We start from the raw sequence: 72,089 nt of genomic DNA, 5'->3' as shown, positions 1-72,089 counted from the left end.
GTTGGTGAGGATAGGATACCACTGACAGACACACATGCCTGTGGCTATTCATAGAATAGTTTACACCTTTTAATGCAGTCCCAGTGGTACCCCATTTTTTCCAAAGTAGCCCATATAAAGTTGCACTCAATATAATTAAAGGCCTTCTGGAAATCTGCCATTAATGCCCCAGCCATTGTCTAGAATTGCTTTTCAATTTTCAGCTTATTCAGCCACAGTCTAACTAAATTTAGCCCTCCTGACCTTAATTTAGCAAAGCTCTGCTAATTTACTGGTGCATAGTCAAGTAAAATCTTGTTTATATGGCTGGCCAGACCTTTTGCATATATTTTAATTCCCAGCTGAAATAGGGAGATTGACTGATAGTTATTTGTGCAATACTTGCCTTCTCCTGATTTTGGTAAGAAAATAACTTTTGCTACATTTGTGTCATTAGGGAATCTACTGAGACTTTTTATATAATAGAAGTATTCTTGTAGTACCTTCACTAATTTCCCTTTATAAGTTTTGAAAATAAGGAGTTAACCCATTGAGTCCAGGAGCATTGCCCTTGGATAATTCATTGGTAACTTGCATAACTTCCTCTATTGTAAAATCCCCTTCCAGTTTACAAGCTTCTTAATATTAAAGCCAAATACAAATTGTACATATGTGACCATATTCCCTGTAAAATATTTTAATAATTCTCTTCCTATCAGCTGTGACTTTACTATTAACATCCTGCGATGCTAACACTCCTATCACATTTGCCCCCTCTTTCATTCCCTTGCTAAAATCTTAGACAATTAAACTCCTTTACCCAAGAGATGGTTTTATATCTTTCCATCTCTCCTAGATTCCCTGCTATTCTCTGTTTTGCTGCTCAAGTTGATAGGATGTATTCTATCTTAAAAAGTCTTTTTGTAGCAGTCAGAGGCCTTGTATTCTTTGATTAACTATTTAAGATATATTTCATACATATTTAACATAATCCTTAATGAAGGATTATGGGCAATGTTTAGATTCTGACATAAACTTATTAAACTGTTTTAAATGTTAGCCATTTATCGCCTTTATTTTTTCTGTTGACCCTGTTCTCCTGGCATAAATTCCTAATCTCCCTTAAAGCAGTCCTTTGTCTGCTTTTGTTTTGCAAATAGAAGGAATTAAACTTCCAGGAATATGAAGGTTTCACTTCCATTCATAACTTTCAATCCATATATACCAGTCTATGATTCAACCATGCTATTGGCAAACTCTCCCCTGTTGTTAAACCTGAAACCATTTCTTTCAGTATTAATATCATATTGATTGTGCTCACACTTCCCTTCTGTAACTGTGCCATAAAACGTGTAGTCTCTCATATCTGGGTGTAAGGCATGCCAGGCATCCAGTATGTTCATAAAATCCATAGCTGATCCTAAAGCCTGACTGTTATGGGGGTGTCTTTCTTCACTAGCTAACCACAGATCAACAGTAATGTAAAAATCACCCCAGTAATATTTGATAACTGTCCTTCTGGTATGGTTTAAGATGATCTTTAAAATTGTTCCATGAAAGGACCCTGTCCTCATCAGAGCCATAATAATATCCAACAGCCATCTTGTGGGATCTAAACTCCTCAGCCAGCACAATCCATCTGCCCTCCCTGTTCATCTTGCAAGACCTCACAACCCACCCTAGGGAAGAGTATAATAAAACACCGACTCCTCTTTTAGCTGAAGTGGTGCAACTAGTTCCCCTTTCGACCATCTGCTTAAATAGTGGGCTAGTGTTCTGTTCTTTGTCTCTTGTTAAATAAAAGTCACGTTTGCTGAGTTTCTCGCTAGAAACCAAATTATTGCCCTAGCCTTAGCCTGGCTATTCAAGCCTTTAACATTAAGAGTGGGCATTCTAATTGTCATATATATACTTGATTCTCAGAGTAGCCTCTCTTTTCTACCCCATTAATTCTGTACAGACCATTTCATTACTGTTCTATACTGTTCTGTTGCTCCTTAACAGAAATTATGATTCAATAGATCAGAAATTCACTTTCACCCCTACTGTAAACCATTTAAGAAACAAAATAATTCATCAATGCTCTTTATTCTAAGGACTTAGCACAGCAATGTGAAATCTCCTCACCCCCCCCACACACACATTGAAGATATAGTCCCTACAGTGCCACAGAATAAAAAAAATAGATTGTCATTAAATATTCTGCCCTTTTGACATCAAAACTCTCACAAGTCTTAAAAAAGGCTCATAAAAATACATAAAATACTTCACCATTCTGTCCTCTTTCACTCAGTCAGCAGCTTCTTTCCAGTGCAGCCATGTGTCGTATGTTACTACATTTCTATTAGTTGTAAGACTGTGTGTCATATGTTACTACATTTCTGTTAGTTGTAAGACTGTGTGTCATATGTTACTACATTTCTATTAGTTGTAAGACTGTGTCATATGTTACTACATTTCTATTAGTTGTAAGACTGTGTGTCATATGTTACTACATTTCTGTTAGTTGTAAGACTGTGTGTCATATGTTACTACATTTCTGTTAGTTGTAAGACTGTGTGTCATATGTTACTACATTTCTGTTAGTTGTAAGACTGTGTGTCATATGTTACTACATTTCTGTTAGTTGTAAGACTGTGTGTCATATGTTACTACATTTCTGTTAGTTGTAAGACTGTGTGTCATATGTTACTACATTTCTGTTAGTTGTAAGACTGTGTGTCATATGTTACTACATTTCTGTTAGTTGTAAGACTGTGTGTCATATGTTACTACATTTCTATTAGTTGTAAGACTGTGTGTCATATGTTACTACATTTCTGTTAGTTGTAAGACTGTGTGTCATATGTTACTACATTTCTATTAGTTGTAAGACTGTGTGTCATATGTTACTACATTTCTATTAGTTGTAAGACTGTGTGTCATATGTTACTACATTTCTGTTAGTTGTAAGACTGTGTGTCATATGTTACTACATTTCTGTTAGTTGTAAGACTGTGTGTCATATGTTACTACATTTCTATTAGTTGTAAGACTGTGTGTCATACGTTACTACATTTCTGTTAGTTGTAAGACTGTGTGTCATACGTTACTACATTTCTGTTAGTTGTAAGACTGTGTGTCATATGTTACTACATTTCTGTTAGTTGTAAGACTGTGTGTCATATGTTACTACATTTCTGTTAGTTGTAAGACTGTGTGTCATATGTTACTACATTTCTGTTAGTTGTAAGACTGTGTGTCATATGTTACTACATTTCTGTTAGTTGTAAGACTGTGTGTCATATGTTACTACATTTCTGTTAGTTGTAAGACTGTGTGTCATATGTTACTACATTTCTGTTAGTTGTAAGACTGTGTGTCATATGTTACTACATTTCTATTAGTTATTCCAAACGAAAACCTCAGGACACAACACGAGAAGTAAGAGCACAATCTTCTTTATTCCAATATAAAACAAAAGGATAAGCGCTTTCACGTGCTCAGGGCACGCTTCTTCAGATCACAATTACTCTACTAAAACTGCTGTGTTTAAATAGTAGTCAACATCCAATTACAGATCTTAACCAATTAAGCAATTAATTAAATTCAAACATTCACTCTACATTCTTACTAAAACATATGCTTGCAATCTTAGTTGTTAATATTCTGTACTGCTATAACTTCCAACTACTTGTCAAACTGAATACATTAATCTTGTGTTTGCTTGTATCAAAACACAAATAATGTTCATTTATCTAAAGCACAAATACAGCTTGGTAAACATATAGATTTTTAAAGTAAAAACAACCCCCTTCGGGCTAATGTCTTTGCTGAATCGGTGCGCAACAACGATTCAAAATCCTATGTTTTTAAAATAAAACGTTCTGTACAAAGACTTCAAAACTATATTCAGACATCGCTCCGAAGGTATTCATACATACATATTGGTAAAAACAATCAAATGTAATTTATAATAAGGCTTATCCTTATTGTCTGTTTCCGTCACTATACCTTTAGTTAGGCAGTAAAATGCATCCATTGTGCTATTCAAAATCCTAGAGTACACAGGAGACCTAGAGATAGTTAGTAATCCTCTCGATGTTCAGCGTTTACCCAAATTATACTTGAACTAGTGTAAACATTGTCTCCTGCTCTAAAACGTCATTACGTTGATGCCTAAACTCATCGGCGTAAATAGCTGGAACTGTCTTAACATAATATTATCGTGCTCTACTGAAATTCTAATCTATGTATCAAGCTCACTTTATACCAGAATTAAGTTCTATAAATTAAATAAGCTTATAATTCATCTTCAATAATATTAAAACTATGAATTTGCTGTTCTTCTCGTAAACCATGTTGCATGCCATTATTATTAGTTAAACTTTCTACGATAATCTCTAGTTATGTGACAACTAGATATGGATACTAAAGGAACATTATACTTTTGACCTATTAATATGCCAAAGCTCATAAAGTTAAAATATAAAACCATATTGAACATATAAAATTAATGAATATACATATGATACTGAAAACCTACGCATAATAATTTATAACAAACTCAACTCTAACTAATTCTGATGAACTAAAAAATAAAAAATAAAAAATATATATAATCATTACTTGTCCAGTTGGTAATAATGTATATAAATAATACAGCACAAGGAATTTAATAAAGTTTATCTCATTAAAATATTCATAGACTATTCTATTTTGTTATTGAATTAATAAATTAATAATTCCACTATAAATACTTTTGTAACTAGTTGTCCTTAGTTCCACTAACTTTTCTAAAGAATGTACATTTCTATAGATTAATTCAGCAACATAACACTATATTTGATGCATTTATCATATTGTGTTATGACTAAATGACTACTAACATAAAAAACAAAAACATTTTCAATTAAAAAAATGTTGTTATTCCTCAAACTATTATCTAATCTATGTACAGTCATATCTTAGGACTAGACATAATAAACTAGTGCTCCTCAAATAGCGCTTAGCTATTTTATTAGAATACTATTTGAATGCCTGCTCTAACCTAGGACTACCTATTTCCAAGGCAAATAAGCTCTACTTCAATCTTCGATTTACTAGATAACTCTTCCATATGCATATTAACCTATGGTCAAAAAAGAGTGGAATTCATAGGAATTCATGGAAATGGTCAATTCTCTTAAAAATATGAATTCTATGGCCTCAAAATAGGCTTCAAGGAGATATAATTATTAAGACCTGGGTCTCTATGTGCTCCTGTTTTGAATATCCATTTCAATTCCAATTTAGCTAGGTGGTTGGTGTTATCACCCATTCTATTGCTCTTCTGTAATTTTTGCAAAACCCTAAACTTAAAACCATGATCAGAGTGTTGCTGGATATGTCTAGCTAGAGCATTGGTCTCTTTACATTTACGTATATCATACGTGTGATTGTATATACGGTCTCTTAGTCTCCTGGTAGTTAGTCCAATATAAAAAGCTGGACAAGTAGTACAGTTAGCCATATATATCAGGTTATAGCTGTTACAGTCATAATGCCTATTTGGTTTGAATACAAAGACTCCTTGTGCTAAAGTATAAATTTGCTCATCAGTAATGTATTTGCACATATTGCAAGATCCACATGGAAAAGTACCTGGAGCTAGATTGTCAGTGTGAATATCTGTCTTAGTAAAATTACTAGCAAATATTTCTTTAAGATTATTACATGTTCGAAAAATGAATAGAGGTTCTAAACCAACAAAAGTTCTAATATCTTCTGAAACAGTTAAAATATTCCAATTCTTAGTTATAACCTTCCTGATCTGCTCATTATCATTGGAGTATTTCATTACATAAGCCACTCTGTTTTTATCAGTGCTTCCCCAGTTACCATGTGGAAATCCATTCAGTCCCTTCTTAACAGAACATAAGCTAGTCTGTCCTAGATCTTGTCCAAACATTTCTCCCTTTTTATTCCACTCATCCTTATTTATGTTCTCTGGTCCATTAGAGGGAATAATACTGTCCCTAACCTTCCTAACTTCTTCTTTATTATAGCCCCTGGCAGAAAAGATGTTCTCCATGTTGTCGGCTTCTTTTTCAAGCTCTAATGGATCTGGTATAATCCTTGTAAGTCTAGTAAATTGCCCTTTCACTATTCCTGAAAACACATGCCTGGGGTGCATACTGCTATACTCTAATATGCTATTCCTCCAGCAGTGTTTCCTGTGTAATTTGGAAGTGAGAGTACCTTCACCTGTGAAGTAAAGGTTTACATCTAAGAAGCTGAGATTTGATTTTGAATATTCAAAGGTGAACCTAAGAAAATTTGTAGTGGACTCTAGGTAAAGGACGAATTCTTGCAGTTCTACTATCGACCCTGTCCAAAACAGTAGAACATCGTCCACAAATCTTCTATAGAAGCTAATTTTATCCATCCAGGGGCTATTAAATAGAGAATTCATCTCCCAACTATATAGTACCAAATTCGCATAGGAATTTGCACATGGGGTGCCCATAGCGGCACCCCATGTTTGTAGGTAATACCTCTCATTGAACATAAACACATTATTGCTCAATATTATTTCTAATAATTGACCTACCAGAATCTGTCTATTGACAGAGAAGTCACTGTGTGTTACCATGACCTCTCGAATAGCCTGCAACCCATACTCATTGGGTATGCAGGTAAACAAATTCTTCACATCTAGAGTGACTAAGATGTAAGGGTAATTTAAATCAGTCTCTAGTTTTTCTTGCTTAAATTGCTCTATTCCCTTCAGCAAATGCTGTGTATCCTTCAAGATAGTATCTACTCCATCAACTATGGGTCTCAGCATTTTTTCTATGAAAATTGAAATGTTATAAGTGGCCCATTGCCTACCTGCCACTATCGGTCTCATAGGTATAGGCCTAACTCCCTTATGTATTTTGGGTAGGCCTTTTAACGCTGGTATAAGGGGTTCTTCTATGTACAGGAATTCATACATTTCAAAGCTAACTTGGCGACACATCAATAAGTCGTACAAATTACTGTGAATGTTATCAATAATCCTTTTCACTTGTCCTAAATCAAGTTCTATATAGGTACCTGTGGAAAGTGAATCTTCAATGGTCTTAATATATTCACTCCTGTCCAATAGAACAACCCCACCCCCTTTATCAGCTGTAGTTACTATAACACTGGTATGATTCCTTAGCTTCTGAAGGGAATCAAATTCTGTTCTATCCAAATTACAATATTTGTTGATAACATGTTTAGTGGAATAAAGCTTATATAAATCTACCTCACATGACTTCATAAAACATTCTACCATGTGTGGTAGTGGCGGACTGAAAGTACTCTTGCGTTTAAAGTTGTTAGTCTTAACATTTTCTAGACTAGTTGTAGTCACGTTTGAATTGGCAAAATACATTTTAATAGCCAGCTTCCTGGCAAACAGACGAAGATCAAAAAATGTCTCTGTTTGTATACTGGGTTGTGAGGGTATAAAACCCAACCCTCGATTTAAAAGTGAACAATCAGATGCATTAAGAACAACAGAAGAAAAATTATACACCAACTCAGTCAATGGAATTGTTTCTTCTGAGGCCCGTACCTCTCTTGTGAAGTCTTCCGCTTCCTGGGACCTCTGCTCGTAGATCTCCCTCTGGATCGGTGTTCCATCCTGATTGGAAAAGGAGCTTCTGGCAATTTATTAAAGAAAACATTCGGACGTTTGACTGTACCAGTTCTTTCTGATTCTTCAGCTAGTTGTAACGCTAACTGATTGGGAGGCGGTGTGTTCATGTCCTGAGCCTCTCCTACTGACGTTCTCCTCGCTTCCGTTGCTGATGTCGATTGCAAGGGTTGTCCTCTTACATTTCCGGTCTCCCTTTCAGTTTGACTTGGTTGAAAATTTTGGTTGGTTCTAGGGTTGGTAGAGTCTTGATATCTCGGCCAAACAAAAATGTTACCGGTTCGGAAGTCTTCTATGTCTCTGCTCAACTTCTGTTGTTTCACGGTTTTAAGTCTGTCACTATAGCTATTTATCTGTGACATGACTTGATTAAGCTTTTTAGTACAGAACTCATATTTAAATTTCTCTGTTATTTTATTATATAGTTCATCAGTTCTCAATTGTAGATCCTGTTCTATTGGATCAAAGTATTCACATAACAGTTTCATGTACTTAAAGCCTGTATCCAAATTAATGTCTTGCCATTTTTTCAACAAATCAGGATACAACTGGCCATAAGTCGGCATACACAATACACACATACCTCTCGGTATGACGTGGAAGTGCAAACATGCTTGCAAATGCTTTTTTTGCCAAGACAGTCTCTGTATTCTAAACAAATTGTTCTCTAATTCTTTGACCATTTCATAGAATTCACTCATATTCACCTCAGGCATATTAGAAAATGTTTGACTCCTCACCACATCTTGAAAGTCAATTTCCAGCAGTGGATTACTGTTCGAAGGCAAAAAAGCTTGTATATTGGGCATCTCTATCACTCTCATAGGATTGTAGCTAAGTTCTATGTCTCCCTTCTCCATAGCGTGAAAACGGTGATACCAAAAAGTAAAACAACACCAACAGAAATAAAATATCACCGTTCTCTAAAGTATCCCTGGGCAAAAACAGCATAAATATTCCAAACGAAAACCTCAGGACACAACACGAGAAGTAAGAGCACAATCTTCTTTATTCCAATATAAAACAAAAGGATAAGCGCTTTCACGTGCTCAGGGCACGCTTCTTCAGATCACAATTACTCTACTAAAACTGCTGTGTTTAAATAGTAGTCAACATCCAATTACAGATCTTAACCAATTAAGCAATTAATTAAATTCAAACATTCACTCTACATTCTTACTAAAACATATGCTTGCAATCTTAGTTGTTAATATTCTGTACTGCTATAACTTCCAACTACTTGTCAAACTGAATACATTAATCTTGTGTTTGCTTGTATCAAAACACAAATAATGTTCATTTATCTAAAGCACAAATACAGCTTGGTAAACATATAGATTTTAAAGTAAAACAACCCCTTCGGGCTAATGTCTTTGCTGAATCGGTGCGCAACAACGATTCAAAATCCTATGTTTTTAAAATAAAACGTTCTGTACAAAGACTTCAAAACTATATTCAGACATCGCTCCGAAGGTATTCATACATACATATTGGTAAAAACAATCAAATGTAATTTATAATAAGGCTTATCCTTATTGTCTGTTTCCGTCACTATACCTTTAGTTAGGCAGTAAAATGCATCCATTGTGCTATTCAAAATCCTAGAGTACACAGGAGACCTAGAGATAGTTAGTAATCCTCTCGATGTTCAGCGTTTACCCAAATTATACTTGAACTAGTGTAAACATTGTCTCCTGCTCTAAAACGTCATTACGTTGATGCCTAAACTCATCGGGCGAAATAGCTGGAACTGTCTTAACATAATATTATCGTGCTCTACTGAAATTCTAATCTATGTATCAAGCTCACTTTATACCAGAATTAAGTTCTATAAATTAAATAAGCTTATAATTCATCTTCAATAATATTAAAACTATGAATTTGCTGTTCTTCTCGTAAACCATGTTGCATGCCATTATTATTAGTTAAACTTTCTACGATAATCTCTAGTTATGTGACAACTAGATATGGATACTAAAGGAACATTATACTTTTGACCTATTAATATGCCAAAGCTCATAAAGTTAAAATATAAAACCATATTGAACATATAAAATTAATGAATATACATATGATACTGAAAACCTACGCATAATAATTTATAACAAACTCAACTCTAACTAATTCTGATGAACTAAAAAATAAAAAATAAAAAATAAAAAATATATATAATCATTACTTGTCCAGTTGGTAATAATGTATATAAATAATACAGCACAAGGAATTTAATAAAGTTTATCTCATTAAAATATTCATAGACTATTCTATTTTGTTATTGAATTAATAAATTAATAATTCCACTATAAATACTTTTGTAACTAGTTGTCCTTAGTTCCACTAACTTTTCTAAAGAATGTACATTTCTATAGATTAATTCAGCAACATAACACTATATTTGATGCATTTATCATATTGTGTTATGACTAAATGACTACTAACATAAAAAACAAAAACATTTTCAATTAAAAAATGTTGTTATTCCTCAAACTATTATCTAATCTATGTACAGTCATATCTTAGGACTAGACATAATAAACTAGTGCTCCTCAAATAGCGCTTAGCTATTTTTATTAGAATACTATTTGAATGCCTGCTCTAACCTAGGACTACCTATTTCCAAGGCAAATAAGCTCTACTTCAATCTTCGATTTACTAGATAACTCTTCCATATGCATATTAACCTATGGTCAAAAAAGAGTGGAATTCATAGGAATTCATGGAAATGGTCAATTCTCTTAAAAATATGAATTCTATGGCCTCAAAATAGGCTTCAAGGAGATATAATTATTAAGACCTGGGTCTCTATGTGCTCCTGTTTTGAATATCCATTTCAATTCCAATTTAGCTAGGTGGTTGGTGTTATCACCCATTCTATTGCTCTTCTGTAATTTTTGCAAAACCCTAAACTTAAAACCATGATCAGAGTGTTGCTGGATATGTCTAGCTAGAGCATTGGTCTCTTTACATTTACGTATATCATACGTGTGATTGTATATACGGTCTCTTAGTCTCCTGGTAGTTAGTCCAATATAAAAAGCTGGACAAGTAGTACAGTTAGCCATATATATCAGGTTATAGCTGTTACAGTCATAATGCCTATTCGGTTTGAATACAAAGACTCCTTGTGCTAAAGTATAAATTTGCTCATCAGTAATGTATTTGCACATATTGCAAGATCCACATGGAAAAGTACCTGGAGCTAGATTGTCAGTGTGAATATCTGTCTTAGTAAAATTACTAGCAAATATTTCTTTAAGATTATTACATGTTCGAAAAATGAATAGAGGTTCTAAACCAACAAAAGTTCTAATATCTTCTGAAACAGTTACAAGACTGTGTGTCATATGTTACTACATTTCTGTTAATTGTAAGACTGTGTGTCATATGTTACTACATTTCTGTTAGTTGTAAGACTGTGTGTCATATGTTACTACATTTCTGTTAGTTGTAAGACTGTGTGTCATATGTTACTACATTTCTGTTAGTTGTAAGACTGTGTGTCATATGTTACTACATTTCTGTTAGTTGTAAGACTGTGTGTCATATGTTACTACATTTCTATTAGTTGTAAGACTGTGTGGAACAATGTATAGACTTTGGTAGTGTGTTGTATTTGTATCTGTCATTCAGTTTGGATAAGTTTTATGCATGCCGAGCCTGTGGCCTTTAGCAAGTATATAATGTCACTTGTTGCTGTTTTGGTATATATAAAACTCTTTAGATGTACTGGTTAATCCCATGAATGTTTACAAAGTGATTGTTTTATATTGTTTATCACTGTAGTACTACATTGCGGTAATTTGCTCTATGCAGCTCTATATACACACTGTATTACTGTGGTTCTCTGTAGTATATGTCATTGACTTAGTGCAGCGTACAGACTTATTTATTTATTTATTTATTTATTTATTGTTGTAGTTATTTATTTGACATTTGTTTACCGGGAATGTCTGACTGGGTCAGAAAGAACCTGTTTTTAGTGGAGGCTCGGGGAGAAAAGCTCCATTTACAACAGATAAGTACAATCTTTATCCATATAATATAAAGTACAAACTTTATACAGATAACAAAAAGTTGAAAAGTTGCAATCTTTATACAGATAACAAAATATTAAAAAGTTAAAGTTACATAGGAAGATGTAAATATTGTACTTAATACAAGTAAAGACAGATTGTCTAAGTTACAGATGAATAGTTACATTAATATGAGGTAGATGGTAAGTATTAAAGTACTTGACAAAGATATGCAGGTAGAGATGGGTAGAAAGTAGATGAAAGTTGCAGAATTTTCAGATCTGATGAAGGAATTAGCCTGGATCAGAGCAGGACCACATCCAGAGGTTGAACATGTGTTGTTTCAGTACTGAATTAAAGGCAAGTAGGTTAGTAGTAGTTCTTGCAGGAAGTGGAAGTCAGTTCCATGCTTTTACAACATAGTGGGAGTAGAGGCTTTGTCCAGCTGTATTACAAGTTTTGTATATAGAGAGAACATCTTCATCTGCAGACCTAGGTTTTCTACTTGGTATGCATGGGGTAATTATGTTGTTTAGCACTGGGCAGCCCCAGGTATTGTTGACAATGTTGTGGAGTGTTAACAGTTGGGTATAAAGTAGATAGTTGGGGAATTCTAGACAGTTTAGATTTTAGTGATAAACAATGATGAGTTCTAGTTTTAGAGTTGCTGGCAAACGTAACCATTTTATTGTAGCACTGTTCCATTTCAGATCTAGAGGAGCTCTTAAAATTGGTTAGTACTGGAGCGCCATAAAGCAGCGAAGGTAGTAGGAAAGTGTTGGCAAGGGTGATTTTAGAAGAAGAGGTTAGTGTGTTTATTTCTGTAAAGTGGGTTTTCTTTATATTTAAGTTTCTGGTGGGTTTTCTTTATATTTTGTTGGATATGAAGATCAAACCAAAGGTGAGCATCTATGACTGCACCCAGTAACTTGTTGTGGTGGACAGTTTCAATGGTGATGTTATTAGCAGAGAGAATTTGAAGTTGTTAAATTGGTAGTGCAGTTCTTTTGCTGAAAGAGAAGCAGTTTACCTTTTTAGATTGAGGAATAGTTGGCAGTAGGTAAGCCAAGATTTGACAGCAGAGAAACTTTGTTGTGTGTCGGAGAGAAGCTGGGGTAGTGTGCAGGGGATACAAATTATTGCAGAATCATCAGCATACTGGATGAGTGTTCCATTAGTAGATGCTTTACATAGGTCATTCATAAACATTACCATCTCTCTATTCCTATACTTTCTCCATATTCTCTTACTTTGACTCACTGCTGTCCTTCCTCCATCTCTTCTTATAATAAGTATTAACTTTAATTCCTCAGTATAATATGACATTTTAGTAGAAGGTTTCTGTTTTCTTTCCTTTCAGAACCTGTGGTCACTGTATCTGATCCTGATACTGCAGGAGCTCTGCCACAAGGTCCACCCCCCCAAACATTTTCACTGAGAAGTTTGTCTTTGTACAGTGCAAGCAGATTTAACTTGAAGAGCCTTACTGTGCATTAACTTTAAGTAGTGAAATACCTACCTGTACTTGAAACTGGCTTTAACATCCTCACCTTCCAAATGAGCAGTCCTTGCTCTCTATGGGCCACATACTAAGCTGGCTACTATCCTTTTCTCTTGATCAATAGTTTACACTGTATATGCCAATTATTTTGTCTTCCAGGCTGACAAGTTTCTGAATTCAGGAAATGAAAGAAAACCTGTTCTACTTTGTACCTCTCTGTTAATTGTTTTGTATTGCCTATAAATGCTTTACTGTGTGTTATAATTTGACCTGAGGGTACAAGCAGTCACGTATCACCACATGCACATTCACCTTCAAACCTGTGCCCACACCCTTTATAAAACTACTCTTAAACTCAAACCCGGCTCTACTTCAGCTAATGACCTTCCAAGCAAGTACCTTAAAATAGCAGCCAATTGCATTGCCTACCATGTCTCAGTCCTTATAAATAGGTCAATCCAGGAATCCCACTCTGCCTCCCTCTGGAAAAGTTACATATTATCCCACTGCAAAAAGGAGGACAGTCAACAGACATAACTAACTTTTGACCTATAATAATCTTATCTCCTCTCTCCAAAATACTTGAAAAATGTATTCACAAACAATTGCTAAAATACCTCTTGCAGGAAGAACTCCAATCTCCCCTCAATGTGGCTTCTGTCCTTCCCATAGTACTAACCTATATAGGGAATGTCAACAGACTAGTCACTTTATTTCAACACTTGTCTAAAGCCTTCAACAGTTTCTCACAGCAAACTTCTACTTCAAATGTTCTCATTAGGTTTCTCATCCCACCCATCTATGATTCAAAAGCTACCTATCCAATAGGTATCAGTCAGTAAAATGACACCCCACCCTCTCACCATTCCTCCTTGTCACCACTGGTGTACATAAGGCTCTATCACTGGTCATGTCCTCTATAATATTCTCACCGACACTCTCTCTACACATTCACACAACAGGCCTCCTTAAAACAGTAAACAGATGGCTCCACACTCATTTGCACATCTGGCAATGTGGCACACATTCATAAAATTACTCGGGAAGCTTTAACAGCTACTGAAACATGGTTTTGTAATTCACAACTCATGCTCAACCCTAAAAAAACTACTTTTTTAGTCCAAACCCTCTCCCATGAAAAAACAAAATTGAACGTCCTCTCTCTTGACTATACAACCATTGAAGTCACTTCTCATAGAAAATGATTTGGGGTGATAGTGGATGATGATCTTAAACTTGATCTGCATTAACAAAATTGGATAAGAAAAACTCATAAAAAACTAGGCATGCGTTAAAGATCCAAAAACGTTCTCACTGACGCAACTAAAGGTACACTTGTCACCACTTATTTCCTCCCCACTCTTCTTTGTCGTGCTTCCATCCGTACTAGCCTCCAGGCTTCAGAAAAATCAGAACTTAAACAATGCTATTAACAAAGTTACTAAATTTGCAGCAAATACCCCTTTCAGAAAAAGCAACTGTATAGCAACATACATTCTAAATCTGTTAGAATTACCCCATCAATTAACATATGTACAACTTCTTAAGCCTGTAAAATTATCCAGACTCCATCTGTTTTGTCCAGCACTAAATAACATTCTACACAACTATGTTCCCAGTTGGTCATTATGAGCCAATGACCAAAAACTGCTTTCTGTTCACAAACCTATCAAATCTGCTGGGCATTGTCAGTACATGTGCCATGTTGCAAAGGCCTTATCTCTATCCATCAGGTCAATAACCCTCCCTCTCATCCCTCAAAATCACTCTGAAAGACTTCCTAGCCAAACGTTGGCTCTGTTCATGCTCAACACCAGGATAAACTATATCTCTAAATGTGAACAAATACTTATTAATACCTTACATCTCCATACTCCCGTCTTCACTTACTTCTATCAATTTCTCTTCCATTGCTTTTTCTCTAAATATACCATAAGCCTGCATGTCTCTCTCTTTTATTGCAATTCCTGTTTGTATTTTTACTAACTTACCTTTAATTCCTATGTAAACTGGCTAAACTGTCTCTACCTATTAAATCATTGTCATATAACTTGTATCTATTCCTCATCAATGTTTTCATATAGTTTCATAGTTTAGTACTAGGCTATCTGCCCTGGGGCATTTGCAAGCCTAGCCCTAGAGATGTGGCTTTCGCCACCCCATGTAGTGGTACTAAGGTGTATAGGATAAATTTAAAATACTGTGCCTTTGTCTAGTAGTGACACATTGAAGACCCCCTTACTTATTAAAATTAGTTTACTGTGCCTCTGTTAAGTAGCGACACAGGGGTGACCCCCAGGGTAAACCTACGATCTCCCATCCACTCGTCAAGATTTCTCTTGAAGAGAGTCAGTGAGGGGCTCTGCCTAACATGGACTGGGATTTTGTTCCAGAGTATGGGAAGCCTCTGAGTTATGAATCTGTCCCTCCAGCATGTTCTATTCATGTTTATACTGAGGTTTAAATCTTTGGCTCTCGTGGTTCTTATGGGTTTTGATTTTTTGAGGTGGAGCATGTCCATCAATTCCTGCTTGGACATGGCCTTGTACGTCAAGCACAGATCACCTCTGAGCAGGCGGTATGCTACTGAATAGAGCTGGAGTTCCTTTAGCCTGGCAGCATATGACATATGTTGGAGACCCTTGATCCTCTCAGTGAGGTACTTCTGGGGTCTCTCCAGCTGTTGTAAGTGCCGGGTGAGGTACATACCAAATGGGGCATTGTACTCAATCATGGGCCTGATAAGGGAGGAGTACAGGGGCACGATGACCTCCTTTGATCTGGATGTGAACCCCTTCATGATAAGGTGGACAAGGTAGAAAGTCTTTCTAACCACTTTGGCAACGTGGGTGCCAAATGAGAGGTCACTATCAACTTGGGTCCCCAGGTCTCTGATTACTTTTTTGGTACTCAGTGGGTTACTGTCTATGTGATAATTTGTGGGTATTTTGTTTTTCCCAAAGGGGATGAATATACATTTCTTGGAATTCAGTTTAAGGCTGTGATTCTGGCACCAGTTGTCAATTTCGGTGAGGCCTTTCTGTAGGATGTATGTGTCAGCTGGTGTATCGACTATGGTGCCTAGTTTGCAGTCATCTGCGAACTTTGTCAGCCACAACCCTCCCATGATTGCTTTCACATCTGAGAAGTAAATGCCGAACAAGAGGGGTCCCAGGACAGAGCCCTGTGGGACACCACTTGTGACTGGCTTTGAGTCTGACATGGCTCCCACAATCTTGACTTTATGGGTTCTGTTCTTTATCCAGTTTGCAACCCATCTTGTGACATATGGATTTACATTTAAGCTGTTTAGCTTATCTATGATCCCCAAGTGGGGTATTGTGTCGAAGGCTTTAGCCAAGTCCAGGTAGGCTGTATGGACTGCCTTGCCCTCATCAATGGCTCTAGTGACTGTTTCGAAAAAGTCAACCAGGTTCAAAAGGCAGGATCTGCCCTTTACAAAGCCAAACTGGGTGGGATCAAGTGTCTGTAGGTCCCCAATGTCGTTGTTTATGAGTTCCATAATAATTCTTTCCATAGCTTTGCAAACCAGGCTAGTCAAGCTTATGGGGCGGTAGTTCCCAGGGTCTGTAGTGGAGCCTCCTTGTGTCTATTTAGGTATAACTAAACACTAGTTTTTTTTTTAATTATTTTTAAAGACTGCAGAATTGCTGTTCTTAAAATGTTTTGTAATACATTTGAGCTTTTCTCCCCCGGCCTCCTCTGAAAATGGGCTTCTACCCAGTCAGACTTTGCCGGTAATCAAATCTCAATAAATATATAAATAAATCATGAAGCTCACAAGAATGAACAAAAAAACTCCACACAAAAATAAAATAGTAATAGAAATTTTAAATAGTATTGTCACTGTGTCCTTTAGTTGTAAAGTTCTGTCTTCTCAGACTGCGAATCCTTGAATTTGTTAGAGCTGGACTGCAGCCATGTGACATCTATTTCTCCAGTCTGCTGCAAGTTCCATCTCATTTATATCTCCCATTTCCTCCTGACCCAAGGACCTACAATTGGGTGTATTAGAAGCCACCACTGAGGAGGAATAAGAAGGCTCCTTCTCAAACAGCCTGTGTTGTATCCCCCCCTCCCGGTTAGTAAGTTTAAGATGGTGGTAGAGGACATTTTATCTTTCTTTCCATTTGCTGATATAGATGAAGTTGGTGGTAGAGGACATTTTATCTTTCTTTCCCTTTGGTGATATAGATTAAGATGGTGGTAGATAACATTTTATCTTTCTTTTTCTTTGATGATATTGATTAAAATGGTGGTTGAGGCCATTTTATCTTTCTTTCCCTTTGGTGATATATAGAGTAAGATGGTGGTAGAGGACATTTTCTCTTTCTTCCCCTTTGGTGATATAGATTAAGATGGTGGTAGATAACATTTTATCTTTCTTTCCCTTTGGTGATATAGTTTAAGATGGTGGTAGAGGACATTTTATCTTTCTTTCCCTTTGGTGATCTAGATTAAGATGGTGGTAGAGGACATTTTATCTTTCTTTCCCTTTGGTGATATAGATGAAGTTGAATAAATTTATCCCTCACGTTTCTTGTGGTCTGTCTGCCCATCCCCCAACCTTCTTGACTAAATCAGCATATAGGTATTTTTCACTGCTAATTCCAGTCCTGCAAAAAGGCATCCACATCCAACAGGACCTGAAATAAGAACTGCTGAGTTCCTTTCACTATGATTAAGATAGCCGGGTATCTCAAAGGTACTCCAAATCCCATTTCTCTCTCCCAATGTAGATAGGGTGCAATTGCCTTTCATTTTGTGAAAAGAGAGGTACTGTAGTCCAATACTATCTTTACTGAATGGCCACCAAATTTCAAGTTTGGTTTGTGCACCCTGGCCAGTCAGAAAATTATCTCTGTATCATTGTAATCCAGATATCATATATTAGATGCCCGGAAACTATTTCCTTAGAAACCACTCTATGCACACAGTCAATAAAAGGGAGGGGGGGATACCCAGCTTTAGCAAAGACCATAACTCCTTCTTTAAGAAATGTAAAATATTCATACTTTCCAATATCTTCAGAGGACAAACTATCTTCAAATTTATGCATCTCTCCCAGTTTTCCAAGCCATTCATCTTTGCTTCCAACTGCTAGGTATGAGTTTTTAAGTCAGTAATGTCCTTACATCATCCTGCTGTGTAAGAGCCATCTGTTTTTTCAACTCCTGCTGCTATTGGAATATTGCGAAGCTGATCTGCTTGAGTATCTTGTCATGCTAAGCTACTGTGGACTTTTATCGATGCACTTGCAGCTATTTCCCTAATCAAAGAGGTTAGACTCTCTAATGATTGTTTTACAACTGATATAGCCACAGAAACCCTTTCTGATGTGCTTGACATTTCCATATTGCTTGCCTGACTGTCGTCCTATGAATCCCCATCTGTCTTGGCCCCAAACCATTGCTGCACACCCACAAAGTTAATCATTGTGCAGTGGTGCCCTTTAAAAGATGTGATTCAGTCCTGAACTGCTTTCTAAAACTGAGTAAGGCACTCCAAATTTCTTGGCCTTCAAACTTTTCCTGGCCGATTGCACTTAAATTGTCTGTATGCTCAGTTCTCAAATGGATGCAGCTCACCCAGGAGGTGAATCACTATCATTTTCTGTTCTTAGAAGTAATGATATAACAGCAAACTGCTTTATAAAGGTGAGTAGGCCATGCTGAACCTCATAGTCTTCAAGGAAAATAAAGTCAAAAGCCATTTAAATATCATTTTTAAATTATTTTAAAAGTTTGTTCAAGGGTAGATAACTAGAGCTTCAACATTGCACCGTTCTCAGCCATGCCCCCCTGAAGCTGTGGACTTTGAGTTATTTCATCTCTCAGGCTGGAAAGAGGATTGTTCTGTTCAGAATAGTTATCTTTTGTTAGATCTAATATATAAATTGGGATTATATAGCTTGTTATTAACATTATGTTACATTACACTGAATTATTTTCCTGCTAAAATCTCTATGTGTAGCAAACAGGACTTGGAAAGAGTCATTAATAATGCAAGGCCTACATTTAAGTAACAGAATATACTCAAAAGCACTCTATATAAAAACTATTTTAAGAATGCTCCAGTTGTGATTGTTTAGACATCAGTGTTTTAGATGCTTCAGCCCCAAAGGCTACCTGTTGGACTTCTGAGAGCAATAATTGTGACCCTTAGAATTTCAGAGCTGCCAACATGAGTATAGGAGCACCTACAAAGTGTAATACTGTAGAGACTGAGGATATTCTCCCGGCTTCATACCTAACATACAGACATGAAATTTTCAGCTTGCTATTTAATGTATTCATATATTGTTAAAAAGTCATTAGAGATCTGTAAGTAAGAATGGATTCCTCCAAGCTGGGTGAGATCTATACCTACCATTGTTAAAACTTAGCTAATATAATGAATGGGCAATATGAACTAATCAGTGCTCAGCTTAGTTTCTTGCATTTTAAAGGCACAGCCTGCCCTTTTCCTTCCGGTACCAAATACTAAGTTCTGGTACTTGTGGCATTTGTTGCCATGCTTATGTATACTAGGATTGTTGGACTACATTTAAACAGGTGGAGGAGGTTACTGAGTTCCAAAGGCAAGATCCAGAGCTAGTGTTTAGTGGGCTGCCTGATCAGTATTTTATTCTGCCAGGTGTGCTGAGGAGTCACTGCTCAGGAATGAATGACAGCAGTTTTAGACAACTGTGAATAAATGTGAAAACCTAGCTGTCAGAGGGGGGATAAGATGTACTAGAATCCTGGCATACAAAAGTGACGTGACTGCCAACAGAAAAGAAGAGCTCAAAATACTGACTGTGTATTGTTGTTGATGCACTTTGAGTATTTCAGTTGGTTCTGAACATTTGAAGCAATACAAAAGGACAGACATAGTACTTTGCTTTCTTTCTGGAAGTGTAACATCCCTGTACTTAAAATCACTCTGCACAGGAGATATGCCACTGCATATAGCTGAATGCAGTAGTTTAGGGTACCTGTGATCAGAAAATGATTATGACTTGATAACAACTACAGATTTAAAAATAAAAATTAAAAAAGTACTATAACTAGAAGCAGTAAGTATGCAATAAGCAGCCTCAGGGAAGCTAGATATATCAGTATGGTCTCTGAGCTTATAGTCGGTGCTGAAACTCAGTTCTTTAAAACTACTGAAAGATGAAAATGCTGATAAGTCAAATTTAGAAATACGTCAGTCATGTAAGTTGTAGTTGCTAGTTTTAAATGCACACCACAACATTTTATAGCCAAGTAATTGGTTTACACAGCCAAGTGAAAGTATTGGCTGAAGACACAAGATAAAAGGTTCATAGGTAGTTACTAGCCTTGCAGTCCAGGGGACCATTAAAGTGACCAGCTCAAATTGCCAACTGCTTCCAAACACTGTCTGATTAAGTGGCTTCCTCAAGGTCACATAAAAGGTAAATGAGGGCAGAGGAAATATAATCTTACATCAAAGAAACTAGACCACACAGCCTTAACCATCTCTGCTAACTGCCAGACTAAGATATCTTAATCTCTACTGGTCAGTATATAACAGTAGCATGAAGTCTGTTAATTATTTAATAAGTTGTGTTACTTAATTTGTCATTATCATGAAGCAGATACAATCTGATATTTGTAGAGAGACGACACGATGAGCACCACAAAATAACGCAGAAAGTGGACACATACATGGTGTGGATGATTGAAAGGTATCCATTGTACAAAACTGCAGTGGTGAGTGTGCATGATACCACATGCGCTTGTTGAAGGCCGCATATAATGCTATAGTTTCTGCATTGTAGGTTGCACTAGAAACATCATTGAGCCATGGATGTTGACCCCCATATGCAGCTTACAGACTATGGAGTAAATTATATACAACTTGTCCAATGCCAAAACCATAAAGCTGTGCATTATATATTTAGATTTTTGAAGAATCGATTCAGTCTATAGACATTTCTTGTGGGAACTACAGCATAGACTTGAAATATGATTTGCAGCATTTCCTACACTGCACAACATAATTGTGCAAAAATAGCTAGAGCAGCCACATAACAGCATGACAAGATACTGAGCCATAAGGGGCTTATCTGGCACCCTGATCTAAAAGTGCATTGAGCAGCAACAAAACATTATAACTTCCTGCTGGCACTCCTCCCAAGGAGCCAGCCATGACCAGTTTCTGCTGCCCTCATCTCGGAGTGCTGCTACTGCATTTAAAACTGTAGCGAGAGGCTTGCTGCACCTTATATCACACAGGAAGTGCTAAAGTGCCTCAGTACTGCAATCCCACAGACAGAAGCAGTATCAAAATTAATTTCTACATGTACAAAAATGAATTCTGGAACTGCACTACTGAATTGCTCCTGGAGCACCTGCCCCCTTCACTCCTCCCTTGCTGTGCTACTAGCTGGATATGCCATATGTGACACAATAGCAGTATCAGGGCTGGCAGGAGATACAGGAGATAAGATTGCAGCAGCAGAGATAGAGCTGGGCCGTGATGACTGCAATATACTTTAGCACAAACAACGTGTCCACACCTACGGGCTGTAGCAGACAACACCGAATAATTGCATCTTGTGCACTGAAACTCTCAGGCTATGTAAGGCAGTGCATAGTCTGGCCACACTATGCATAAGACTTCAACATATCCACAGACGTTACAGAAGGCAGGGCCACAGCCATTATCCTTCAACAAGTGTTGGGAGATACTGACAGTTGACTGTCACACAAAAATTTGACATAATATCATGGGAGGTAAAGTTGGTAGCCTCAAACTATGGCAATGTTGGGGTGTCATTATGTGACTGCTGCTGGTGTACACTATGCCAGCTGTCAGGGATCATATTCTTCAGTAATGCAGTTGGGTGCCACCATGAGTCTATTGGTAGTACTTGTTGTGTCAGTTACCCATGTTAGGCTTGGATTTGTCCCATGGCAGAAATGAGCTATAACTATGGAACTGATGAAACACTCTGATGTGGCATCCCATATACACAACTTGACAAACATAACCCATAACCAGCATGCTGTCATGTGTCCACATGTGGCTATGATGATGCAAATGTGGTGGTCTGGCATGGGGCACTCTGTACATAGCCATCTTTTGTCCAGATCTTCCCTCAGCCAAGAGCTACTTGACAAGTGAAGACAGACTAGATGGCAGTCATTATGTTTTGCATGGATGCCCTTACGGAAGTAACATTTGCCACCATTGGTATCAGTAGCGCTGTCTTCACATTGTCTCTACTGCTTGTTATGGTGCATTTGCATTATATCCTCACACATACCATACAGCACACTCACTGGCTACACAATGATTTGTGTGCATCAGCCATTTGTGCCTGGATCATTGACCTATACATATGATGATCATTTCGAAGCATTGCATGAATTTTGTGGACAGTACGGGAGCCAGGGGAGGCATCATACTCCCTTGGATCTCTCCCTGTGGGGGAATACACATATCCAATGTTTCATTTCCTCTGTATTTGTGTGTGTGTGTGTGTGTGTGTGTGTGTGTGTGTGTGTGTGTGTGTGTGTGTGTGTGTGTGTGTGTGTGTGTGTGTGTTGTCTTTTTTTCCCTCTGTGTCACAGACAGGGTCGATGTGTTATCAGACCATGGCTTCTGCAAGCAGTCATCATTGTCCACCATAGTAGCAGTTCTGGCGTCAGTCCTCTACTGTCTCTAATAACGTCTGAAGTTCAGAACACAGAGGAAGCTTGCAATGTGCCATGTCATTTCTTTCTGGGAGGGACCTTAGTTATTGGAGTATTACAGAACATATCCACTAAGATGATGAGATGTATTTAACTGACAACACAGGCACAACAGAAATTGATGTTTTTAGTTTCTGGCCACATTCTAAGAAGTTTCAGGGTCATGAACTTCTGAGCAAAAGTTCAACCGAGAATGCAGAGGATCTTTAAAATAAACAAGATGTTCAAATACAAACTCCTAGAAATGGCCTAAGGTTTAGTCTCCTCAAGCATGGGCTTTGTCATTTTCATTTGTTTAATGTAATGTGAGCACAGATAAGCTAAACAAGCAAAATGGATAATCTAGATCCTCAGACATATTTTCTAGAAGTTTCAGTAAGATTTGAATGCAGTGTTCACTTGAAGTAAAACTTTAGAAAGTTCTGCATTTTCAACTTTTATTCATCTTGTCTTGCATACTAGAGGTATTTTTTATGAAATTATAACTGCCTGCCCAACAAGATTGTGGGTGCTAAAAAGACAATTAAGGTATTGAAGTCTATGGCTATTATTTGCTAGATTTACCAAAGATTCACTGACACAAGGCTGTTTGGTTTGTGTCATGCCAACTAAAATGACATCTATTTACCTTGTAATTTACTCCAAAGTTTGGAAACCTTTTAGTTAGTTATAAATGAGATGGGGTTTCACTGGTGCACCCTGCGTGGATAGATGTGAGGTGGTGAGAGTCCCACAAAAAAAAAAAAAGGAAAACCGAGACTGAAGGTTCCATTTGGTTAGCAGGACCCAACCAAACAGACTTGATGAGCTGGTCCTAAATGAAAATATCCCATTCATTATGAGTATATGAAGATGCACAGATGACTCTCCCATTGCCTTGACTAGTCTATTCTTTCTGTATCCTAAAAAACTGTAAATGTATCTGGTGAATTAGCTGTACCCCTGCTGCAGTAAATATATTTATTTAATATATTTGTCATTGCACTATAGCCATCTACATCCCTACTTCTCCTATACATTCCTACCTATTCCTGGGACTGCAGGCCTCATTGTACCCTAACCATCTACATCCCTACTTCTCCTACACATTCCTACCTATTCCTGGGACTGCAGGCCTCATTGTACCCTAACCATCTACATCCCTACTTCTCCTATACATTCCTACCTATTCCTGGGACTGCAGGCCTCATTGTACCCTAACCATCTGCATCCCTACTTCTCCTACACATTCCTACCTATTCCTGGGACTGGAGGCCTCATTGTACCCTAACCATCTGCATCCCTACTTCTCCTACACATTCCTACTTATTCTTGAGACTGCAGGCCTCATTTTACCCTAACCATCTGCATCCCTACTTCTCCTATACATTCCTACCTATTCCTGGGACTGGAGGCCTCATTGTACCCTAACCATCTACATCCCTACTTCTCCTGCACATTCCTACCTATTCCTGGGGCTGCAGGCCTCATTGTACTCTAACCATCTACATCCCTACTTCTCCTACACATTCCTACCTATTCCCGGGACTGCAGGCCTCATTGTACCCTAACCATCTACATCCCTACTTCTCCTGCACATTCCTACCTATTCCTGGGACTGGAGGACACCAGAGGGAGCTGAGAAAGCTGTGATCAGTGCTCTTTATAATGTAGGTGGATAAGGCCCTTTTCTATAATTTGTGTATCCAGTCCTGTTACTCTCCTTCAATCTTCAAACATTTATCTCTAATATTCTTTGAAATATCGACTCTCACACATTCGCACACACGTGCTTTAGCTATCAGTCATGAAGGGAACAGCCATTCACTAAACCAAGCAGTTTTCTGGGTCTGTACTGCCACATCCTTTCATTAAAAGTATTGCTTTATCTTATCTTTCTCTACTTCTCTTTCTGTTTATCTTTTTGCCATTTGGTTGATTGGTCTACAGAAGCTTATATAAGCATGCTGGTTCTGGTGAAATCTGCATATATTTAGCCACTGCTGTCTCATGTCTTAGTGTCTCATTTCATGTTTTGTAGTGCACTATAACACACTAATATATCTTAAAACGGGTCTAATTTACATAACCGAACCGACACACAAAACACCGACCCCAAATAACCGAAAACACACAACACCGACAACTCACAAAACCGAACACCATTACACCGACACAAAAAACGTAAACTACACATTACACACAATGACATATCCACTAACCTTAACCCTAACCCTGAGGTCTGACACTACCACACACTTAGCCTACCCGCACCCTAACCCTAACTCACTTAACCCACCCCTAAACTTAAAGACTGTCACTATCGCACACTTAACCTACCTGCACCCTAACCCTAACTCACTTAACCCACCCTAAAACATAAAGCCCGTCACTATCGCACACTCACCCTACCCGCACTCTAAACCTAACTCACTTAACCCGTCCCTAAACTACAGTCTGTCACTATCACACACTTACCTTACCCGAACCCTAACTCCAACACTACCACACACTCACCTTTCCCACACCCTAACCCAACATCCCTAACTCCGACACTACCGCGCACTCACCTTTCCCACACCCTAACCCAAAATCCCTCAATATCGCACACTTACCTGACTGCTCCTAAATCCATCACTATCGCACACTTACCGAGTCGCGCTCACACGTTGCCCTTGTTGGTCTTTCGGCTGTCGGCAAATCACCTTTTCGATCAACTTGCTTGTCGGTCCTTTCGTCTCGGTCTTCTGCGCGTCGGTGAAGTGTCGCTTCGGTTATGTCAAGTAGACCCCTTAAAACATGATGCAAAACATTTTAATATCCGTGCTGCAATACATTCATGCTACAGTGTTTACTTTAATCGGTATGTGACAACAACACTGTGATGTGCTGCATGTGCAGATCTACTTGTGAAGGACTGCTGATTGGTGTGACAATAGAAATGCTCTTGTGATAGAGTGCTCCACCTCCCATAACATTTAGACCTTTTATTTTACTATGAATATTTTAAATACTCATGCAAAAATTCCCTGACATATAAAAGGTCTATATTAGATCACCAAATGCTTAGGTAAGTGAACGGTGATTAATCAACCCATTGTAAGTGAAAGCTTACAAAACCGACCTGTCAGAACAGCGATTTTTTTTTCCCCAAGGGAAAAAAAAATCGCTGTTCCAAAAACAAAAAAAAAAAACACATTAAAACACGAGATTAAGTGGGGGGTTTCGCCCCCCCCACCCCCGACGTGAGGAGGCTGTGTCCCCCACACCTCCCCTACTTAAATATACCAACTCCGAGACCACACTACAGTGCCGAAAATGGCAAAGTACTGAAGCGGCTAAGCAAATTCTTTCCCAGGGAAAGAATTCGCTTACATGCCACTTTGATATTTTGCAGTTTCGGTTTTGACAGTTCGACCAAGAGGCATTAAAGATGCTCCTTTTCGGCTGATCTGATTAATCCATCCATCCACAATCCCCTTTCCCTTTCTGAGAATGAAGAACTCATTAAAGCTGGAACTTTATTGAAATTAAAAATAAGAGAAAAAAAAAAAGAAAAACAAACATTGTGAAGGAACTGGAGCAGTAGTTCTCTAATTTCGTTTTCAGGCCTTTGTGTCATTCATTGAAACTTTCCCAGTAATAGATGGCCCACTCAACAGCAAATGTTACACACTTAACAGCCTGTCACTGTACAGTGTTCATTTACCTCCATTCTGACTAAAATAAACACTTCTTGATAGCCTCTTGCATTCCTGGTCATCTTAATGAAAAAGGGAATGTTTATTGAACTGTATGGTGTATATTTACAAGATTAAGATAAGTAAATGCCATACTTATGTTATTAAAAGACAATCGAGTTTTGATACAAATCGTCAGACCTGGAAAGCCATGTTTGTGTTGCAGTTTAAACCTCTATAGTATGTATGACCTGAAAAGTGGTGGTGGGGGGAGTCTGCTCAATATGTGAAAACTACTTTGTTGTAGTTATTTTACAGGCATCTTAGTGTTATTTATGTTATTTCCTAATGTCTACTCACCAGGGGGAAGGGTGCACTCAGTTGTTTTTATCTTATCAATTACCCTTTAAAAAGAGTGAATTTTAGGTAGCATTTGTCCATCTATCCAGTGTTGTAGCATCACATCTAACTCTTATCACAGCCACATGTAAACCCGATGACGTCCATCGAGTTTGTTTAGCAAGTATGAAATAGAAATAGATTTATAGGCCTTTCCTCCATATGTATTATATGCTTACAGACAATTTAGTCTCTAGTTTGTTTGCTGCATTTCTTTGAGATGTGGAAGAAAACCTTAGTAGCTGTAGGAAATCTACTCAAACATAGGCATGGTATGAAGACTCTACTAAAAAGACATCCCAGATTAGAACTGGACCAGAGACTCTCTTTTTGTCCTACTGAATGCCATAAAAAATGGGTAGATTGTCATTTATTTTGTCTATGATCTTTCAAAAAGTTTCACTGATACTCAAAGGGCATTTTTGCCTTAGAAGATAATTTGTTGGAATAAACAAGTTAAAGTTAGTCTGTGTCAAGTAAATCTGTGCATAAACCTGGCCACAGAAATTATGATTTAAATACCTGCAGATAAACCATAGCAAGAAGCTGGGCTTATAGTTAACAAACTATGAAGATTTAACTAAAAAAAATGTAGGTTTCTGTCTTTCCATTCTAGATGATTTCATTCTTCTTCGTTAATTATTTGCTTTTTAGAATATGAAGATGACAGTAAAGTATCAATACCATTACTGATAACAGAATATCACAGAACCCACAGACGTAATGAATAGTATCAATACCATTACTGATAACAGAATATCACAGAACCCACAGACGTAATGAATAGTATCAATACCATTACTGATAACAGAATATCACAGAACCCACAGACTTAATGAATAGTATCAATACCATTACTGATAACAGAATATCACAGAACCCACAGACGTAATGAATAGTATCAATACCATTACTGATAACAGAATATCACAGAACCCACAGACTTAATGAATAGTATCAATACCATTACTGATAACAGAATATCACAGAACCCACTGACTTAATGAGTAGTATCAATACCATTACTGATAACAGAATATCACAGAACCCACTGACTTAATGAATAGTATCAATACCATTACTGATAACAGAATATCACAGAACCCACAGACTTAATGAATAGTATCAATACCATTACTGATAACAGAATATCACAGAACCCACAGACTTAATGAATAGTATCAATACCATTACTGATAACAGAATATCACAGAACCCACTGACTTAATGAGTAGTATCAATACCATTACTGATAACAGAATATCACAGAACCCACTGACTTAATGAGTAGTATCAATACCATTACTGATAACAGAATATCACAGAACCCACAGACTTAATGAATAGTATCAATACCATTACTGATAACAGAATATCACAGAACCCACAGACTTAATGAATAGTATCAATACCATTACTGATAACAGAATATCACAGAACCCACAGACTTAATGAATAGTATCAATACCATTACTGATAACAGAATATCACAGAACCCACAGACGTAATGAATAGTATCAATATCATTACTGATAACAGAATATCACAGAACCCACAGACTTAATGAATAGTATCAATACCATTACTGATAACAGAATATCACAGAACCCACAGACTTAATGAATAGTATCAATACCATTACTGATAACAGAATATCACAGAACCCACAGACTTAATGAATAGTATCAATACCATTACTGATAACAGAATATCACAGAACCCACAGACTTAATGAATAGTATCAATACCATTACTGATAACAGAATATCACAGAACCCACAGACTTAATGAATAGTATCAATACCATTACTGATAACAGAATATCACAGAACCCACAGACTTAATGAATAGTATCAATACCATTACTGATAACAGAATATCACAGAACCCACAGACTTAATGAATAGTATCAATACCATTACTGATAACAGAATATCACAGAACCCACAGACTTAATGAATAGTATCAATACCATTACTGATAACAGAATATCACAGAACCCACAGACTTAATGAATAGTATCAATACCATTACTGATAACAGAATATCACAGAACCCACAGACTTAATGAATAGTATCAATACCATTACTGATAACAGAATATCACAGAACCCACAGACTTAATGAATAGTATCAATACCATTACTGATAACAGAATATCACAGAACCCACAGACTTAATGAATAGTATCAATACCATTACTGATAACAGAATATCACAGAACCCACAGACTTAATGAATAGTATCAATACCATTACTGATAACAGAATATCACAGAACCCACAGACTTAATGAATAGTATCAATACCATTACTGATAACAGAATATCACAGAACCCACAGACTTAATGAATAGTATCAATACCATTACTGATAACAGAATATCACAGAACCCACAGACTTAATGAATAGTATCAATACCATTACTGATAACAGAATATCACAGAACCCACAGACTTAATGAATAGTATCAATACCATTACTGATAACAGAATATCACAGAACCCACAGACTTAATGAATAGTATCAATACCATTACTGATAACAGAATATCACAGAACCCACAGACTTAATGAATAGTATCAATACCATTACTGATAACAGAATATCACAGAACCCACAGACTTAATGAATAGTATCAATACCATTACTGATAACAGAATATCACAGAACCCACAGACTTAATGAATAGTATCAATACCATTACTGATAACAGAATATCACAGAACCCACAGACTTAATGAATAGTATCAATACCATTACTGATAACAGAATATCACAGAACCCACAGACTTAATGAATAGTATCAATACCATTACTGATAACAGAATATCACAGAACCCACAGACTTAATGAATAGTATCAATACCATTACTGATAACAGAATATCACAGAACCCACAGACTTAATGAATAGTATCAATACCATTACTGATAACAGAATATCACAGAACCCACAGACTTAATGAATAGTATCAATACCATTACTGATAACAGAATATCACAGAACCCACAGACTTAATGAATAGTATCAATACCATTACTGATAACAGAATATCACAGAACCCACAGACTTAATGAATAGTATCAATACCATTACTGATAACAGAATATCACAGAACCCACAGACTTAATGAATAGTATCAATACCATTACTGATAACAGAATATCACAGAACCCACAGACTTAATGAATAGTATCAATACCATTACTGATAACAGAATATCACAGAACCCACAGACTTAATGAATAGTATCAATACCATTACTGATAACAGAATATCACAGAACCCACAGACTTAATGAATAGTATCAATACCATTACTGATAACAGAATATCACAGAACCCACAGACTTAATGAATAGTATCAATACCATTACTGATAACAGAATATCACAGAACCCACAGACTTAATGAATAGTATCAATACCATTACTGATAACAGAATATCACAGAACCCACAGACTTAATGAATAGTATCAATACCATTACTGATAACAGAATATCACAGAACCCACAGACTTAATGAATAGTATCAATACCATTACTGATAACAGAATATCACAGAACCCACAGACTTAATGAATAGTATCAATACCATTACTGATAACAGAATATCACAGAACCCACAGACTTAATGAATAGTATCAATACCATTACTGATAACAGAATATCACAGAACCCACAGACTTAATGAATAGTATCAATACCATTACTGATAACAGAATATCACAGAACCCACAGACTTAATGAATAGTATCAATACCATTACTGATAACAGAATATCACAGAACCCACAGACTTAATGAATAGTATCAATACCATTACTGATAACAGAATATCACAGAACCCACAGACTTAATGAATAGTATCAATACCATTACTGATAACAGAATATCACAGAACCCACAGACTTAATGAATAGTATCAATACCATTACTGATAACAGAATATCACAGAACCCACAGACTTAATGAATAGTATCAATACCATTACTGATAACAGAATATCACAGAACCCACAGACTTAATGAATAGTATCAATACCATTACTGATAACAGAATATCACAGAACCCACAGACTTAATGAATAGTATCAATACCATTACTGATAACAGAATATCACAGAACCCACAGACTTAATGAATAGTATCAATACCATTACTGATAACAGAATATCACAGAACCCACAGACTTAATGAATAGTATCAATACCATTACTGATAACAGAATATCACAGAACCCACAGACTTAATGAATAGTATCAATACCATTACTGATAACAGAATATCACAGAACCCACAGACTTAATGAATAGTATCAATACCATTACTGATAACAGAATATCACAGAACCCACAGACTTAATGAATAGTATCAATACCATTACTGATAACAGAATATCACAGAACCCACAGACTTAATGAATAGTATCAATACCATTACTGATAACAGAATATCACAGAACCCACAGACTTAATGAATAGTATCAATACCATTACTGATAACAGAATATCACAGAACCCACAGACTTAATGAATAGTATCAATACCATTACTGATAACAGAATATCACAGAACCCACAGACTTAATGAATAGTATCAATACCATTACTGATAACAGAATATCACAGAACCCACAGACTTAATGAATAGTATCAATACCATTACTGATAACAGAATATCACAGAACCCACAGACTTAATGAATAGTATCAATACCATTACTGATAACAGAATATCACAGAACCCACAGACTTAATGAATAGTATCAATACCATTACTGATAACAGAATATCACAGAACCCACAGACTTAATGAATAGTATCAATACCATTACTGATAACAGAATATCACAGAACCCACAGACTTAATGAATAGTATCAATACCATTACTGATAACAGAATATCACAGAACCCACAGACTTAATGAATAGTATCAATACCATTACTGATAACAGAATATCACAGAACCCACAGACTTAATGAATAGTATCAATACCATTACTGATAACAGAATATCACAGAACCCACAGACTTAATGAATAGTATCAATACCATTACTGATAACAGAATATCACAGAACCCACAGACTTAATGAATAGTATCAATACCATTACTGATAACAGAATATCACAGAACCCACAGACTTAATGAATAGTATCAATACCATTACTGATAACAGAATATCACAGAACCCACAGACTTAATGAATAGTATCAATACCATTACTGATAACAGAATATCACAGAACCCACAGACTTAATGAATAGTATCAATACCATTACTGATAACAGAATATCACAGAACCCACAGACTTAATGAATAGTATCAATACCATTACTGATAACAGAATATCACAGAACCCACAGACTTAATGAATAGTATCAATACCATTACTGATAACAGAATATCACAGAACCCACAGACTTAATGAATAGTATCAATACCATTACTGATAACAGAATATCACAGAACCCACAGACTTAATGAATAGTATCAATACCATTACTGATAACAGAATATCACAGAACCCACAGACTTAATGAATAGTATCAATACCATTACTGATAACAGAATATCACAGAACCCACAGACTTAATGAATAGTATCAATACCATTACTGATAACAGAATATCACAGAACCCACAGACTTAATGAATAGTATCAATACCATTACTGATAACAGAATATCACAGAACCCACAGACTTAATGAATAGTATCAATACCATTACTGATAACAGAATATCACAGAACCCACAGACTTAATGAATAGTATCAATACCATTACTGATAACAGAATATCACAGAACCCACAGACTTAATGAATAGTATCAATACCATTACTGATAACAGAATATCACAGAACCCACAGACTTAATGAATAGTATCAATACCATTACTGATAACAGAATATCACAGAACCCACAGACTTAATGAATAGTATCAATACCATTACTGATAACAGAATATCACAGAACCCACAGACTTAATGAATAGTATCAATACCATTACTGATAACAGAATATCACAGAACCCACAGACTTAATGAATAGTATCAATACCATTACTGATAACAGAATATCACAGAACCCACAGACTTAATGAATAGTATCAATACCATTACTGATAACAGAATATCACAGAACCCACAGACTTAATGAATAGTATCAATACCATTACTGATAACAGAATATCACAGAACCCACAGACTTAATGAATAGTATCAATACCATTACTGATAACAGAATATCACAGAACCCACAGACTTAATGAATAGTATCAATACCATTACTGATAACAGAATATCACAGAACCCACAGACTTAATGAATAGTATCAATACCATTACTGATAACAGAATATCACAGAACCCACAGACTTAATGAATAGTATCAATACCATTACTGATAACAGAATATCACAGAACCCACAGACTTAATGAATAGTATCAATACCATTACTGATAACAGAATATCACAGAACCCACAGACTTAATGAATAGTATCAATACCATTACTGATAACAGAATATCACAGAACCCACAGACTTAATGAATAGTATCAATACCATTACTGATAACAGAATATCACAGAACCCACAGACTTAATGAATAGTATCAATACCATTACTGATAACAGAATATCACAGAACCCACAGACTTAATGAATAGTATCAATACCATTACTGATAACAGAATATCACAGAACCCACAGACTTAATGAATAGTATCAATACCATTACTGATAACAGAATATCACAGAACCCACAGACTTAATGAATAGTATCAATACCATTACTGATAACAGAATATCACAGAACCCACAGACTTAATGAATAGTATCAATACCATTACTGATAACAGAATATCACAGAACCCACAGACTTAATGAATAGTATCAATACCATTACTGATAACAGAATATCACAGAACCCACAGACTTAATGAATAGTATCAATACCATTACTGATAACAGAATATCACAGAACCCACAGACTTAATGAATAGTATCAATACCATTACTGATAACAGAATATCACAGAACCCACAGACTTAATGAATAGTATCAATACCATTACTGATAACAGAATATCACAGAACCCACAGACTTAATGAATAGTATCAATACCATTACTGATAACAGAATATCACAGAACCCACAGACTTAATGAATAGTATCAATACCATTACTGATAACAGAATATCACAGAACCCACAGACTTAATGAATAGTATCAATACCATTACTGATAACAGAATATCACAGAACCCACAGACTTAATGAATAGTATCAATACCATTACTGATAACAGAATATCACAGAACCCACAGACTTAATGAATAGTATCAATACCATTACTGATAACAGAATATCACAGAACCCACAGACTTAATGAATAGTATCAATACCATTACTGATAACAGAATATCACAGAACCCACAGACTTAATGAATAGTATCAATACCATTACTGATAACAGAATATCACAGAACCCACAGACTTAATGAATAGTATCAATACCATTACTGATAACAGAATATCACAGAACCCACAGACTTAATGAATAGTATCAATACCATTACTGATAACAGAATATCACAGAACCCACAGACTTAATGAATAGTATCAATACCATTACTGATAACAGAATATCACAGAACCCACAGACTTAATGAATAGTATCAATACCATTACTGATAACAGAATATCACAGAACCCACAGACTTAATGAATAGTATCAATACCATTACTGATAACAGAATATCACAGAACCCACAGACTTAATGAATAGTATCAATACCATTACTGATAACAGAATATCACAGAACCCACAGACTTAATGAATAGTATCAATACCATTACTGATAACAGAATATCACAGAACCCACAGACTTAATGAATAGTATCAATACCATTACTGATAACAGAATATCACAGAACCCACAGACTTAATGAATAGTATCAATACCATTACTGATAACAGAATATCACAGAACCCACAGACTTAATGAATAGTATCAATACCATTACTGATAACAGAATATCACAGAACCCACAGACTTAATGAATAGTATCAATACCATTACTGATAACAGAATATCACAGAACCCACAGACTTAATGAATAGTATCAATACCATTACTGATAACAGAATATCACAGAACCCACAGACTTAATGAATAGTATCAATACCATTACTGATAACAGAATATCACAGAACCCACAGACTTAATGAATAGTATCAATACCATTACTGATAACAGAATATCACAGAACCCACAGACTTAATGAATAGTATCAATACCATTACTGATAACAGAATATCACAGAACCCACAGACTTAATGAATAGTATCAATACCATTACTGATAACAGAATATCACAGAACCCACAGACTTAATGAATAGTATCAATACCATTACTGATAACAGAATATCACAGAACCCACAGACTTAATGAATAGTATCAATACCATTACTGATAACAGAATATCACAGAACCCACAGACTTAATGAATAGTATCAATACCATTACTGATAACAGAATATCACAGAACCCACAGACTTAATGAATAGTATCAATACCATTACTGATAACAGAATATCACAGAACCCACAGACTTAATGAATAGTATCAATACCATTACTGATAACAGAATATCACAGAACCCACAGACTTAATGAATAGTATCAATACCATTACTGATAACAGAATATCACAGAACCCACAGACTTAATGAATAGTATCAATACCATTACTGATAACAGAATATCACAGAACCCACAGACTTAATGAATAGTATCAATACCATTACTGATAACAGAATATCACAGAACCCACAGACTTAATGAATAGTATCAATACCATTACTGATAACAGAATATCACAGAACCCACAGACTTAATGAATAGTATCAATACCATTACTGATAACAGAATATCACAGAACCCACAGACTTAATGAATAGTATCAATACCATTACTGATAACAGAATATCACAGAACCCACAGACTTAATGAATAGTATCAATACCATTACTGATAACAGAATATCACAGAACCCACAGACTTAATGAATAGTATCAATACCATTACTGATAACAGAATATCACAGAACCCACAGACTTAATGAATAGTATCAATACCATTACTGATAACAGAATATCACAGAACCCACAGACTTAATGAATAGTATCAATACCATTACTGATAACAGAATATCACAGAACCCACAGACTTAATGAATAGTATCAATACCATTACTGATAACAGAATATCACAGAACCCACAGACTTAATGAATAGTATCAATACCATTACTGATAACAGAATATCACAGAACCCACAGACTTAATGAATAGTATCAATACCATTACTGATAACAGAATATCACAGAACCCACAGACTTAATGAATAGTATCAATACCATTACTGATAACAGAATATCACAGAACCCACAGACTTAATGAATAGTATCAATACCATTACTGATAACAGAATATCACAGAACCCACAGACTTAATGAATAGTATCAATACCATTACTGATAACAGAATATCACAGAACCCACAGACTTAATGAATAGTATCAATACCATTACTGATAACAGAATATCACAGAACCCACAGACTTAATGAATAGTATCAATACCATTACTGATAACAGAATATCACAGAACCCACAGACTTAATGAATAGTATCAATACCATTACTGATAACAGAATATCACAGAACCCACAGACTTAATGAATAGTATCAATACCATTACTGATAACAGAATATCACAGAACCCACAGACTTAATGAATAGTATCAATACCATTACTGATAACAGAATATCACAGAACCCACAGACTTAATGAATAGTATCAATACCATTACTGATAACAGAATATCACAGAACCCACAGACTTAATGAATAGTATCAATACCATTACTGATAACAGAATATCACAGAACCCACAGACTTAATGAATAGTATCAATACCATTACTGATAACAGAATATCACAGAACCCACAGACTTAATGAATAGTATCAATACCATTACTGATAACAGAATATCACAGAACCCACAGACTTAATGAATAGTATCAATACCATTACTGATAACAGAATATCACAGAACCCACAGACTTAATGAATAGTATCAATACCATTACTGATAACAGAATATCACAGAACCCACAGACTTAATGAATAGTATCAATACCATTACTGATAACAGAATATCACAGAACCCACAGACTTAATGAATAGTATCAATACCATTACTGATAACAGAATATCACAGAACCCACAGACTTAATGAATAGTATCAATACCATTACTGATAACAGAATATCACAGAACCCACAGACTTAATGAATAGTATCAATACCATTACTGATAACAGAATATCACAGAACCCACAGACTTAATGAATAGTATCAATACCATTACTGATAACAGAATATCACAGAACCCACAGACTTAATGAATAGTATCAATACCATTACTGATAACAGAATATCACAGAACCCACAGACTTAATGAATAGTATCAATACCATTACTGATAACAGAATATCACAGAACCCACAGACTTAATGAATAGTATCAATACCATTACTGATAACAGAATATCACAGAACCCACAGACTTAATGAATAGTATCAATACCATTACTGATAACAGAATATCACAGAACCCACAGACTTAATGAATAGTATCAATACCATTACTGATAACAGAATATCACAGAACCCACAGACTTAATGAATAGTATCAATACCATTACTGATAACAGAATATCACAGAACCCACAGACTTAATGAATAGTATCAATACCATTACTGATAACAGAATATCACAGAACCCACAGACTTAATGAATAGTATCAATACCATTACTGATAACAGAATATCACAGAACCCACAGACTTAATGAATAGTATCAATACCATTACTGATAACAGAATATCACAGAACCCACAGACTTAATGAATAGTATCAATACCATTACTGATAACAGAATATCACAGAACCCACAGACTTAATGAATAGTATCAATACCATTACTGATAACAGAATATCACAGAACCCACAGACTTAATGAATAGTATCAATACCATTACTGATAACAGAATATCACAGAACCCACAGACTTAATGAATAGTATCAATACCATTACTGATAACAGAATATCACAGAACCCACAGACTTAATGAATAGTATCAATACCATTACTGATAACAGAATATCACAGAACCCACAGACTTAATGAATAGTATCAATACCATTACTGATAACAGAATATCACAGAACCCACAGACTTAATGAATAGTATCAATACCATTACTGATAACAGAATATCACAGAACCCACAGACTTAATGAATAGTATCAATACCATTACTGATAACAGAATATCACAGAACCCACAGACTTAATGAATAGTATCAATACCATTACTGATAACAGAATATCACAGAACCCACAGACTTAATGAATAGTATCAATACCATTACTGATAACAGAATATCACAGAACCCACAGACTTAATGAATAGTATCAATACCATTACTGATAACAGAATATCACAGAACCCACAGACTTAATGAATAGTATCAATACCATTACTGATAACAGAATATCACAGAACCCACAGACTTAATGAATAGTATCAATACCATTACTGATAACAGAATATCACAGAACCCACAGACTTAATGAATAGTATCAATACCATTACTGATAACAGAATATCACAGAACCCACAGACTTAATGAATAGTATCAATACCATTACTGATAACAGAATATCACAGAACCCACAGACTTAATGAATAGTATCAATACCATTACTGATAACAGAATATCACAGAACCCACAGACTTAATGAATAGTATCAATACCATTACTGATAACAGAATATCACAGAACCCACAGACTTAATGAATAGTATCAATACCATTACTGATAACAGAATATCACAGAACCCACAGACTTAATGAATAGTATCAATACCATTACTGATAACAGAATATCACAGAACCCACAGACTTAATGAATAGTATCAATACCATTACTGATAACAGAATATCACAGAACCCACAGACTTAATGAATAGTATCAATACCATTACTGATAACAGAATATCACAGAACCCACAGACTTAATGAATAGTATCAATACCATTACTGATAACAGAATATCACAGAACCCACAGACTTAATGAATAGTATCAATACCATTACTGATAACAGAATATCACAGAACCCACAGACTTAATGAATAGTATCAATACCATTACTGATAACAGAATATCACAGAACCCACAGACTTAATGAATAGTATCAATACCATTACTGATAACAGAATATCACAGAACCCACAGACTTAATGAATAGTATCAATACCATTACTGATAACAGAATATCACAGAACCCACAGACTTAATGAATAGTATCAATACCATTACTGATAACAGAATATCACAGAACCCACAGACTTAATGAATAGTATCAATACCATTACTGATAACAGAATATCACAGAACCCACAGACTTAATGAATAGTATCAATACCATTACTGATAACAGAATATCACAGAACCCACAGACTTAATGAATAGTATCAATACCATTACTGATAACAGAATATCACAGAACCCACAGACTTAATGAATAGTATCAATACCATTACTGATAACAGAATATCACAGAACCCACAGACTTAATGAATAGTATCAATACCATTACTGATAACAGAATATCACAGAACCCACAGACTTAATGAATAGTATCAATACCATTACTGATAACAGAATATCACAGAACCCACAGACTTAATGAATAGTATCAATACCATTACTGATAACAGAATATCACAGAACCCACAGACTTAATGAATAGTATCAATACCATTACTGATAACAGAATATCACAGAACCCACAGACTTAATGAATAGTATCAATACCATTACTGATAACAGAATATCACAGAACCCACAGACTTAATGAATAGTATCAATACCATTACTGATAACAGAATATCACAGAACCCACAGACTTAATGAATAGTATCAATACCATTACTGATAACAGAATATCACAGAACCCACAGACTTAATGAATAGTATCAATACCATTACTGATAACAGAATATCACAGAACCCACAGACTTAATGAATAGTATCAATACCATTACTGATAACAGAATATCACAGAACCCACAGACTTAATGAATAGTATCAATACCATTACTGATAACAGAATATCACAGAACCCACAGACTTAATGAATAGTATCAATACCATTACTGATAACAGAATATCACAGAACCCACAGACTTAATGAATAGTATCAATACCATTACTGATAACAGAATATCACAGAACCCACAGACTTAATGAATAGTATCAATACCATTACTGATAACAGAATATCACAGAACCCACAGACTTAATGAATAGTATCAATACCATTACTGATAACAGAATATCACAGAACCCACAGACTTAATGAATAGTATCAATACCATTACTGATAACAGAATATCACAGAACCCACAGACTTAATGAATAGTATCAATACCATTACTGATAACAGAATATCACAGAACCCACAGACTTAATGAATAGTATCAATACCATTACTGATAACAGAATATCACAGAACCCACAGACTTAATGAATAGTATCAATACCATTACTGATAACAGAATATCACAGAACCCACAGACTTAATGAATAGTATCAATACCATTACTGATAACAGAATATCACAGAACCCACAGACTTAATGAATAGTATCAATACCATTACTGATAACAGAATATCACAGAACCCACAGACTTAATGAATAGTATCAATACCATTACTGATAACAGAATATCACAGAACCCACAGACTTAATGAATAGTATCAATACCATTACTGATAACAGAATATCACAGAACCCACAGACTTAATGAATAGTATCAATACCATTACTGATAACAGAATATCACAGAACCCACAGACTTAATGAATAGTATCAATACCATTACTGATAACAGAATATCACAGAACCCACAGACTTAATGAATAGTATCAATACCATTACTGATAACAGAATATCACAGAACCCACAGACTTAATGAATAGTATCAATACCATTACTGATAACAGAATATCACAGAACCCACAGACTTAATGAATAGTATCAATACCATTACTGATAACAGAATATCACAGAACCCACAGACTTAATGAATAGTATCAATACCATTACTGATAACAGAATATCACAGAACCCACAGACTTAATGAATAGTATCAATACCATTACTGATAACAGAATATCACAGAACCCACAGACTTAATGAATAGTATCAATACCATTACTGATAACAGAATATCACAGAACCCACAGACTTAATGAATAGTATCAATACCATTACTGATAACAGAATATCACAGAACCCACAGACTTAATGAATAGTATCAATACCATTACTGATAACAGAATATCACAGAACCCACAGACTTAATGAATAGTATCAATACCATTACTGATAACAGAATATCACAGAACCCACAGACTTAATGAATAGTATCAATACCATTACTGATAACAGAATATCACAGAACCCACAGACTTAATGAATAGTATCAATACCATTACTGATAACAGAATATCACAGAACCCACAGACTTAATGAATAGTATCAATACCATTACTGATAACAGAATATCACAGAACCCACAGACTTAATGAATAGTATCAATACCATTACTGATAACAGAATATCACAGAACCCACAGACTTAATGAATAGTATCAATACCATTACTGATAACAGAATATCACAGAACCCACAGACTTAATGAATAGTATCAATACCATTACTGATAACAGAATATCACAGAACCCACAGACTTAATGAATAGTATCAATACCATTACTGATAACAGAATATCACAGAACCCACAGACTTAATGAATAGTATCAATACCATTACTGATAACAGAATATCACAGAACCCACAGACTTAATGAATAGTATCAATACCATTACTGATAACAGAATATCACAGAACCCACAGACTTAATGAATAGTATCAATACCATTACTGATAACAGAATATCACAGAACCCACAGACTTAATGAATAGTATCAATACCATTACTGATAACAGAATATCACAGAACCCACAGACTTAATGAATAGTATCAATACCATTACTGATAACAGAATATCACAGAACCCACAGACTTAATGAATAGTATCAATACCATTACTGATAACAGAATATCACAGAACCCACAGACTTAATGAATAGTATCAATACCATTACTGATAACAGAATATCACAGAACCCACAGACTTAATGAATAGTATCAATACCATTACTGATAACAGAATATCACAGAACCCACAGACTTAATGAATAGTATCAATACCATTACTGATAACAGAATATCACAGAACCCACAGACTTAATGAATAGTATCAATACCATTACTGATAACAGAATATCACAGAACCCACAGACTTAATGAATAGTATCAATACCATTACTGATAACAGAATATCACAGAACCCACAGACTTAATGAATAGTATCAATACCATTACTGATAACAGAATATCACAGAACCCACAGACTTAATGAATAGTATCAATACCATTACTGATAACAGAATATCACAGAACCCACAGACTTAATGAATAGTATCAATACCATTACTGATAACAGAATATCACAGAACCCACAGACTTAATGAATAGTATCAATACCATTACTGATAACAGAATATCACAGAACCCACAGACTTAATGAATAGTATCAATACCATTACTGATAACAGAATATCACAGAACCCACAGACTTAATGAATAGTATCAATACCATTACTGATAACAGAATATCACAGAACCCACAGACTTAATGAATAGTATCAATACCATTACTGATAACAGAATATCACAGAACCCACAGACTTAATGAATAGTATCAATACCATTACTGATAACAGAATATCACAGAACCCACAGACTTAATGAATAGTATCAATACCATTACTGATAACAGAATATCACAGAACCCACAGACTTAATGAATAGTATCAATACCATTACTGATAACAGAATATCACAGAACCCACAGACTTAATGAATAGTATCAATACCATTACTGATAACAGAATATCACAGAACCCACAGACTTAATGAATAGTATCAATACCATTACTGATAACAGAATATCACAGAACCCACAGACTTAATGAATAGTATCAATACCATTACTGATAACAGAATATCACAGAACCCACAGACTTAATGAATAGTATCAATACCATTACTGATAACAGAATATCACAGAACCCACAGACTTAATGAATAGTATCAATACCATTACTGATAACAGAATATCACAGAACCCACAGACTTAATGAATAGTATCAATACCATTACTGATAACAGAATATCACAGAACCCACAGACTTAATGAATAGTATCAATACCATTACTGATAACAGAATATCACAGAACCCACAGACTTAATGAATAGTATCAATACCATTACTGATAACAGAATATCACAGAACCCACAGACTTAATGAATAGTATCAATACCATTACTGATAACAGAATATCACAGAACCCACAGACTTAATGAATAGTATCAATACCATTACTGATAACAGAATATCACAGAACCCACAGACTTAATGAATAGTATCAATACCATTACTGATAACAGAATATCACAGAACCCACAGACTTAATGAATAGTATCAATACCATTACTGATAACAGAATATCACAGAACCCACAGACTTAATGAATAGTATCAATACCATTACTGATAACAGAATATCACAGAACCCACAGACTTAATGAATAGTATCAATACCATTACTGATAACAGAATATCACAGAACCCACAGACTTAATGAATAGTATCAATACCATTACTGATAACAGAATATCACAGAACCCACAGACTTAATGAATAGTATCAATACCATTACTGATAACAGAATATCACAGAACCCACAGACTTAATGAATAGTATCAATACCATTACTGATAACAGAATATCACAGAACCCACAGACTTAATGAATAGTATCAATACCATTACTGATAACAGAATATCACAGAACCCACAGACTTAATGAATAGTATCAATACCATTACTGATAACAGAATATCACAGAACCCACAGACTTAATGAATAGTATCAATACCATTACTGATAACAGAATATCACAGAACCCACAGACTTAATGAATAGTATCAATACCATTACTGATAACAGAATATCACAGAACCCACAGACTTAATGAATAGTATCAATACCATTACTGATAACAGAATATCACAGAACCCACAGACTTAATGAATAGTATCAATACCATTACTGATAACAGAATATCACAGAACCCACAGACTTAATGAATAGTATCAATACCATTACTGATAACAGAATATCACAGAACCCACAGACTTAATGAATAGTATCAATACCATTACTGATAACAGAATATCACAGAACCCACAGACTTAATGAATAGTATCAATACCATTACTGATAACAGAATATCACAGAACCCACAGACTTAATGAATAGTATCAATACCATTACTGATAACAGAATATCACAGAACCCACAGACTTAATGAATAGTATCAATACCATTACTGATAACAGAATATCACAGAACCCACAGACTTAATGAATAGTATCAATACCATTACTGATAACAGAATATCACAGAACCCACAGACTTAATGAATAGTATCAATACCATTACTGATAACAGAATATCACAGAACCCACAGACTTAATGAATAGTATCAATACCATTACTGATAACAGAATATCACAGAACCCACAGACTTAATGAATAGTATCAATACCATTACTGATAACAGAATATCACAGAACCCACAGACTTAATGAATAGTATCAATACCATTACTGATAACAGAATATCACAGAACCCACAGACTTAATGAATAGTATCAATACCATTACTGATAACAGAATATCACAGAACCCACAGACTTAATGAATAGTATCAATACCATTACTGATAACAGAATATCACAGAACCCACAGACTTAATGAATAGTATCAATACCATTACTGATAACAGAATATCACAGAACCCACAGACTTAATGAATAGTATCAATACCATTACTGATAACAGAATATCACAGAACCCACAGACTTAATGAATAGTATCAATACCATTACTGATAACAGAATATCACAGAACCCACAGACTTAATGAATAGTATCAATACCATTACTGATAACAGAATATCACAGAACCCACAGACTTAATGAATAGTATCAATACCATTACTGATAACAGAATATCACAGAACCCACAGACTTAATGAATAGTATCAATACCATTACTGATAACAGAATATCACAGAACCCACAGACTTAATGAATAGTATCAATACCATTACTGATAACAGAATATCACAGAACCCACAGACTTAATGAATAGTATCAATACCATTACTGATAACAGAATATCACAGAACCCACAGACTTAATGAATAGTATCAATACCATTACTGATAACAGAATATCACAGAACCCACAGACTTAATGAATAGTATCAATACCATTACTGATAACAGAATATCACAGAACCCACAGACTTAATGAATAGTATCAATACCATTACTGATAACAGAATATCACAGAACCCACAGACTTAATGAATAGTATCAATACCATTACTGATAACAGAATATCACAGAACCCACAGACTTAATGAATAGTATCAATACCATTACTGATAACAGAATATCACAGAACCCACAGACTTAATGAATAGTATCAATACCATTACTGATAACAGAATATCACAGAACCCACAGACTTAATGAATAGTATCAATACCATTACTGATAACAGAATATCACAGAACCCACAGACTTAATGAATAGTATCAATACCATTACTGATAACAGAATATCACAGAACCCACAGACTTAATGAATAGTATCAATACCATTACTGATAACAGAATATCACAGAACCCACAGACTTAATGAATAGTATCAATACCATTACTGATAACAGAATATCACAGAACCCACAGACTTAATGAATAGTATCAATACCATTACTGATAACAGAATATCACAGAACCCACAGACTTAATGAATAGTATCAATACCATTACTGATAACAGAATATCACAGAACCCACAGACTTAATGAATAGTATCAATACCATTACTGATAACAGAATATCACAGAACCCACAGACTTAATGAATAGTATCAATACCATTACTGATAACAGAATATCACAGAACCCACAGACTTAATGAATAGTATCAATACCATTACTGATAACAGAATATCACAGAACCCACAGACTTAATGAATAGTATCAATACCATTACTGATAACAGAATATCACAGAACCCACAGACTTAATGAATAGTATCAATACCATTACTGATAACAGAATATCACAGAACCCACAGACTTAATGAATAGTATCAATACCATTACTGATAACAGAATATCACAGAACCCACAGACTTAATGAATAGTATCAATACCATTACTGATAACAGAATATCACAGAACCCACAGACTTAATGAATAGTATCAATACCATTACTGATAACAGAATATCACAGAACCCACAGACTTAATGAATAGTATCAATACCATTACTGATAACAGAATATCACAGAACCCACAGACTTAATGAATAGTATCAATACCATTACTGATAACAGAATATCACAGAACCCACAGACTTAATGAATAGTATCAATACCATTACTGATAACAGAATATCACAGAACCCACAGACTTAATGAATAGTATCAATACCATTACTGATAACAGAATATCACAGAACCCACAGACTTAATGAATAGTATCAATACCATTACTGATAACAGAATATCACAGAACCCACAGACTTAATGAATAGTATCAATACCATTACTGATAACAGAATATCACAGAACCCACAGACTTAATGAATAGTATCAATACCATTACTGATAACAGAATATCACAGAACCCACAGACTTAATGAATAGTATCAATACCATTACTGATAACAGAATATCACAGAACCCACAGACTTAATGAATAGTATCAATACCATTACTGATAACAGAATATCACAGAACCCACAGACTTAATGAATAGTATCAATACCATTACTGATAACAGAATATCACAGAACCCACAGACTTAATGAATAGTATCAATACCATTACTGATAACAGAATATCACAGAACCCACAGACTTAATGAATAGTATCAATACCATTACTGATAACAGAATATCACAGAACCCACAGACTTAATGAATAGTATCAATACCATTACTGATAACAGAATATCACAGAACCCACAGACTTAATGAATAGTATCAATACCATTACTGATAACAGAATATCACAGAACCCACAGACTTAATGAATAGTATCAATACCATTACTGATAACAGAATATCACAGAACCCACAGACTTAATGAATAGTATCAATACCATTACTGATAACAGAATATCACAGAACCCACAGACTTAATGAATAGTATCAATACCATTACTGATAACAGAATATCACAGAACCCACAGACTTAATGAATAGTATCAATACCATTACTGATAACAGAATATCACAGAACCCACAGACTTAATGAATAGTATCAATACCATTACTGATAACAGAATATCACAGAACCCACAGACTTAATGAATAGTATCAATACCATTACTGATAACAGAATATCACAGAACCCACAGACTTAATGAATAGTATCAATACCATTACTGATAACAGAATATCACAGAACCCACAGACTTAATGAATAGTATCAATACCATTACTGATAACAGAATATCACAGAACCCACAGACTTAATGAATAGTATCAATACCATTACTGATAACAGAATATCACAGAACCCACAGACTTAATGAATAGTATCAATACCATTACTGATAACAGAATATCACAGAACCCACAGACTTAATGAATAGTATCAATACCATTACTGATAACAGAATATCACAGAACCCACAGACTTAATGAATAGTATCAATACCATTACTGATAACAGAATATCACAGAACCCACAGACTTAATGAATAGTATCAATACCATTACTGATAACAGAATATCACAGAACCCACAGACTTAATGAATAGTATCAATACCATTACTGATAACAGAATATCACAGAACCCACAGACTTAATGAATAGTATCAATACCATTACTGATAACAGAATATCACAGAACCCACAGACTTAATGAATAGTATCAATACCATTACTGATAACAGAATATCACAGAACCCACAGACTTAATGAATAGTATCAATACCATTACTGATAACAGAATATCACAGAACCCACAGACTTAATGAATAGTATCAATACCATTACTGATAACAGAATATCACAGAACCCACAGACTTAATGAATAGTATCAATACCATTACTGATAACAGAATATCACAGAACCCACAGACTTAATGAATAGTATCAATACCATTACTGATAACAGAATATCACAGAACCCACAGACTTAATGAATAGTATCAATACCATTACTGATAACAGAATATCACAGAACCCACAGACTTAATGAATAGTATCAATACCATTACTGATAACAGAATATCACAGAACCCACAGACTTAATGAATAGTATCAATACCATTACTGATAACAGAATATCACAGAACCCACAGACTTAATGAATAGTATCAATACCATTACTGATAACAGAATATCACAGAACCCACAGACTTAATGAATAGTATCAATACCATTACTGATAACAGAATATCACAGAACCCACAGACTTAATGAATAGTATCAATACCATTACTGATAACAGAATATCACAGAACCCACAGACTTAATGAATAGTATCAATACCATTACTGATAACAGAATATCACAGAACCCACAGACTTAATGAATAGTATCAATACCATTACTGATAACAGAATATCACAGAACCCACAGACTTAATGAATAGTATCAATACCATTACTGATAACAGAATATCACAGAACCCACAGACTTAATGAATAGTATCAATACCATTACTGATAACAGAATATCACAGAACCCACAGACTTAATGAATAGTATCAATACCATTACTGATAACAGAATATCACAGAACCCACAGACTTAATGAATAGTATCAATACCATTACTGATAACAGAATATCACAGAACCCACAGACTTAATGAATAGTATCAATACCATTACTGATAACAGAATATCACAGAACCCACAGACTTAATGAATAGTATCAATACCATTACTGATAACAGAATATCACAGAACCCACAGACTTAATGAATAGTATCAATACCATTACTGATAACAGAATATCACAGAACCCACAGACTTAATGAATAGTATCAATACCATTACTGATAACAGAATATCACAGAACCCACAGACTTAATGAATAGTATCAATACCATTACTGATAACAGAATATCACAGAACCCACAGACTTAATGAATAGTATCAATACCATTACTGATAACAGAATATCACAGAACCCACAGACTTAATGAATAGTATCAATACCATTACTGATAACAGAATATCACAGAACCCACAGACTTAATGAATAGTATCAATACCATTACTGATAACAGAATATCACAGAACCCACAGACTTAATGAATAGTATCAATACCATTACTGATAACAGAATATCACAGAACCCACAGACTTAATGAATAGTATCAATACCATTACTGATAACAGAATATCACAGAACCCACAGACTTAATGAATAGTATCAATACCATTACTGATAACAGAATATCACAGAACCCACAGACTTAATGAATAGTATCAATACCATTACTGATAACAGAATATCACAGAACCCACAGACTTAATGAATAGTATCAATACCATTACTGATAACAGAATATCACAGAACCCACAGACTTAATGAATAGTATCAATACCATTACTGATAACAGAATATCACAGAACCCACAGACTTAATGAATAGTATCAATACCATTACTGATAACAGAATATCACAGAACCCACAGACTTAATGAATAGTATCAATACCATTACTGATAACAGAATATCACAGAACCCACAGACTTAATGAATAGTATCAATACCATTACTGATAACAGAATATCACAGAACCCACAGACTTAATGAATAGTATCAATACCATTACTGATAACAGAATATCACAGAACCCACAGACTTAATGAATAGTATCAATACCATTACTGATAACAGAATATCACAGAACCCACAGACTTAATGAATAGTATCAATACCATTACTGATAACAGAATATCACAGAACCCACAGACTTAATGAATAGTATCAATACCATTACTGATAACAGAATATCACAGAACCCACAGACTTAATGAATAGTATCAATACCATTACTGATAACAGAATATCACAGAACCCACAGACTTAATGAATAGTATCAATACCATTACTGATAACAGAATATCACAGAACCCACAGACTTAATGAATAGTATCAATACCATTACTGATAACAGAATATCACAGAACCCACAGACTTAATGAATAGTATCAATACCATTACTGATAACAGAATATCACAGAACCCACAGACTTAATGAATAGTATCAATACCATTACTGATAACAGAATATCACAGAACCCACAGACTTAATGAATAGTATCAATACCATTACTGATAACAGAATATCACAGAACCCACAGACTTAATGAATAGTATCAATACCATTACTGATAACAGAATATCACAGAACCCACAGACTTAATGAATAGTATCAATACCATTACTGATAACAGAATATCACAGAACCCACAGACTTAATGAATAGTATCAATACCATTACTGATAACAGAATATCACAGAACCCACAGACTTAATGAATAGTATCAATACCATTACTGATAACAGAATATCACAGAACCCACAGACTTAATGAATAGTATCAATACCATTACTGATAACAGAATATCACAGAACCCACAGACTTAATGAATAGTATCAATACCATTACTGATAACAGAATATCACAGAACCCACAGACTTAATGAATAGTATCAATACCATTACTGATAACAGAATATCACAGAACCCACAGACTTAATGAATAGTATCAATACCATTACTGATAACAGAATATCACAGAACCCACAGACTTAATGAATAGTATCAATACCATTACTGATAACAGAATATCACAGAACCCACAGACTTAATGAATAGTATCAATACCATTACTGATAACAGAATATCACAGAACCCACAGACTTAATGAATAGTATCAATACCATTACTGATAACAGAATATCACAGAACCCACAGACTTAATGAATAGTATCAATACCATTACTGATAACAGAATATCACAGAACCCACAGACTTAATGAATAGTATCAATACCATTACTGATAACAGAATATCACAGAACCCACAGACTTAATGAATAGTATCAATACCATTACTGATAACAGAATATCACAGAACCCACAGACTTAATGAATAGTATCAATACCATTACTGATAACAGAATATCACAGAACCCACAGACTTAATGAATAGTATCAATACCATTACTGATAACAGAATATCACAGAACCCACAGACTTAATGAATAGTATCAATACCATTACTGATAACAGAATATCACAGAACCCACAGACTTAATGAATAGTATCAATACCATTACTGATAACAGAATATCACAGAACCCACAGACTTAATGAATAGTATCAATACCATTACTGATAACAGAATATCACAGAACCCACAGACTTAATGAATAGTATCAATACCATTACTGATAACAGAATATCACAGAACCCACAGACTTAATGAATAGTATCAATACCATTACTGATAACAGAATATCACAGAACCCACAGACTTAATGAATAGTATCAATACCATTACTGATAACAGAATATCACAGAACCCACAGACTTAATGAATAGTATCAATACCATTACTGATAACAGAATATCACAGAACCCACAGACTTAATGAATAGTATCAATACCATTACTGATAACAGAATATCACAGAACCCACAGACTTAATGAATAGTATCAATACCATTACTGATAACAGAATATCACAGAACCCACAGACTTAATGAATAGTATCAATACCATTACTGATAACAGAATATCACAGAACCCACAGACTTAATGAATAGTATCAATACCATTACTGATAACAGAATATCACAGAACCCACAGACTTAATGAATAGTATCAATACCATTACTGATAACAGAATATCACAGAACCCACAGACTTAATGAATAGTATCAATACCATTACTGATAACAGAATATCACAGAACCCACAGACTTAATGAATAGTATCAATACCATTACTGATAACAGAATATCACAGAACCCACAGACTTAATGAATAGTATCAATACCATTACTGATAACAGAATATCACAGAACCCACAGACTTAATGAATAGTATCAATACCATTACTGATAACAGAATATCACAGAACCCACAGACTTAATGAATAGTATCAATACCATTACTGATAACAGAATATCACAGAACCCACAGACTTAATGAATAGTATCAATACCATTACTGATAACAGAATATCACAGAACCCACAGACTTAATGAATAGTATCAATACCATTACTGATAACAGAATATCACAGAACCCACAGACTTAATGAATAGTATCAATACCATTACTGATAACAGAATATCACAGAACCCACAGACTTAATGAATAGTATCAATACCATTACTGATAACAGAATATCACAGAACCCACAGACTTAATGAATAGTATCAATACCATTACTGATAACAGAATATCACAGAACCCACAGACTTAATGAATAGTATCAATACCATTACTGATAACAGAATATCACAGAACCCACAGACTTAATGAATAGTATCAATACCATTACTGATAACAGAATATCACAGAACCCACAGACTTAATGAATAGTATCAATACCATTACTGATAACAGAATATCACAGAACCCACAGACTTAATGAATAGTATCAATACCATTACTGATAACAGAATATCACAGAACCCACAGACTTAATGAATAGTATCAATACCATTACTGATAACAGAATATCACAGAACCCACAGACTTAATGAATAGTATCAATACCATTACTGATAACAGAATATCACAGAACCCACAGACTTAATGAATAGTATCAATACCATTACTGATAACAGAATATCACAGAACCCACAGACTTAATGAATAGTATCAATACCATTACTGATAACAGAATATCACAGAACCCACAGACTTAATGAATAGTATCAATACCATTACTGATAACAGAATATCACAGAACCCACAGACTTAATGAATAGTATCAATACCATTACTGATAACAGAATATCACAGAACCCACAGACTTAATGAATAGTATCAATACCATTACTGATAACAGAATATCACAGAACCCACAGACTTAATGAATAGTATCAATACCATTACTGATAACAGAATATCACAGAACCCACAGACTTAATGAATAGTATCAATACCATTACTGATAACAGAATATCACAGAACCCACAGACTTAATGAATAGTATCAATACCATTACTGATAACAGAATATCACAGAACCCACAGACTTAATGAATAGTATCAATACCATTACTGATAACAGAATATCACAGAACCCACAGACTTAATGAATAGTATCAATACCATTACTGATAACAGAATATCACAGAACCCACAGACTTAATGAATAGTATCAATACCATTACTGATAACAGAATATCACAGAACCCACAGACTTAATGAATAGTATCAATACCATTACTGATAACAGAATATCACAGAACCCACAGACTTAATGAATAGTATCAATACCATTACTGATAACAGAATATCACAGAACCCACAGACTTAATGAATAGTATCAATACCATTACTGATAACAGAATATCACAGAACCCACAGACTTAATGAATAGTATCAATACCATTACTGATAACAGAATATCACAGAACCCACAGACTTAATGAATAGTATCAATACCATTACTGATAACAGAATATCACAGAACCCACAGACTTAATGAATAGTATCAATACCATTACTGATAACAGAATATCACAGAACCCACAGACTTAATGAATAGTATCAATACCATTACTGATAACAGAATATCACAGAACCCACAGACTTAATGAATAGTATCAATACCATTACTGATAACAGAATATCACAGAACCCACAGACTTAATGAATAGTATCAATACCATTACTGATAACAGAATATCACAGAACCCACAGACTTAATGAATAGTATCAATACCATTACTGATAACAGAATATCACAGAACCCACAGACTTAATGAATAGTATCAATACCATTACTGATAACAGAATATCACAGAACCCACAGACTTAATGAATAGTATCAATACCATTACTGATAACAGAATATCACAGAACCCACAGACTTAATGAATAGTATCAATACCATTACTGATAACAGAATATCACAGAACCCACAGACTTAATGAATAGTATCAATACCATTACTGATAACAGAATATCACAGAACCCACAGACTTAATGAATAGTATCAATACCATTACTGATAACAGAATATCACAGAACCCACAGACTTAATGAATAGTATCAATACCATTACTGATAACAGAATATCACAGAACCCACAGACTTAATGAATAGTATCAATACCATTACTGATAACAGAATATCACAGAACCCACAGACTTAATGAATAGTATCAATACCATTACTGATAACAGAATATCACAGAACCCACAGACTTAATGAATAGTATCAATACCATTACTGATAACAGAATATCACAGAACCCACAGACTTAATGAATAGTATCAATACCATTACTGATAACAGAATATCACAGAACCCACAGACTTAATGAATAGTATCAATACCATTACTGATAACAGAATATCACAGAACCCACAGACTTAATGAATAGTATCAATACCATTACTGATAACAGAATATCACAGAACCCACAGACTTAATGAATAGTATCAATACCATTACTGATAACAGAATATCACAGAACCCACAGACTTAATGAATAGTATCAATACCATTACTGATAACAGAATATCACAGAACCCACAGACTTAATGAATAGTATCAATACCATTACTGATAACAGAATATCACAGAACCCACAGACTTAATGAATAGTATCAATACCATTACTGATAACAGAATATCACAGAACCCACAGACTTAATGAATAGTATCAATACCATTACTGATAACAGAATATCACAGAACCCACAGACTTAATGAATAGTATCAATACCATTACTGATAACAGAATATCACAGAACCCACAGACTTAATGAATAGTATCAATACCATTACTGATAACAGAATATCACAGAACCCACAGACTTAATGAATAGTATCAATACCATTACTGATAACAGAATATCACAGAACCCACAGACTTAATGAATAGTATCAATACCATTACTGATAACAGAATATCACAGAACCCACAGACTTAATGAATAGTATCAATACCATTACTGATAACAGAATATCACAGAACCCACAGACTTAATGAATAGTATCAATACCATTACTGATAACAGAATATCACAGAACCCACAGACTTAATGAATAGTATCAATACCATTACTGATAACAGAATATCACAGAACCCACAGACTTAATGAATAGTATCAATACCATTACTGATAACAGAATATCACAGAACCCACAGACTTAATGAATAGTATCAATACCATTACTGATAACAGAATATCACAGAACCCACAGACTTAATGAATAGTATCAATACCATTACTGATAACAGAATATCACAGAACCCACAGACTTAATGAATAGTATCAATACCATTACTGATAACAGAATATCACAGAACCCACAGACTTAATGAATAGTATCAATACCATTACTGATAACAGAATATCACAGAACCCACAGACTTAATGAATAGTATCAATACCATTACTGATAACAGAATATCACAGAACCCACAGACTTAATGAATAGTATCAATACCATTACTGATAACAGAATATCACAGAACCCACAGACTTAATGAATAGTATCAATACCATTACTGATAACAGAATATCACAGAACCCACAGACTTAATGAATAGTATCAATACCATTACTGATAACAGAATATCACAGAACCCACTGACTTAATGAATAGTATCAATACCATTACTGATAACAGAATATCACAGAACCCACAGACTTAATGAATAGTATCAATACCATTACTGATAACAGAATATCACAGAACCCACAGACTTAATGAATAGTATCAATACCATTACTGATAACAGAATATCACAGAACCCACAGACTTGATGAATAGTATCAATACCATTACAGATAACAGAATATTACAGAACCCAGAGACGTACTTAATAGTGTCAATGCCATTACTGATAACAGAGTCTAGCAGAATTATAGCACTGAATGAAAGACAAATACTTTTACTGGGCTATCCTTCTGCACCTGAAAAATAAAGCTTAACTCAAACTTGGTATGACAGCATATGTTCTCAGTGGATTGTTCTCTGTGACTGAACAATAGTTGATTTGTTAACATCGCATAACAGTGAAGACAAATATTGACATGATAAGTCTGGGTTCCTATTACGTTATCGAAATCATAAAATATCGAACACTACAAGATCAAACTTTTATGTTTGATGTTTCATAATTTTGAATACGTAAAAAAAAAAAAAAAAAAAAAGACATAAATCTACTGTTGTAAGCAGGGGGGCAAGCCACCCTCCACCCTCCACTCTTTATATATGCCAACTCCGAGATTTAGTGCTGAAAGGGAATATTTCCCTTTACTGCACTGTAGTGTGATCTTGAGTTTGGTATATTTAAAGAAGGGGGTGTCGGGGGTTTAGGGGGGCTTGCCCCCCTGCTTACAACAGTTATTTAACTGATGACCTTTTTTTCTTTTCTTTTTTTAGTTCAAATTGCTGAAACTTCAATTAACTGTGTTCAATGTTTACAGTTTTGAAGTTTCAGCAATTCAGTAACGTAATATGAACCTGATAAGTCCTGCCTATGTTTGCCCACATGCACATGGACCTACTGTGACAGTCAGTGATCTACTAGAGATCTCTTGTGGTTTTGATTAATGCAACAGTATTGTTTCCTTTGAACTAAATATGATGACTTGCCTGTGTTAGTTTTCCTTTGCAGGTATTCAAGAAAGTGCTTATGTCCACTTGTTTTACAAGAATTAGGATGCTGCTCTTATGATTTGAAAAACATGCTCTTAATGTTGCAGTTCTGGCATGCACCAAAACAAAACAAAATCCATAATGCAACAGGATTGGTAAACAGATAAAGAACATATGGTGTCATTTTGATTGCCCCTTGGAAGGGCAGTTTATTTCAGACTTTGCCCGCATCCTGTTTCTATTTATAGCAAAAAGGGTTAAATTGCATTTATTTAGGGTTACCACTTGTTGCTCTTTATACTTGGCAGTCTCTCTTTGGACACATGCATTCTGCAAAAAAAGCAAATATTCTAAGATTTTACAAAAAATATTTTCTATCTTTTCTTCTCATTATTTCATGAAAAAAAACTTTGTAATTATACCATGACCCCCCCAAAACGTTCACGCTGATTGGCCAGCGTGCACATTGTAAATCGAGTTATACTAATGGAAAAAGGTCCGGTCGCCCGGACTTTTTTCCATTAGTATAACTCTACTTTTAAAACACTGTCTCGCTATGTTAAATGGGTTTAACATAGTGAGACAGCTTTAAAATAAGCAACGGACATCTCCTTTGCTTATTTTAAAACTGTCTCGCTATGCTAAACCCATTTAACATAGCGAGACAGGTTTTTAAAAAAAAGCATCGGAGAAAGCAAGATCTCCGTTGCTTTTTTTACTGTTTCGCTATGTTAAACGGGTTTAACATAGCGAGACAGATTTAAAATAAGCAACGGACATCTCCTTTGCTTATTTTAAAACTGTCTCGCTATGTTAAACCCATTTAACATAGCGAAAACAGTAAAAAAAAAAGCAACGGAGATCTTGCTTTCTCGTTGCTCACAACTCTGATGTACTGCGCAGGCGCGCAGTACATCAGAACTGCCGCGGATGCCAGACATCTGCGGAAGGGCAGTAAACAGGCATTATACTATGCCATTATTTAAGAAAAGTAATAGTTTCTTTTCTTAAATAATTTCATGGTATAATAGCAATAACCCACTTCTGGGTGTGAGTAATGCTGTATTTACCCACGGTTGGCTTTGTTCGCCCTCGGGACCAAACCACACCAACCGTGGGTAAATCCAGCATTACCCACACCCAGGCGTGGGTTATTGCTATATTAAACACTTTAATATAATATGCAACTCCATAAGCAACTCAAAATGTACAAAAGTAAGTTTATTTTATCAAAAATTGAAATGCAGTCATTTGCAGAAGTTGTAGGCACTGACTGACCTGCAAAATCTTGAAATTCTATGAAATAATCTCCAAATCCGAGCATTTGAAAAGATGGCCCTTATAACAACGGGAGGACCTACAGTTTCAAAGCATCTGAGACTAAAGTATATTTAATCTGCTATTGAGTGTGCTGGACTTCAAGATGTTACAGAAAAGTGAAAATCCATCCTCAGGGAAGGACCAAAAACTGAAGAGCATGTTTTCTTTTGGTTTGGAAAGATAGATTAATGATTCCACTATAAGATGGCCAGGTTTGCAAGGACTGTGGGATCTTCTGTCAATTTGCTCTGGGTTCCATTTGCTCTATGGGCAACACATATAAATGCAACTCCATAAGAATACTGAACGAGTATGGCTTTACCACAGGATACCATCAACAACTGCACCAAACTCCAACTGTGTTCATGAATCCAAAACAGAAACTCCTTCCAGGACCAGATGAACACCTTTCTTTTATAACAAATCTGTTTTATTGCTGTTTCAAAATACAGACCAAGAGCAGATCATGTTTGCCATATAGGCTTCATCAATATACCTAGTAGAACGTGTAAAGTTTAAATAATAAACAACGCATCATATGGCCAAAAACAACTGTTCCAAATATTCATAAACACTAAAATAGTTGGTCAAACCTTTTTGAACAAATTGCATAGTATCAGAATAGAACTGCAAAATACATATTCTGTAAATATAAACCATAAATACACAAAATATTCTCCCTTACCTTTCTAAACTTTCAGTTGACTTCAAAAGGTTAAAAGTTATATTGCAATAGTAGAGTTATAAGAGTATTTCAATGAAGGTGTATTCAGAGCAGATTAGAAGCATTTATTTAACCCAGGAAAATACAGGTCTCCTGCATTAATTATCTGCATTCTTACTGTTTTTGATAGTAAAATTTCTAGTGGCATAATAGCATGACGGTCCCTGAATTTTAGGTATAGTGTAAAATGCATCTTGAGGGGTCACATGACGTGCAATTCAGCAAAAATAAATACATTTTGAGGGTTCACCTGACATGACATTCAGTGCAACAAAATTGACTCTGCCATCAACATATTTATTTATTGAAATAATATAAACCCATAAAATGTTGTGCTCCCTTTATTACATTGGTTTCAGAGCCATGGACTAAAACAGGACTAAAACTAGATGCCAAGAAATCCACCCCTGATAACTATCATACTGACAACACCCCTTAGCAAAGACCCAGTAGTCAGAAACTTAGGAACACCCATAGATAGTAATTTAGCCTTTGACCATCATGTGTCTACAGTAGAGAGGAAACCATTCTATGTTTCACAGCTTATAAACAAAGGTGTGGCATCTAAGTCAAAGAAAGTCATTGTTTCACTGTATTTAGCCTTATTCAGACTTGTCTTTGAGTACAATGCCCCCTTTGGTATGTACCTAACCAGGCATATCCATTAATTGGAATGCCCACAGAGGTTCCTCACTAAAAGAATACAGGGCGTAAGTAAAATGCTCTATGCAGACCTCCTCAAGGCCCTATCCCTATATTCTGTCAACAACAGGCTTTTGATGGGAGATCTGTGCCTGGGATACAGGGCATTGTTAGAACCCACTCTGATGGACCTCCTAGACATCCACAAAACAAACAGCACTGGAATTACCCATTCTAAAGACTTAAACCTTGATTGTGATATAAATAGGAGCTGCTGGAGAGACAAGTATGTATCTCAGAGACTACCCCGTCTATGGAGCAGGCATCCTACCCATGGGAAGCAGAGTTCCTCCCTAACCCAACTGAAGTGCAACTTGAACAATTGTGTGCGGAACAGGAAATTCATCCTTGTTTGACACATATGTCTGTAATGGACCTGTAAATGGTTAATCTCCCAGGCCCCTGCTTGTAAATGTTTCATATCCCAAACTCCTGCTTACACATATCAAGGGTACCAGAACTTGTAAGAGATTTGAGATGCATGGCTAGGCTTAAAAAGGCCCTTGTAGTCATTAGCCTAGTAAACACCTATTAACCTATGAACTTCTGTTTTCCTCATAATATATTCAAGTGTTTGTGTTGTTGATATGCATAGAAAGTGGCAACAGTTATGGGAGCTTCTTTTGTCTCTAAAAATGCAATTTTAGCAGTGAGCACATTTAAGAAACTATATGCACATCATTTTTTTGTTTTTGTATTCAGTTGTTTTTTATAGCTAAGTTATTGACATCGTAATTTCTATATGGAAAGAAGAAAAGGAATTAAACAGATGCTCATGGCTTATGTTTGGGACTAATGTGTAAACTTTAGACTGCATGTTTGGGACTAACGTGTAAACTTTAAACTGCTGTACGGTTTGATTCTATAATCCATGACTGTAGTATCTCAGAGAATCTCCCTTACTCTGAGCTGTAGCAGTCTTAAAGTTAGTATATAAAAGTTACCAAAATTGATGTCAAATAAAAAATAACCAACCAGAGTAAAGAATGTTGGGCTAAGGCAATAGATCATACACACTTAAAAAGCAGGGATTGATGACTTCAACCAAACAACAAAGACAATTAATTACTTAACAAATGAAAAGCAATATTCCCTCTTATAAATAAATACTATAAATACTATAAAAGACCGTAAAATGTATCTAAAAACCATTAAGAAAATACATAAAATGGATAAAATATAAATCTAACGATGGTGAAATTTCATGAGATCAGTGCAATACCATGTAGTAAAAATGTATGTTAATATAAAGAACAATATTAACATATGAACAAATGAAAATAAATAATGATAATAAATATATAAAGTACATTTTATATCAATAATAAAAATATACTGTATATTTATATACAAGCTGCTTTAATTCTTAAAATACTACTGACAGATATAGTGTCATTGATGCCAGGACTTCGGCAGGCATTGAGCCTCACCTGCCATTGTAATTCCTTACCGTCTAATACAGCGTCAATGTCCCCACAAAAAGGTGTCACTTGTACTCTGTCAATAACAAAAAAGTATTTTTTTTAAACTAAAACATGCAGCAGAATACTGGGCTAAGGCATTTAGACATTTCGCACTTCTTAATATCAAATGCTAAGAGACATTTGAGGGACAGGATTAGCGAAAATTTATATGACATTAAGAGGAGCAAAATGTCTAATGCCTTAGCTCAACATTCTTTACTCTGGTTGGTTATTTTTTATTTGACATCAATTTTGGTAACTTTTATATACTAACTTTAAGACTGCTACAGCTCAGAGTAAGGGAGATTCTCTGAGATACTACAGTCATGGATTATAGAATCAAACCATACAGCAGTTTAAAGTTTACACGTTAGTCCCAAACATGCAGTCTAAAGTTTACACATTAGTCCCAAACATGCAGTCTAAAGTTTACACATTAGTCCCAAACATAAGCCATGAGCATCTATTTAATTCCTTTTCTTCTTTCCATATAGAAATTACGATGTCAATAACTTAGGTATAAAAAACAACTGAATACAAAAAAAATGATGTGCATATAGTTTCTTAAATGTGCTCACTGCTAAAATTGCATTTTTAGAGACAAAAGAAGCTCCCATAACTGTTGCCACTTTCTATGCATATCAACAACACAAACACTTGAATATATTATGAGGAAAACAGAAGTTCATAGGTTAATAGGTGTTTACTAGGCTAATGACTACAAGGGCCTTTTTAAGCCTAGCCATGCATCTCAAATCTCTTACAAGTTCTGGTACCCTTGATATGTGTAAGCAGGAGTTTGGGATATGAAACATTTACAAGCAGGGGCCTGGGAGATTAACCATTTACAGGTCCATTACAGACATATGTGTCAAACAAGGATGAATTTCCTGTTCCGCACACAATTGTTCAAGTTGCACTTCAGTTGGGTTAGGGAGGAACTCTGCTTCCCATGGGTAGGATGCCTGCTCCATAGACGGGGTAGTCTCCGAGATACATACTTGTCTCTCCAGCAGCTCCTATTTATATCACAATCAAGGTTTAAGTATTTAGAATGGGTAATTCCAGTGCTGTTTGTTTTGTGGATGTCTAGGAGGTCCATCAGAGTGGGTTCTGACAATGCCCTGTATCCCAGGCACAGATCTCCCATCAAAAGCCTGTTGTTGACAGAATACAGGGATAGGGCCTTGAGGAGGTCTGCATAGAGCATTTTACTTATGCCCTGTATTCATTTAGTGAGGAACCTCTGTGGGCATTCCAATTAATGGATATGCCTGGTTAGGTACATACCAAAGGGGGCATTGTACTCAAAGACAGGTCTGAATAAGGCTAAATATAGTGAAACAATGACTTTCTTTGACTTAGATGCCACACCTTTGTTTATAAGCTGTGCAACATAGAATGATTTCCTCTCTACTGTAGACACATGATGGTCAAAGGCTAAATTACTATCTATGTGTGTTCCTAAGTTTCTGACTACTGGGTCTTTGCTAAGGGGTGTTGTCAGTATGATAGTTATCAGGGGTGGATTTCTTGGCATCTAGTTTTAGTCCTGTTTTAGTCCATGGCTCTGACACCAATGTAATAAAGGGAGCACAACATTTTATGGGGTTATATTATTTCAATAAATAAATATGTGGATGGCAGAGTCAATTTTGTTGCACAATGTCATGTCATGTGAACCCTCAAAATGTATTTATTTTTTACTGAATTTCATGTCAGGTGAACCCTCAAAATGTATTTATTTTTGCTGAATTGCACGTCATGTGACCCCTCAAGATGCATTTTACAATATACCTAAAATTCAGGGACCTTCATGCTATTATGCCACTAGAAATTTTACTATCAAAAACAGTAAGAATGCAGATAATTAATGCAGGAGACCTGTATTTTCCTGGGTTAAATAAATGCTTCTAATCTGCTCTGAATACACCTTCATTGAAATACTCTTATAACTCTACTATTGCAATATAACTTTTAACCTTTTGAAGTCAATTGAAAGTTTAGAAAGGTAAGGGAGAATATTTTGTGTATTTATGGTTTATATTTACAGAACATGTATTTTGCAGTTCTATTCTGATACTATGCAATTTGTTCAAAAAGGTTTGGCCAACTATTTTAGTGTTTATGAATATTTGGAACAGTTGTTTTTGGCCATATGATGCGTTGTTTGTTATTTAAACTTTACACGTTCTGCTAGGTATATTGATGAAGCCTATATGGCAAACATGATCTGCTCTTGGTCTGTATTTTGAAACAGCAATAAAACAGATTTGTTATAAAAGAAAGGTGTTCATCTGGTCCTGGAAGGAGTTTCTGTTTTGGATTCACGAACACAGTTGGAGTTTGGTGCAGTTGTTGATGGTATCCTGTGGTAAAGCCATACTCGTTCAGTATTCTTATGGAGTTGCATTTATATGTGTTGCCCATAGAGCAAATGGAACCCAGAGCAAATTGACAGAAGATCCCACAGTCCTTGCAAACCTGGCCATCTTATAGTGGAATCATTAATCTATCTTTCCAAACCAAAAGAAAACATGCTCTTCAGTTTTTGGTCCTTCCCTGAGGATGGATTTTCACTTTTCTGTAACATCTTGAAGTCCAGCACACTCAATAGCAGATTAAATATACTTTAGTCTCAGATGCTTTGAAACTGTAGGTCCTCCCGTTGTTATAAGGGCCATCTTTTCAAATGCTCGGATTTGGAGATTATTTCATAGAATTTCAAGATTTTGCAGGTCAGTCAGTGCCTACAACTTCTGCAAATGACTGCATTTCAATTTTTGATAAAATAAACTTACTTTTGTACATTTTGAGTTGCTTATGGAGTTGCATATTATATTGAAGTGTTTAATATAGCAATAACCCACGCCTGGGTGTGGGTAATGCTGGATTTACCCACGGTTGGCGTGGTTTGGTCCTGAGGGTGAACAAAGCCAACCGTGGGTAAATACAGCATTACTCACACCCAGAAGTGGGTTATTGCTATTATACCATGAAATTATTTAAGAAAAGAAACTATTACTTTTCTTAAATAATGGCATAGTATAATGCCTGTTTACTGCCCTTCCGCAGATGTCTGGCATCCGCGGCAGTTCTTATGTACTGCACGCCTGCGCAGTACATCAGAGCTGTGGGCAAAAGCAACGGAGAAAGCAAGATCTCCGTTGCTTTTTTTTTACTGTTTTCGCTATGTTAAATGGGTTTAACATAGCGAGACAGTTTTAAAATAAGCAACGGAGATGTTTATATTAGTTCAGGTGGAAAGCTGAGTTGTTATTTTTTTTTCATGCTCTCCAGGCACTGTCTCTCTTGTTCAGAAGTAAGTATTCATTTATAAGCATTTGTGCAAGCAACTATGAAAGCCGGCCTTTTTTCACTACTTTTTATGCAACAAGTTCTTGACATTTCTGAACATGATATGTCCTTCATTTAGAATCTCTTCCTTGTTTTAACATAAACACTTACTACTCCTCCTCTAGGTTTACATCATTGCATGTTATTTATAAAACTGACTCAGTTCTCCTTTTATTGTCATGTCAAACAAAATGCACATATTACCTATTTATTTACTGGGAAATAGACCACTTTCAGCAGAGGCCTGGGGAGAAATGCTCCAGACACGTCTTGGAATGTGGGAGAAAACCAGAGCAAATTGACACAAATACAGACAGGACATGCAGACATCACACAGAAGGAACCCCAGCCAAGAACTGAACTGGACAACCACTTACTGTGAGATGACACTGCTAACCTTTGCACCACTGTGCCGCTAGCTGTATGACTTGTCATCTCAAATGCTTCCTTCTTTTGTCTTAGAATTATCTCAACCAAATACAAATATTATGCCATTCTCACAGACAGCATGAATAGTTTCAAGACAAGTTAAATTCTAAAAAGTCTGAACTCTGGATTGTATAGTACTTCGTGAAAACTCACTATAGCACAATGTAGTATTTTTGCAGGACATCTTCATTGTCCCCACAAAGCATCCTGATTTTGGGAGTAATATCACCCTATCAGCCCCATAACTTTTCTATACTGATAGCACATAAAACCAGCCAGCGTAACCAACCACCAAGAGTTTTATTAAACAGACAAATGAGCAATCCTGAGTGCGTTTGTCTTTTACCAAGATTTCATCAGAGTAAAAGGCTATAGATCATACACACTTAAAAAGCAGGGATTGATAACTTCACCAACCAAACAACAAAGACAATTAATTACTTAACAAATGAAAAGCAATATTCCCTCTTATAAATAAATACTATAAATACTATAAAAGACCCTAAAATGTATCTAAAAACCATTAAGAAAATACATAAAATGGATAAAATATAAATCTAACGATGGTGAAATTTCATGAGATCAGTGCAATACCATGTAGTAAAAATGTATGTTAATATAAAGAACAATATTAACATATGAACAAATGAAAATAAATAATGATAATAAATATATAAAGTACATTTTATATCAATAATAAAAATATACTGTATATTTATATACAAGCTGCTTTAATTCCTAAAATACTACTAACAGATATAGTGTCATTGATGCCAGGACTTCGGCAGGCATTGAGCCTCACCTGCCATTGTAATTCCTTACCGTCTAATACAGCTTCAATGTCCCCACAAAAAGGTGTCACTTGTACTCTGTCAATAACAAAAAAGTATTTTTTTTAAACTAAAACATGCAGCAGAATACTGGGCTAAGGCATTTAGACATTTCGCACTTCTTAATATCAAATGCTGAGAGACATTTGAGGGACAGGATTAGCGAAAATTTATATGACATTAAGAGGAGCAAAATGTCTATATAGCCTTTTACTCTGATGAAATCTTGGTAAAAGACAAACACACTCAGGATTGCTCATTTGTCTGTTTAATAAAACTCTTGGTGGTTGGTTACGCTGGCTGGTTTTATGTGCTATCAGTATATAAAAGTTATGGGGCTGATAGGGTGATATTACTCCCAAAATCAGGATGCTTTGGGGGGAGAATGAAGATGTCCTGCAAAAATACTACATTGTGCTATAGTGAGTTTTCACGAAGTACTATACAATCCAGAGTTCAGACTTTTTAGAATTTAACTTGTCTTGAAACTATTCGTGCTGTCTGTGAGAATGGCATAATATTTGTATTTGGTTGAGATAATTCTAAGACAAAAGAAGGAAGCATTTGAGATGACAAGTCATACAGCTAGCGGCACAGTGGTGCAAAGGTTAGCAGTGTCATCTCACAGTAAGTGGTTGTCCAGTTCAGTTCTTGGCTGGGGTTCCTTCTGTGTGGTGTCTGCATGTCCTGTCTGTATTTGTGTCAATTTGCTCTGGTTTTCTCCCACATTCCAAGACGTGTCTGGAGCATTTCTCCCCAGGCCTCTGCTGAAAGTGGTCTATTTCCCAGTAAATAAATAGGTAATATGTGCATTTTGTTTGACATGACAATAAAAGGAGAACTGAGTCAGTTTTATAAATAACATGCAATGATGTAAACCTAGAGGAGGAGTAGTAAGTGTTTATGTTAAAACAAGGAAGAGATTCTAAATGAAGGACATATCATGTTCAGAAATGTCAAGAACTTGTTGCATAAAAAGTAGTGAAAAAAGGCCGGCTTTCATAGTCGCTTGCACAAATGCTTATAAATGAATACTTATTTCTGAACAAGAGAGACAGTGCCTGGAGAGCATGAAAAAAAATAACAACTCAGCTTTCCACCTGAACTAATATAAACAGCTTCGCAACCAAACAAAAAAGCAGGTCCTACTAGACAAAAAAAAAGTCTCTCAGCAACCCTCATTTCAACCCGAAGAAATTCTGGCACTCAAACTATCTCCAGGGAACCCCTCTTCACCAAATCCCTTCCCTAACAAACCTTCTAATGAATTTGCAAGCCTACTATCAACTTTTTCATCAAAACAATAGAAAAGCTTATTAAACTAGAAACTCTTGATATAAAGACACCACCTCCCACCTCATCTCTCCCCTTGTTCTCCCTAGCACCCATAGCAACTTCCTTCATCAGGTCAGTTCTTAACAAATTCAAACCTTGTTCCCCATCAGCCGACAAACACCCCCCATTATTTCTTAAACATGCAGCTGAATTCATAGCATTCCCTGTATCTATACTTATCAGTAGATCCATCCAAGAAAATACAGTACCAGATAACTGGAAAAAGATTCTTCATAATACCCCTCTACAAGGGAAGAAATTCTACAGAACCATCCAGTTAAAGGCCTATTGCCAAATTATCCCCTTATCCATGATACTGAAAAAATGTATACATAGACAAATACTAAACTACCTCTTACAGGCAAACCTAATCACACCAACACAGCATGGTTTCTGACCCTCACACAGTACTACCACTGCCCTCTTATCTTTCATACACAATATTGCCAAAGCCAGAGATAATAATAAACTCATATCAGCCCTATTCCTTAACCTATCCAAAGAATTTGATACCATTTCCCATTCTATCCTCCTAAACAAATTTTACAACCTACAGCTTTCTAGTTCCACTACCTCCTGGTTTAACAGCTACCACTCAAACAGATATCAGTCCACCAGATGGTAAACATCCTTCTCCACTTTTCGTCTTGTTAAGACTGAGGTTCCCCAGGGCTCTATCCTCGGCCCACTACTTTGTAATATAGTTACAAATAACCTCCATGTTTCCTACCCCCACTCTACCTTAATAGAGTACACAGACGATTCCACAATTATTTACACCTCTGACAATATACAAAATCTCCACACTGTCACTCAACAATCTCTGTACCTAGTAGAACAATGACTAACCAAAAACAACCTGCTTCTCAACCCCAAAAAGGCCAGGCATCTCCTTTTCCTTCCAAAAAACCTCAGTCCAGCTAAAGACAACTTCACCATCTCATCCTTAGATAATACAATTATCACCACCGACTCAAACACCAAATTGCTTGGCATTACTATAGACGTCCAGTTAAAATTCGACCTACATATCTTAAACTGTATCAAAAAGTCCATTCAAAAACTAGGTCTTCTGTACTGCAACAACAAATATATACCTAACAAATCTAGACCTATACTGACTTAAACATTTGTTCTACCATCCCTGCTGTATGCTGCTCCCATACTTACTAACCTCCAAAATAATCTCTTAACCAAACTAGAAACCACCTATAACAAGACAGCCAGATTCACAGCCAGTAATAGCAACAAATCCCATCATTGTATATTCCTGAAAAGCTTAAGATGGCCTGAGCTCCCCCCACATGCTTCAAATATCACAACTACAAATTGTACACAGCATCCTAAATAGCCCCAACTCCTGCCCTACCCTTACATCCATAATTACACTTTACACACCCAATCGTGACCTCAGAAGTGCACAACAAAACCATCTGCAGGTGACCAAGCCAAACAAACATATTGTAAAAATACTTTACAGTCATTCAATTGCATACTCATGGAACAAACTTCCATTGTCCCTTCGCTCCACTGTCAAAAGTGGCAAAGTGAGAAAGCGACTAAAAATTCATTTCCAGCATGCATGGATATGTACTTGTCAGGAAATTACCTAATGAATTTTTCTTTTTCTCCTCTCAATTAACATATCTGCCTGGTATCTACCTAAGCTGTCTACACATAGTGTGCTCTCTGCAGTTAGTACCTATGCTATTAAATGCATCTTCATTGTACTATGCAGCCATGGTGATGCAGCGGCTAGCATTGTCACCTCACAGCAAGAGGCTCTCTGGTTCGAATCTCTGCTGTAGTGCCTTCTGTGTGGAGTCTGCATGTCCTCCCCAAGATCGATTGAAATTTAAAAGACATGTGGATAGGTACATGTGTGTGTGTGGGTGTGCCTTCTCTGAAGGTTGTGCACCAGGTTGGCAACTCAACACCGTAAAAACCACTGCCAGTCATACGTGGACCGGAGATCTGCTGTGGTGACCCCTAACCGGGAAAAGCCGAAAGAAGCAGAAGCACTTGTTCTCTGCCATGATGTTACTTGGGCATCGTTACATTCCTTATAAATAACTTAATGCTAACCAAATTTCTCAAATATATTGTTACTGCATTTTCAAAATACTGTACTTTTGCCTAGTATATATTCATATTGTATATTTATCTCTGTTTTTGTACTGTTAAGTATCTTACAACTTGAATTCTTAAATTTTTCTTATTTTTTAATTACTTTCTAGAAGCTTTTCTTCTTGGGTCTCCACTGAAAAAGGGCTCTCTGGGCCCCACCGGACTAACCCGGTTAAAAAATGTAAAAATAAATTAATAAATGAGCACAGCAAAGGCAAGATTTGGTATCATTTACGTTAATGTGAAAGGCCTTAAAAATAATGAGATGCAAATGAGAAATGCTGAAAAAGTTTAGTATGCTAATGAGGCAGTTTTCCAGTTCATAGTATGACATCCTTGCAATGTGCACATTTGTTGTTAGAAGTGATACTTTGCCTTTGATATTGGAGTTGCAATCTGTGAACCTGTTTGTCCAAGTATGCACAAGTACTTCTCTGATACACAAATTAATTATTTCTCCCAGTGATCACTTCAGCAGTCTAACCATGTATGCATAAGCACTTTCCTGACACACTAATGAATTATTTTCCCCCACCGATCTTTTCAGGAGTATGTCCAGCTATGCACAAGCACCAAAATGAAACATCTCCCCAAGCAACCCCTTCAGTAAAATGTCTAGATATGCACAAGCACCAAAATGAAACATTCACGGAAGCAAGCACCTCAGTAAAATGTCCAGGTATGCAGAAGCATCAGCTGATCTCTCCTTTAATTTCTCTATTCTCCCTGAAAACTGCTGCTTACTGCCACATGTTCAGGGCTATTTACACAGTTTGCATGCAAAAGATCTCATTATAGATTTGTATATCTGAATTAAACTCGTATACATACATGTAAAGCTCCTTAACAGCATAGTAGCTGTCACCCTATTGCTTATTCATTAAGCATGTTGCACTTTCGCAATAGGGGACGTGTTTACAGCAACTCCTTCACATCTTTGTATGCACGCTCAGAGTCTGGGATCTGAATGCCCATGTAGGGCTGCTCTTCACAGATCACCACTATGAAAGTGCGAATCCCTGGACTGTGAATACCACTGTTAATTTCATCTCTGATGGACTTTTTCTTTTTTGCAGTCCATACCCGACACCTTCAGCAATTAGAAAGACCCCAAATGTATCTCACCAAGAGGATCAAGGGTCTCAAACAGATGCCATATGCTGCTCGGTTAAAAAAACTCCAGCTCTACTCAGTTGCATACTGCCTACTTCGAGGCGATCTATGCCTGACAGCTTCAAATCCAGAATTAATGGACATGCTCCACCTCAGTAAATCTAAATCCCTTAGAGCCACATGCTCGAGGGACTTGTACCTCAGCACAGAAATAAATAGAACTTGCTGGAAGGACAGGTTCATAACCCAGAGGCTCCCTTCACTCTGGAATAGAATTCCAGTTCATGTGAAGCAGAGCACCTTACTGAATCTCTTCAAGAAGAATCTCGATAGGTGGATGGGGGATCGTAGGTTTGTCCCAGGGATTACTCCCGTGTCACTATTGAACAGAGGCACAGTAAACTAAACCTTAAAAAGGGCACAGTATACTCAAATCAAGGGGTGGCGTAAGCCATACAGAATCGGGCTAGGCTTATAATTGCCCCAGGGCAGATAGCCTAGTATGAACCTATACCATAAAACAGGACTATGACCAATGAAAAAGAGGGTGAACATAACCTTTTCCACAACATTTCTGAAAGAAATACAGCAGAGATAACTAGGAAGCCAGTTAATTATAAAACAGTGAAGTCCTGTGAGTAGTCAAATGTGTCAATAAATAGAGCTCAAGTCAATTTAATCCTATCCATATATCTAATTTGGAGAGATAGGAAGGCAGTTGTAATGGGGCAGAAGCAATGTTTTTTATCATAAAGTAAATTATGGTCTGTAAAGTTATTTCAGTTACAGCTTCTAGTAACTTCAACAGGATGTGTGGAATGGTTTTACAATAACAGCAAAGAAGGAATCTACCTATGGCTTAAGAATTACTAACTTCTAAAGGTGAACAATGTAGGCTTAGTTAGAAGCCACTGAATAAGCTGTAATGAGGTAGGATTATAAAGGTGTGATATATTCATATACATATTTTGATCATAGTGGCAATCATCACGTTTTCTTCAATCATTAGTTAAGAACTCATTAATGTATTTTAAGGAAAATTAGTTTATCGATAAATTTGTTCAGGGCGCAGAAGGAGGGTAGATATGATTTTCTGCATTATTGACCCAATGCGTGTACTGTATTATGAAATTAAAAAACAGACCAGATTCTTTCACAGTAAGCAAATTATATGCACCACACTAAAAATAAAGTGAATTGGCCATTTTTGTTGGTCCTTTGGGGAAGTTAAGCTCTTTCAAAAAGGGCCTAGAGGTATTGGTTTCCCATTCCAAGGGCTTCTCTGCTTTATGTATCACAGACTATGTGCATTACAGTGATGGGAGAAGAGTGCAAATATAGTTTGTTTGCTTGTTCTAATCTCTTAGTCAACTTGGTAATGGCAGTTCAGTCACCCATATGTCCCAATCTTTTAAATGAGACCTAAACTTTTTAGGTTTAAAGTAATGTATGCAGCTGAGCTACTTTATTATTTCCTAACTTATAATGGGGAAGCATGAATCTGCTTATGTTGTTGGGAGAAGGAAAA

Source organism: Protopterus annectens, chromosome 17.part0 (genome assembly GCF_019279795.1).
Source record: "Protopterus annectens isolate FY-2018-M chromosome 17.part0, PAN1.0, whole genome shotgun sequence".
Classification (NCBI taxonomy): domain Eukaryota; kingdom Metazoa; phylum Chordata; order Ceratodontiformes; family Protopteridae; genus Protopterus; species Protopterus annectens.
The sequence above is the reverse complement of the archived record's forward strand: the minus strand, read 5'-3'. Positions refer to the sequence as shown.